Source organism: Jatropha curcas, chromosome 5 (genome assembly GCF_041381405.1).
Source record: "Jatropha curcas cultivar XTBG-Jc1 chromosome 5, XTBG_Jcur_1.0, whole genome shotgun sequence".
Lineage (NCBI taxonomy): Eukaryota > Viridiplantae > Streptophyta > Magnoliopsida > Malpighiales > Euphorbiaceae > Jatropha > Jatropha curcas.
The window spans coordinates 5,663,473-5,735,561 of NC_143155.1; the positions used below are offsets into that span (position 1 = coordinate 5,663,473).

The 72,089-nt window shown below is 33.5% G+C and overlaps 2 protein-coding genes and 1 pseudogene across 2 annotated transcripts; 2 read left to right on the forward strand and 1 right to left on the reverse strand.

Moving 5' to 3' along the window:
* The first annotated feature begins 361 nt into the window (after nucleotides 1–361).
* On the forward strand, nucleotides 362–9,114 carry LOC119371262 (UPF0481 protein At3g47200-like). Its single transcript, XM_089721052.1, has 2 exons — nucleotides 362–485; nucleotides 7,540–9,114. Exon 2 carries the CDS (start codon nucleotides 7,540–7,542, stop codon nucleotides 8,812–8,814), a length of 1,275 nt encoding a protein of 424 aa, XP_089577178.1. The 5' UTR covers nucleotides 362–485; the 3' UTR covers nucleotides 8,815–9,114.
* A 947-nt stretch (nucleotides 9,115–10,061) lies between these two features.
* On the reverse strand, nucleotides 10,062–11,360 carry LOC149496127 (mitochondrial fission 1 protein A pseudogene; annotated as a pseudogene).
* Nucleotides 11,361–13,955: 2,595 nt separating this feature from the next.
* LOC105635966 (UPF0481 protein At3g47200) lies at nucleotides 13,956–19,802 on the forward strand. Its single transcript, XM_037641040.2, has 2 exons — nucleotides 13,956–14,061; nucleotides 18,241–19,802. The coding sequence occupies exon 2, from the start codon at nucleotides 18,241–18,243 to the stop codon at nucleotides 19,528–19,530; it is 1,290 nt and encodes a 429-aa protein (XP_037496968.1). The 5' UTR covers nucleotides 13,956–14,061; the 3' UTR covers nucleotides 19,531–19,802.
* Nucleotides 19,803–72,089: the final 52,287 nt, after the last annotated feature.

Below are 72,089 nucleotides of genomic sequence, written 5' to 3' on the forward strand. Positions count from 1 at the left end.
CCAAAAATATAATATGAATTATTTTTACTTTTTAGCTGGAGACGTCGTATTTTCAATTTTAGTAATGATATTATTTAATTAACACAATTAAATTAAATTAACACTAAAGGACAAAAAATTTAAATTAACAAGCTACATAAGCAGAATGAATATAAAATTAGTGAGTTAATTAGTTTCAAATCAAATAATCGAATTCAATTATATATTTAATCAGTGATGAACAATAAATCTTGGTATCTGTGAACAGGGGATCTTATAATCTTGTAAGGGTATTTTAGTAAGATAATATATATGGTAAGGGTATTTTAGTAATATTGGCATAGGCAATTATTTTCTCTTTACAAAGACGCGAATAGTCAATGGATAGAAAACAAATCTCTTCTAGCGTCTCTTCTCCTCCACTGATGCTTTGGCTGTTTGGAAGAAGAACAAATATCCCATCTGCAAAATAGCTTCAAGTGATCATTGCAGAGATAAATCAACAGGTTTTGATATTTACTTTTTTATTTATTTTATTCTCATTCTCCATTTATTTTAAGAATTAGTATATTTATCGAAATTATATCTGTCGAATATATTAACACGTCAATTTATAAAATTATATATTTATTAAATGTTAATAACTAAAGTAGTTAAATGTAACGGTCATTGTTTATTAAAAGATATATAACCACTCGATGAATACAATACTGTATTTGATAATTGAAAATATTAAATTTGAGTTCAATATATGTTATCTTATAAGTTAAAATGTTCAATAATTATAATCTTACAAATTGAAGATCCGTTGAGTCAATTTATAAATTAAGAGTATAGTTAGGTTTTTCTTATAAAGTTCATGCATTAATTTATATAATGAAGCTTAATTATTTATATGTAATAGTTAAGGATTAAAGATATTTGTAATGATAAGTTAGCTTCAGCTACTATTAGAAGATAAAACCTGCTTTAATGAGACGGTGTGGAATGAACAAAACGACAGCACATCTCATGCAGTAGATGTCATCAAATGAAACGCAGAGTTTTAATTCTACAGCTATTTATGCTAATACTTAGCTTTTTGTTTGTTAGTGCTTAGATGGGTAATTTGTTAGTTATATAAACTTTTCTTCGTTAATCAATACAATCAAGTTGAAATCTCCAAAGCTAAGATTTCTAATAGCTACATTATTAATCTCAAACATTTTATTATCTTTAAGAACATGTTAGTTAGATTATGCATAACAAAAGCGAAATGAAACTTGATGATTAATTTAATTCACACAAACTTATTTTTATTACTTTAGATTTCTTCATATAATTAAAATATAGACTATTGTATAAAATAAACATGTTTAGAGTCTTTCTAAATGACACAACTTGTGTCAGACACAAATTTAAACTCAATAAAAGAAAGTAATAATATATCCTTACACATTCTCATTCTCTCTCCTACTCAGCATTTCTCTATAACTAATGAAAAAAACTTGCATAGACCTGGTTTATGACTTCAATTATAGACCAAACAAATAAAATTAAAGATTTTTTAAATTTTTTTTTTTTTAAAATGCAAGGTCAGAAATACCACTATTTCAATAAAAATCTTAAATTTCATTAGTTTGGCCTATAAATGAGGTATGGATTCGGTTTAGATAAGCTTTTTTTTCGATCAATATTGTCCTTTCATATGAATAACATCTATGATATAAATTTTCCCATGATCACCTATATAGGGGATGGCCTTGTCATTTCTGGTCTAAGGAGTTTAGTAATGAACCATTGACAAATATTAAGCTATCATGTGGTTCATCATTTCTGCAAGTCACTGTTCAACCTACAAGCCAAACAAGTGCTTTAACTTTAGATGCTGAATGTCATAGACTCACCCATTCTATTATCATTTATATCCATTCTAGTCTTCCACATCAATGGTGCCCAATTAATGATACTGTAACTAACTACTTCTAATTATTTGTGGGAAAATCATCCTTCATTCATATTCTCAACTCTTGAAAATATAGTTTTTAGTCTTTAACAAATACTTAAAAACTCGTTTAAATTATTCTAAATCATGCACATCAAAGCATAGCCTATTAAGTCCATATAAGATTTAGTAATAGGTCCAATTTCGAATCCTTTGTTTTTAGTACTCAAAAGAAAAATCTACCGCCCAACGGGACTGATTATCGAGAACCAAGAGTAGTCAGTTATACCCTCAAATCTTCTTTTATTCTAAACCGACTGTTTTAACTAGTATATATATATTTTTTTCAAAATACTTTTTATAGATATTGGCCCATGACCTAATGCTAAGAGTACTGGAGTGCTAACCACTAGGTCTTGTAATTATTGTCTTAAACTACTTAAAAAAGTTTATTTATTTTCAATAATTTTAATAATTAATTATATTTTCTCTCAATTATTATATCTCTTGTATTCGACCTTTAAATCGCTAATATCAATAAGTTTCTTTTTTATTTTATAGAATCTTATTTTTCTCAAATTATATATTTTGCTCTTATCTATAAAAATAATTTTATTTAATAATAATCTTACTCCTTGTTTGGAACAAATGAATTTCACAAAATTTTATAGAATTCATTTAGAAATCCATACTTTTGTGTTTGGAATGAAAAAAAAAAATGTAGATTTCAATTATGAGAATTCAATAATATGGAATTGAACATAACTACTTCAAACCCACATAAATAGGTGGAATTTTCAAATGAATTGTACAAAACCAAGTCATCAAACATTTATGACAAAACTATCCTTCTTCTTTTTCAAGGTCATTTTTTCAATTTTATCAAACTTATATATTTTATCAAACTTGACCAAAACCATTTAAAAAATTATTTTTAGAAAAATATTTTCTTATTATTGTGTTTTTTTATTTAATATTTGTCATATTTTATTTTAATATGTTTTTATATTTTTTTTATTATTATAAGAAGAGATTCAATTTAAATATACATTTATCACTAAATTAAATATAATAATTTTATTAATATTATTTTTATTTTATATATTTATTTTAATAAAAATATAAAAAATTATATATCATAGCATGAATATAATTAGTATTTATTATTTATTTTTATGAAATTATTATTTCAAGGATATTTTAGAAAACAGAAAAAACTGAATCTTTAATTGTGAATTTATTTCATACATGACTATTAAACATGAAAATTCATTTATAAATAAATTTCATATTTTAAATTCATTTATACCAAATGCAATATTAACGTTTTTTTATGAGGTTAAAATAATATATATTTATTTGTTCAATATCAATATATATATATATATATATATTGAACACTCACATATTACTAGTAAAGTAATAACTATAGTTATTTAATTTTTTACTATTTATTTTATTTTAATATAATATTTATTTTTAACTATTTGCTAAAATTATTACTACATTGAAATTTAATTACTATAATTAAGAAATTTTAAAATTTTCAATCTATTTTAATTAACATACATAATTTTTGATGAAATTTATTAATTTCAAATTATTTTATTTTATATTTAATATATATTTAATTAAATACTGGTTCAACTTTGGTCAACTCTTTAACCCTTCACCCTCTGCCTTTACAGGGTCCATTGATATAGGCATGGCCACGGTTCCGGAACCGGCGGTTCCGGTTCCAAAAAAACTGGAACCGGAATCGAACCGAAAAGGTCTGGTTTCGGTTCTGGTTACAAAACCGACGGTTCCGATTGATTTTTCGGCGAATTGCATAATTTTAAATTTTAAATTTTGAAGACCGGTTTAAAAAAAAATTATTTGAACATAAAAAATTAAAAAATACACCTAAAAAATTAAAAAATACTTCAATTAAATTTATTTTTTTAAAGACTTGAACATAATTATTTTTTTAAAAAAAAAAATTTCAACTGAATTTATTATTTTTTTTTTTAAGTTTGAACATAATTTAAAAAAAAAAAGGGCTTGAACTTAATTTTTTTTTTTTTAAAAAAAAAAATTAAGTTGCCTACGTATCCTCTTGGGGTTTAGAGGAATCAAAGCCCACGTAGTTCTTACTTATCTTATACCAATTTCACCCCTTTTACCTTAATCGCTATTTGCACCACCGGTTGATGTTCTCGTTGAGGACCCATTGTATAAATCATATAAATCTTCATTTTCTTTTGGATTTTCTTGGGCTCTTAGTTCGACCTTAGTCCAATCATCCACGCATGATTATGCTTCTAATGAATCGGGTGTCATACGAGATCGTGTTTTATTAAGTATGTTTCCTCCTTGACTAAAAGCTTGTTCAACCGCAACAGTGGAGACCGGAGCTGCTAAAATTTATTTTATAAGTAAAGAAAGAATTGGAAAAGTATTTGCGTGACGACTCCACCAATCTAAAATTGGAAAATCAATATCTGCATAATCATCACCAAACTCAAAAGAAGTTGTTAGATAATTATTAAATTCAGAAATAGAACTGAATTCCCTTGTTCTTTTTTGTCTTTGTAGTAAAACTTGCTGAGCAACACCAACACCACTTACCCTTTGTGTTGGAAATTGTTGAATATTAGATTGAGAAGAAGTAGAAGTAGAAGTAGATGAACTAGAAACTTGAACAAATTCATTATATAATTGCATAATATTTTGTTTAACTTCATGCATTACTACATTTATATTAACATTATCTTCTACATCAAGATTTAATACTTCATAATAAATAGTCAAATAATCACATAAAACATCCATTCTACATCTAAGATCAAATACAATAGCAACAAGATACAGGGGTGGTATATTTTTAAAATAAGATAACCATTTTTTTTCATTGAAAAAATACAATCTTTTAATAAATCATCATTTTGAAATTCTTGGAGTGCAGTAACAATATTAATACACATAGGTAAAAATAAATGAGATGTGGGATAATAAACCCCACTAAATTTATAAGTAGCATCATTAACAATTTTTAAAATATCTAAAATTTTTGCACAAATCTCCCAATTTTGTGGATATAAATTAATATCCTCAATATTATTAGTAACAAAAAAAGCATAATAATTCTTTATAAGAAAAAGACTCGTTTAGTAATTCATATGTTGAATTCCAACGAGTTGAGACATCCCTTGGAAAACGTTTTGGTCTTTTATTATTTTCTTTACAAAATTTAGCCCAACTTTTCATCACTTGGGGATGTGTCCATAAATATGAAATAGCTTTTTTAATTAAAGAAATAAAAGAATCAAGAATTTTCAAACCATCTTGTACACATAAATTTAAAACATGGCATGCACATCTTATATGAAAAAATTTACCACCAATATTTGGTTCACAAATTTTTTTAAGTTCAATAATTGATCTAGTATTTGCAGAAGCATTATCAAATGAAATTGAAAAAATTTTTTTTGTCAACTTATATTCATCTAAAATTGAAACAATTACTCTATAAATATTATTTACAGTATATTTATCATCAAAAACACGAAAACCAATAATTCTTTTTTGAATTTTCCAATCATCATCAATCCAATGACATGTAATACCAATATAAGAATGCATTTGCCAATGATCACTCCAAACATCACAACAAATTGAAACACGAATTTTCATTTGAGAAAATAAAAGCTCTAACTGTTTTTTTCCTTTATTATATAAAGAAATAATAGTTCGTTTTACAGTATTTCTTAGTACTCCTTTAGTAGAAGGATTTAAAGCTTTTTGACAATAATTATTAAAACCTACTTTTTCACCAAAACTAAAAGATAAATGTTCCATAGAAATCATTTTTGCTAATTCTTCTTTTTGTATTTTTTTAGAATATTTAAATAAAGAAAGGTTAGAAGTATACCCGGAAATTTGTGTTTGAGACCAATCAACTCCTATTTTTGTTGGATGTTTTGTCTCCAAATGCTTCCAAAATGATCCATAGCCGCCAGCTTATTTAAATTTATAAGATTTTCCACAATAATTGCAAATTACATCGTATATTTTCTCACCTTTGAATTTTTTTGTGAAATGAATGGCGAATATGTCGGAACTTTGTCTTGCTCTTGCAACAATTTGTGCTCGTTGCTCTTGCTCTTGCTCTTCATCTTCTTATAATTGCTCATTAAATTCAGATTCTTGAGTTGGAATTTCCAAATTTTCATTTGGATAACCCTCAAAATTAAATTGGTCGGGAATCATATCATAGATGTCGTTTGTAGGGATAGATGATTCTCCAATATTTCCCTTGCCCTTACCCGAATTTGAGTTTCCTCCACTTGGCATTATATGATAATAAGATATAATTTGGAAAATTGAATAAAAAAAATTAGAGAGAATAATTATTTAATAAGAGAGATTGTAGAGTAGAGAAGAATAAATGAATAATATAGAGTAGAGTGTAGTATATTGTAGAGAGAATAAGTAGAGAGTGTAGTATATTGTAGAGAGAGTAAGTAGAGAGAGTTGAGATTTTTTTGTAATGAATTTGTAAATAAAATGAGGTATTTATAATAAATCCAAAAATTCATTTTTTCAAAAATACCCTTGAAACTAGCCGTTATGTAGCCGTTTATGGCTTTTGGGAGGGGTAATTAAGAGATTTCACAATAAAATTTAAAAAAGAAAAAAAAGAAACCAGGTTTGATAGTTTACAATGGCTAGAACCGCCAGTTCGAACCTACCGGAGAACCGGCGGTTCCAGTCCGGTTCCGACCGGTTCTCTGGAACCGTCGGTTCTGGTTCCTAATTTTCTGGAACCGGAACCGAACCAGAATTTTCCTGTTCCGGTTCCAGTTCGTCCCGATTCCGGTTCTCACCGGTTCTGGTTACGGTTCCGGGCAGGTTTGAACCGACGGTTTCGGTTCCCGGAACCGTAATATGGCCATGCCTACATTGATAGAGCTAGGGAGTACAAGGGTGGGCCCTAACAAAATATTTTTTTTAAAAAATATTCATAAAATATTAAAATCTTTTTATTTTACCTACTAAAATAGTAATAGTTTTCAATTTCGTCCCCTTGACTCTTGAAATTTTTTTTAACCTCTTTAACTTTAATTTCTGACTCTATCGATGATCTAGTAGGCTGAAACATTAATCTAACTACTAAGAGATAACTGAATGACAATATCATTGATTAAAATAATATTTTATTAAACACTAATCCTAAACTCTTTTAACCTCTTTAGCTTTAATTTCTAACTCTATCGATGATTTAGCTGGTTAAAACATTAATCTAATTACTAAGAGATAACAGAATGACAATATCATTTATTAAAATATTATTTTATTACACACTAGCAATATTTGGATTGAAATAAAATATAATTAACGAAAAATTAGTATATAAATTTACAGAGAATGAAAGTAATAAGAATTTTATTAAAATTTAGTAATAATGCATTAGTATATGCTAAATTCATCCTAAAAGAAATTAAAATAATATTCTCACTGCAATGTTAAAACTAGCAACTCATAAACTCACTAAACGTAAATTTACATTGGTGGATATATAAGCAATTATTGCTTAATACTCTTTTAATATTATTTTAATTATTCATTATTGTAATTTTTTCATTTTGGAACAGATGGAAAATACAAGTCACGTTTTGCTTAATATTAACGAGTTAGCAACAAAAATAAGACACAAATTGGAAATTTTGCATCTTTTATCAGATGAATGTTGCATCTACAGAGTGCCTGATCGACTGCGGCAATTAAACGACAAAGCGTACACACCTCGTGTAGTCTCTATTGGGCCGTTTCACCATGCCCAAAAATATCTAGAAGCAATGGAAGAACATAAGTTTAGATACTTGCAAGATTTTCTTCAACTGAGCGAGATAAATTTAGAGTACTATATTAAATTTGTTGGGGAAAATGAAGATAGAATACGAAATTGTTATGCAGAAAATATCAAACTCAATAGTTACGATTTTGTGGAGATGATATTGCTAGATGCAATCTTCATTATTATGATTTTATTAAAGTTTTCATTTATAGAGTTGCGAGATAAAAGTGATCGCATATATAACAAACCATGGATGATTGGGGATATAAGGTTTGATTTATTGTTGCTTGAGAATCAAATTCCGTTTTTCGTTCTTGAAGACTTATTTATGCTATCTAATATACAAAAGCATCTTGGAGAAATTTCTATTTTAAAGCTCGTCTACGAATCATTCAAAAATAGATTGGCTTTATGGGCGATGGATTATATTTTGGAGATTCGTAATTCTTCTTCTAATGAGATAAAACATATACTTGATTTGATAAGAAAGTGTCAAAAGCCATTGAAGTTATTGCAGCCACATCAGGACATAAAAATGCAAGTGATACCAAGTATAACAGAGCTCTACCAAGCTGGAGTTAAGTTTCGAGCGAGTTCAAGCAAAAATATATTTGACATAAAATTTAGAAATGGGATTTTGGAAATTCCTCGATTTGCAATAAATGATCATACAGAAAGTTTATTGAGAAATCTACAAGCTTTTGAGCAATGTAATTGCTTAGATAATTATGTTGGTGACTATATTGTCCTGATGGCTAGGCTTGTGAATGGTTCAAAGGATGTGGAATTACTTGTCGAAAATGGAATTGCAGAAAATGAGTTGCAGGGAAATGAAGCCTTGGCAATTCTTTTTCGTAACCTTGACAAAGAAAATAGTCTCGGCCCTAACTTCTATTTTCTTGTTTTAATTGAAGATTTGACTGTCTATTGCAAAACCTCTTGGCACAAATGGAAGGCAAATTTGAAACAGAAGTATTTCAACACTCCGTGGGCTGGAATTTCTGTTATTGGAGCTGTTATTCTACTTTTAATTACTGTTATACAAACAGTGTGTTCTTTACTGCAGGTTTAGGTGACAAAGGAGCAAATTAACTAAAGCCAGATGAAGCACAAGAGTAAGACAATCCAACTTAGCCTTTGTGAGAGTAATTAATAAGTAATTATCCTTCTTTAGTTTGAATAGAGTTAGTAATACACATTAGAAGACATAAATATCAGTTGTGGTATTTATAATGTTAAGTATAAATTTGGGGAGTTGTCTAAGTAATATAATTAGCATGCATGTATTGAAAAGGGAATCAAATTATTATGACTGAAAATTAAACCTTTTGGTTTATCTTTGAGTTCTATATATCTTTGTTGTATCACATAATCTTTATGGTGATGTTTTGTAAACCTAGAGTGGTGAGTTGTTCTAACCTCATATTTTGAGATAGTGATGATCTATATGCTTAAGGTGTATGGTGGAGCAGGGAGCAGGAATCAAACATTGGGGGCAAAAAAAATTTCAAAAATTTAGAGGGCCAAATAAAAATAATAATTTTCTCAAGCCAAAGATTAAAAAAAAAAAAAAAAATTTGGAACCATCTCCAGAGATGGTTTCCCCAGTTCACAGTTAAATTTGGCTGCTGAGGCAACAATTTCTAACCATTGTTAATGATATACAAAAATTACCATCTAAAATGAAACTTATGCTCCACCGAATATATAAATTCATCCTTGTATCTAAACTTTGTAACTTTAACGAACTTTGTAAATGACCTTGCAAATTTGATGACATTACACACTTATCTAAACTAACTCTTGAAATAATAAAATTTATATTTTCAACTATTTAATAAGTGTTTTATTAATCTAATTTTATAAATTGCATATTCATGGAATGATTTTGTAAGTTGAAGTTTTTAATAAATTATACTTTATAAGTTTAAGTATTTGATAGATCAAATTAAAAGTCGAGAACGTCATAAGTAACAAAATTCAAAAATAAATTTATATATTCAACCATCACAAAACTTCTGTCTTGTAAAAGCTTTGCATGCATAATTTTCATATGCATATGTGAATTCAATCTTAAAGGGCTCTCCAAAGATATATGTATACAAGGTAAGGAAGAAAAACAAGTAGAGAAAATCTCAAGAGGAATCAGTAGGCACTCGTAACCATTTAAAGGAGAAATGTGTTAATTCTGTGAGCAAAAATGCAACCTCTCCAATATTGTTTAATATATACACAATGCAAAGAACAAAAGAACAAAAGAACAAGGATGTGCTTAGTGCACTGCTTCTGTACACTAGAGGAAATGGAAGGCATAGTCAGTTACCTTCGTGCCAAAGCTGCAGCAAGCCCGCCAGCAACCAGTCCCACAACTGTAGCAGTAATGCCTATACCAATTATACCAATCAAACCATCTGTGCAAAAACAACAAATGCAGAGGAAAAACCATTTCATCTTCAATAGAACACATTATCATAATTATTTGGGTAGTGTGCCTGTCTCCACTCAGGTTCAGCCTAAAAAAATACCACGCCGTGGTGATACAACTATATGGGATGATGGCATGAGTTGAATATTATATTCAGAAGTTTGAGTTCTAAATTGTTAGGGCCCCAGCAATATATTTACGAGAATAATAACACAGCGAAAAAATATAAATATGACATACAGATATTTACGTGGTTCACCCTTAATTGTTTAGGGCTACTTCCACGGGACAAACAACGAATATTTCTTCCACTATTAAAAATAGTAGGCTTACAAAGAGAGTAATACAAAAATAGTGGCACTCAAAAGTGTTTCCCAAAAATACCCCAAATTATCTTCACTATTTTCTCTACCCTAGTCTTAGAACCCTTTCTAAAACTGAAACTCTCTAAATCTCTCCTTTTTCTTTTGCTTTGCTTGTGTTTTTGTGTGTTGAAGATCCAGCGCCATCTCCTATTTATAGAAGAGGTGGACGGTTAATCACGCGTACACTGAAAAATAGATCACTTATCGAAGAAAATTTTCTTCTTTCTTCAATTTTCTTCTTCCTTTTCAACAGTATGTGGGTCCCACATGTTGGAGGGACATACCTCGTTTTCTTTTCTTCTTTTTTTTATTTATTTCGAATATGATTCTCACTGAATGGGCACCGTCACAACATCAATTTAGGGAAATTATGGTTATAAAATGTATGAACTTACAACACATTGCTCAATTGGAAGCCCATGAGCCTGGTCCTACTTCACCACATAGACTATGAAGCCTTAACATCGAACAAATTTAACTCATAGCTCACTTCTTTATGGGTTAAATCAGTGTCATTTCTATATAATATTTTTTAATATATTTGCAAAATAGAAGAATGCATTATAGTATTATTATTAATATGTAACATTATCATTCACTATAATTTGTTATTATTCTTTTACCTCTTCCTCCAAGTACAGGATAACCTCAAGGGGTTGTGGGTTTCTTTAAGATTTGTTATCATACCCTGAAACATTCTTCCACCAGCCTCCTGCTCTTTGTATAGTTGCTGCTCCTGTAATAGCCAACAGCTAGAAGATACAGCTTCTTTCTTAATTTCAGAGGGCTGCCAGTGCTGTCAAGAGTGTTGTGAGGTCCCTCCAACATGTGGGACCCACACATTTGAAAAAAAAAGAGAAAAAAAACAAACAAACACGTTTTTATTATTGGTCAAAGAAAAAAAAAAGAAGAAGAGATTCAAACGTGTAAAACCCACATACGTTTGAATGTAGAAAAAAAGGAAGGAAAAATGGACGCGTGATTAACACAGTTAAATTATCATAACTTATAAAATTAGCAAAATTTTAATTCATAATATTGAACGGAACCATAGAATTATGCAAGAACTTTTAAAAATATATTATTTAATTAATTTATTGAAATTATTAATTTAGCTTATTAATCAAGTATTGCAAAGTTTATTATAGGTCATAAATTCACCTCTATATTTTCGCAAAGTTTATTAATCAACTTTTCTTTTCTTTTTTTTTTTTTCCTTTCTTTTTCTCCTTTGATTTATCCTGATTGATAGTTCTTGAGTGTTTTTGATACTCTTAGACTCCGTTTGTTTCAGTAAAATAATTTGCATGAAAATATTTTTCATAATTTTCCGTTGTTTGGAGAGTTCAGAAAAATAATTCAAAGGAAAATATTTTCCTGGTCAAAAGAAATTAAGTCATTTTTTAAGAAAAATAACTTTCCATTTTCGAGAGATTAATATATTTTCTAGACATTAAAAAGCCTTATAGATCCATATTTTTTAATTATTAAATACCATAGTCACTACCACCGATCACTATTTACCACCGACGACCACCGCTAGTTGCCGCCACCAGTGTCCACCAGCTCTTTCATATATATATATATATATATATATATATATATATATATATATATATATATTCTTCTCATATTTAACAATAAAATTTATAAATTTCTATTATTATTAATATTTTTTATGGTCTTATGAGATAAAAACTTTAATATTTTTAACTAATTCTCAATATTATAACTAAAGAATGAAAAATAAGTCATTTGAAAAATATTTTTCACGGAAAATATTTTTCATAGAAAATATTTTTCAGCAAATTATTTTTCTACAAATCGTTTTACGGAAATAAACGGAGCATTATAATGAGATTTTATTGTGTTATCTCTTCTCTTATATATTATGAATTATTTTACCCTTGATGGGCGAAATGGGATGGCAACCGAGTCCCTTTCAATACTGGAGAGGGAGCACCTTTGCTCCCTTTTGTGGGCCTGATTTGAATTTTATGAACAAATCAATCATCGATAGACACAAAGTAAACAACTTCAATTTCCTTTCTTTTCTTTTTCTCCTTTGTTGAATTGTCCTCTTTGTATAATTTTGACCAAAGCTTTTTCTAGATTGAATAGTATTTAATACAATAGAGAATAGAATTTGAGATAGATAAGATTTGCTATTAAAATTTCAGAAGCTAAAAATGAAATAAAAATATTAATATTTTGACCAGATTTTTTTTACTTATATGTGAGGAGCCTATAGCTCGAGTTAGTACTTAACTGGAATAAATCTTTTTATACGTTATAATGAAATTTATTTTTTTACTGTTTCAGGTATTTTAAAGGAAATGGATTAATAATAATATCAATGAAAACTTATAAAAGATAATTTCGTCTTTTCCACTCAAAATTAACGGAAAAAATGTATTTTTTTTATAGAATGACTAATTAATATGACAGAAGTAAACCTCAGGGACGTTATAAATATTTGTATAAATGTAAAGGACTACTTAATAATTATGGCAAACCTCAGGGACGAAATAATTATTTTTCCAAAGGATAATTTCACCTTTTCTGCTCAAAATTAACAGAAAAATTGTATTTTTTTTACGAAAGGACCAATTAATATGACGGTGGCAAACCTCAGAGACGTTATAAATATATGTATAAATATTGAGGACTACTTAAATAATTATGTAAAAGCTCAGGAATGAAATAATAATTTTCCCTAATAGTATTCATTTTATTTTATTTTTTGAATGCGAGAGAGATATAATATTTTTTATTGTACTATTGATTCGTACTTCAAAGATTTAACATTATCTATTTGCAGTATTTTAACAATTTATTTAGTTTTTAGTACTTCAACCTACAAAATCAAACGCTCAATTAAAAAAAAAAAAGTTATTTATATATTTCATCAATCTTTTTGTTTGGTTTCTTCAACTTGTAGAACTAATAAATCACACAATGAAAAAATTAAATAAACTAAAATTAACCCTCATAACTCAACATATCTTCCAAAAAAAAAAAAAAGAAAAACCTCTCATAATACACATATTATATGCGAAATTGGATACTTGAAAGAGATTAACTTGAAATGATATGATAAATTATACAAGAAATAATATGATGAATTATGGAGCAAGGTGAACTTCTCATTAACAAATTAACACTAAAGGACAAAAAATTTAAATTAACAAGCTATAGAATTAGTGAGTTAATTAGTTTCAAATCAAATAATCAAATTCAACTATATATTTAATTAGCGATGAACAATAAATCTTGGTATCTGTGAACAGGGAATCTTATAATCTTGTAAGGGTATTTTAGTAAGATAATGTATATGATAAGGGTATTTTAGTAATATTTGGCATAGGCAATTATTTCCTCTTTAAAAAAACGCGAATAGTCAATGGATAGGAAACAAATATCTTCTAGCATCTCTTCTCCTCCATTGTTGCTTTGGTTGTTTGGAAGAAGGACAAATATCCCATCTGCAAAATAGCTTCAAGTCATCATTGCAGAGATCAATCAACAGGTTTTTATATTTACTTTTACTTTTCTTTTATTTATTTTATTCTCATTCTCCATTCATTTTAAGAATCAGTATATTTATCGAAATAAATATGAACAAAGATATATATACAAGGAATTGCATTGCCTACTCTGCGCATGTTTTTTTTTTTTTTTTTTTTTTTTTTTTTTTTTTTTGAATTTGAAAAGTATAAACTAGAATTTCTGCAATTTTATTTTTAGGAAAGAGATATCTGGTTAATATACGTGAACACAAAATACGAACTTCATTTGCAACTTATAAAATTTTTCCAAATAAAATTTAATTAATTAAATACTTATTGAATAGTTAAAAAATGTATCATTATATTTTCCAAAATTATAATAACTACGTATCAAATTAATATTTTACATATACAAACCGAAAATACCAAAAAATCATTGTTGTTAGTTAATTGCTTGGACAAATGTATGAATTGATACCTGAATTTTATAATAAAAATCTAATGTTACCCTTAATTTTCATATCAATTCATTAAATTTCTCAATTAGTAAAATTATATATATTAAACACTTTAACTTGTAAAATTGTATCTGTCGAATACGTTAACTCGTCAACTTATAAAATTATATATTTATTAAATGTTAATAACTAAAGTAGCTAAATGTAATGGTCATTCTTTATTAAAAGATATATAACCACTGGCTGAATACAATACTTTAATTTGATAATTGAATACTATTAAATTTGAGTTCAATATATGTTATTTTATAAGTTGAAATATTCAATAATTATAATTTTACAAATTGAAGATCCGTTGAGTCAATTTATAAATTAAGAGTATAGTTAGGTATTTCTTGTAAAGTTCATGCATTAATTTATGTAATGAAACTTAATTATTTATATGTTTATTATATGTAATAGTTAAGGATTAAAGATACTCGTAATGATAAGTTAGCTTCAGCTACTATAAGAAGATGAAACCTGCTTTAATGAAACGGTGTGGAATGAACAAAACGACAGCACATCTCATACAGTAGATGTCATCAAATGAAACGCAGAGTTTTAGTTATACAGCTATTTATGCTAATACTGAGCTTTTTGTTTGTTAGTGCTTAGCTGGGTAATTTGTTAGATTGTTAGTAGCAGCAACAACAAACTACAGCTAGAAGCTTCCACACTTGTATATAAACTTATTATCTTTGTTAGATTATGCATAACAAAAGCGAAAAGAAACTTGATGATTCATTTAATTCTCACAAACTTATTTTTATTACTTTAGATTTCTTCATATAATTAAAATATAGACTATTGTATAAAATAATCGTGTTTAGAGTCTTTCTAAATGACACAACTTGTGCCAGACACAAATTTAAATTCAATAAAAGAAAGTAATAATATAACTTTACACATTTTTATTCTCTCTCCTACTCGCATTTCTCTATAACTAATGAAAAAAACTTGCATAGACCTGGTTCATGGTATCAATCATAGACCAAACAAATGAAACTAAAAATTTTTTAAAAAGTTTTTTGACTTTATCTTTTTTTTCAAATGCAAGGTCAGAAATACCTCCCTTTTAATAAAAGTCTTTAATTTCATTGGTTTGATCTATAAACGAGGCTATGGACCCAGCCTAGGTAAGTTTTTCCCATAACTAATAGGATCAATATTGTCATTTCAACTTTTCCATCAAAACTTGTACTAGACCTAAGTTGGGCCAAAAACATTTTCCCTTATGAATAACTTCTATGGGACAAATTTTCCCATGATCACCTATATAGGAGATGACCTTATCATTTCTGGTCTAAGGAGTTTAGTAATGAACCATTGACCAATATTAAGCTATCACCTGGTTCATCATTTCTGCAAGTCACTATTCAACCTACAAGCCAAACAAGTGCTTTAACTTTAGATGCTGAATGTCATAGACTCACCCATTCTATTATCATTAATATCCATTCTAGTCTTCCACATCAATGGTGCCCAATTAATGGTACTATAACTAGAAACTACTTCTAATTATTTGTGGTAAAATCATCCTTCATTTATATTCTCAACTCTTGAAAATGGAGCCTTTATTCTTTAACAAATACTTAAAAACTCATTCAAATTAATCTGAATCATGCACACCAAAGTATAACTTAATGGTAAGTCCATATAAAATTTGGCAATATATCCAGTTTCGAATTCCCCGTCTCCAATACTAAAAAAAAAAAGTCTAAATCATGGTTTTAATGCCTAACGGGACTGGTTATCAAGAACTAAGAGGAGTCGGTTTTACCCTCAAATCTTCTTTTATTCAAAACTGACTGTTTTAACTAGTATATATATTTTTTTCAAAATACTTTTTATAGATATTGGCCCATGACCTAATGCTAAGAGTAATAAAGTGCTAACCACTAGGTCTTGTAATTATTGTATTAAATTACTTTAAAAAATTATTTATTTTCAATATTTTTTTATAATTAATTATATTTTTTCTCAAATATTATATCATTTTTTATTCGACCTTTAAATTGCTGATATCAATAAGTTTCTATTTTATTTTATAGAATCTTATTTTTCTCAAATTATATATTTTTCTCTTATCTATAAAAATAATTTTATTTAATAATACTCTTACTCCTTGTTTGTAATAAGTGAATTTCACAAAATCTTATAGAATTCATTTAGAAATCATATTTTTGTGTTTGGAATGAAAAAGAAAATGTAGATTTCAATTCTAGGAATTCAATAATATGGAATTGAACATAACTACATCAAATCCACAAAAATAGGTTGAATTTTCAAATGAATTCTACAAAACCAAGTCATCAAACATTTATGACAAAACTACCCGTCTTCTTCTTCAAGGTCATTTTTCCAATTTTATCAAACTTATATATTTTATCAAACTTGACTAAAACCATTTAAAAAAAAATTAATTTTAGAAAAATATTTTCTTATTATTGTGTTTTTTATTTTAATATTTTTCATCTTTTATTTTAATATTTTTTTGTATTTTTTCTTATTATGGTGAGAAGAGATTCAAGTTAAATATACATTTATCACTAAATTAAATTTAATAATTTTATTAATATTATTTTTATTTTGTATATTTATTTTAATAAAAATATAAAAAATTATATATCATAGCATGAATATAATTAGTATTTATTATTTATTTTTATAAAATTATTATTTCGAGGATATTTTAGAAAACAGAAACAAATGAATATTTAATTGTGAATTTATTTCATACATGATTATCAAACATGAAAATTCATTTACAAATGAATTTCATATTTTAAATTCATTTATACTAAATGCAACATTAACTTCTTTTTTAAATATCTATTTATTTAGTCAATATATATATAATTATTGAACAATCTAATATTACTAGTAAGGTAATACGTATAGTTATTTAATTTTTTACTATTTATTTTATTTTAATATAATATTTATTTTAAACTATTTGCTAAAATTATTACTACAGTGAAATTTAATTATTATAATTAAGAAATTTTAAAATTTTCAATCTATTTTAATTTACATACATAATTTTTGATGAAATTTGTTAATTTCAAATTATTTTATTTTATATTTAATATATATTTAATTAAATACTGGTTCAACTTCGGTCAACTCTTTAACCCTTCACCCTCTATCTTTACTGGGTCGATTGATGGAGCTAGGGAGTCCAAGGGTGGCCCGTAACAAAATATTTTTTTTAAAAAAATACTAATAAAATATTAAAATCTTTTTATTTTACCTATTAAAATAGTAATATTTTTCAATTTCGCCCCCTTGACTCTTGAAATTTTTTTAGCCTCTTTAATTTTAATTCCTAACTCCGTCATTAACTGATCGATGATCGATGATTTATTAAATAATATTTTATTACACACTATAATCCTTATAAACTCTACAGCATAAAACTAGCAATATCTGGATCGAAATAAAATATAATTTATGAAAAATTAGCATATAAATTTACAGAGAATGAAAGTAATAAGAATTTTATTAAAATTTAGTAATAATGCATTAGTATATGCTAAATAAATCCTAACAGAAATTAAAATAATATTCTCACTGCAATATTAAAACTAGCAACTCATAAACTCACTACACGTAAATTTACATCGGTGGATATATAAGCAATTATTGCTTAATATTCTTTTAATTATTCATTATTGTAATTTTCTCATTTTCGAACAGATGGAAAACAGAAGTCACGTTTTGCTTAATATTAACGAGTTAGCAACAAAAATAAGACACAAATTGGAAATTATGCATCCTTTATCAGATGAATGTTGCATCTACAGAGTGCCTGATCGACTGCGTCAAAACGACAAAGCGTACACACCTCGTGTAGTCTGTATTGGACCGTTTCACCATGCCCAAAAAAATCTAGAAGCAATGGAAGAACATAAGTTTAGATACTTGCAAGATTTTCTTCAGCTGAGCGAGATAAATTTAGAGGACTATATTAAATTTGTTGGGGAAAATGAAGATAGATTACGAAATTGTTATGCAGAAAATATCAAACTAAATAGTTACGATTTTGTGAAAATGATATTGCTAGATGCGATCTTCGTTATTATGATTTTATTAAAGTTTTCATTTATAGAGTTGCAAGATAAAAGTGATCGCGTATGTAATAAACCATGGTTGATTCGGGATATAAGGTTTGATTTATTGTTGCTTGAGAATCAAATTCCGTTTTTCGTTCTTGAAGACTTAATTATGCTATCTAATATACAAATGCATCTTGGAAAAATTTCTATTTTAAAGCTCGTCTACGAATTATTCAAAAATATATGGGATTCATGGGCGATGGATTATATTTTGGAGATTCGTAATTGTTCTTCTAATGAGATAAAACATATACTTGATTTGATAAGAAAGTGTCAAAAGCCATCGGAGTTATTGCAGCCACATAAGGACATAGAAATGCTAGTAATACCAAGTATAACAGAGCTCTACCAAGCTGGAGTTAAGTTTCGAGCGAGTTCAAGCAAAAATATATTTGACATAAAATTTAGAAATGGGATTTTGGAAATTCCTCGATTTGCAATAAATGATCATACAGAAAGTGTATTGAGAAATCTACAAGCTTTTGAGCAATGTAATTGCTTAGATAATTATGTTGGTGACTATATTGCCCTAATGGCTAAGCTTGTGAATGGTTCAAGGGATGTGGAATTACTTGTCGAGAATGGAATTACAGAAAATGGAATTGCAGAAAATGGGTTGCAGGGAAATGAAGCCGTGGCAATTCTTTTTCGTAACATTGACAAAGAAAATATTCTCTTCTCAAATAAGTTCTATTATCTTGTTTTAATTGAAGATTTGAATGTCTACTGCAAAACCTCTTGGCACAAATGGAAGGCAAATTTGAAGCAGAAGTATTTCAACACTCCGTGGGCTGGAATTTCTGTTATTGGAGCTGTTATTCTACTTTTACTTACTGTTATACAAACAGTGTGTTCTTTACTGCAGGTTTAGGTGACAAAGGAGCAAATTAACTAATGCCAGATGAAGCACAAGAGTAAGACAATCCAATTTAGCCTTTGTGAGAGTAATTAATAAGTAATTGGGATGTGTTTGGACTTATCTTTATTTATCCATCTTTAGTTTGAATAGAGACACATTAGAAGACATAAATATCAGTTGTAGTATTTATAATGTTAAGTATAAACTTGGGGAGTTGTCTAAGTAATATAATTAGCATGCATGTATTGAAAAGGGAATCAAATTATTATGACTGAAAATTAAACTTTTTGGTTTATCTTTGAGTTCTCTATCTCTTTGTTATATTACATAATGTTTATGGTGATGTTTTGTAATCCTAGAGTGATGAGTTGTTCTAACCTCATATTTTGAGATAGTGATGATCTATATGCTTAAGGTGTATGGTGTAGCAGGAATCAAACATAGGGGGCAAAAAAAATTTCAAAAATTTTTAGAGGGCCAAATAAAAATAATAATTTCTTCAAGCCAAAGATTAAAAGAAAAAAAAAAAATTGGAACGATCTCCAGAGATGGTTTCCCCAGTGCACAGCTAAATTTGGCTGCTGAGGCAACAATTTCTAACCATTGTTAATGATATACAAAAATTACCATCTAAAATGAAACTTATGCTCCACCGAATATATAAATTTATCCTTGTACTTAAATTTTGTAACTTTAACGAACTTTGTAAATGACCTTACAAATTTTGATGACATTATACACTTATCTAAACTAACACTTGAAACAATAAAATTTACATTTTCAACTATTTAATAAGTATTTAATTAATCTAATTTTATAAATTGCATATTCATGGAATGATTTTGTAAGTTGAAGTTTTTAATAAATGATACTTTATAAGTTAAGTATTTGATGGCTCAAATTAGAAGTCGAGAACGTCATAAGTAACAAAATTCAAAATTAAATTTATATATTCAACCATCACAAAACTTCTGTCTTGTTAAAGCTTTGCATCCATAGTTTTCATATGCATATGTGAATTCAATCTTAAAGGGCTCTCCAAAGATACATACATATATATATATATATATATATATATATATATATAAAAGGTAAGGAAGAAAAACAAGTAGAGAAAATCTCAGGAGGAATCAGTAGGCACTCGTAACCATTTAAAGGAGAAATCTGTTAATTCTGTGAGCAAAAATGCAACCTCTCCAACATTGTTTAATATATACACAATGCAAAGAACAAAAGAACAAGGATGTGCTTAGTGCACTGCTTCTATACACTGGAGGAAATGAAAGGCATAGTCAGTTACCTTCGTGACAAAGGTGCAGCAAGCCCGCCAGCAACCAGTCCCACAGCTGTAGCAGCAATGCCTATACCAATTATACCAATAAAACCATCTGTGCAAAAACAACAAATGCAGAGGAAAAACCATTTCATCTTCAATAGAACACATCATCATAATTATTTGGGTAGGGAGGAGGGGGTAAGTTGTGACTGACTGTTGTTTGTAACCTTTTCTAATCTGGCCTTCAATTGCTTTCTTAAGGTACTGTGCCTGTCTCCACTCAGGTTCAGCCTGAAAAAAAAAAAAAAAAAAAAAAACCACGCCGTGGTGATACAACTATATGGGATAATGGCAAAGAGTTGAACATTATATTCAGAAGTTTGAGTTCTCAATTCAGGGAAATTATGGTTTTGCAGCAAATACATTTTATAAAATGTATCAACATACAACACATTGCTCAAGTGGAAGCCCATAAGCTTGGTCCTACTTCACCATAGACTATGAAGCCTTAACATCGAACAAATTTAACTCATAGCTCACTTCTTTATGGGTTAAATCAGTGTCATTTCTATATATTATTTTTTTAATATATTTGCAGAATAGAAGAATGCATTATAGTATTATTATTAATATGTAACATTATCATTCACTATAATTTGTTATTATTCTTTTACCTCTTCCTCCAAGTACAGGATAACCTCAAGGGGTTGCGGGTTTCTTTTTACCAACTGGGCCTCCACCACCCCATGGGAATTGCTTACAAGGTTCATAACTATTTCTCTTAATACAGTCACTTAGTAGCCACAAATCACTAGAAACAGAACATATGTTTTCAGAATAAAACAAAAAACAATTATAAGCAGTATAAGGAGGCAGCCACTGATAATGATAAGTTAATAGATTAATGAATGAGGACGCCATACCCTGAAACATTCTTCCACCAGCCTCCTGCTCTTTGTATAGTTGCTGCTCCTATAATAGCCAACAGCTAGAAGATACAGCTTCTTTCTTAATTTCAGAGGGCTGCCAGTGCTGTCAAGAGTGTTGTGAGGTCCCTCCAACATGTGGGACCCACACACATTTGAAAAAAAAAAGAGAGAAAAAAAACTAAAAAACACGTTTTTATTGTTGGTCAAAGAAAAAAAAAGGAAGAAGAGATTCAAACGTGTGGGACCCACACACGTTTGAATGAAGAAAAAAGGAAGGAAAAATGGACGCGTGATTAACGCATCCATTCGGTGGACGCGTCCCCTTCTCCTATAAATAGGAGAAGGTTTTTCACTAAATAATGCACAAAAACAAAAACGAAGATTATAATTTTAGGAAAGGGTTCTTAAAATTGAAAGAGAGAAAATAGTGAGGATTATAATTTTGGGGTGTTTTTGGAAAAAATTTAGAGTACCACTATTTTTGTAATCTCTTTTGTACCTACTATTTTTAGTGGAAGAATTATTCGGAGTTTTTTGTCCTGTGGACGTAGCCCATAATAGTTGAAGAGTGAATCACGTAAATCTCGGTGTTCTTATTTTCAATCTGGCATTTACGGTAATTATTTAATTTTTACTGTGGTTATTATTTCTGGTGGATTCGATCGTCAATATCCAATAAGAAATTATTGGAGGTATATGTGGTAATAGTAATTTTATTTTACTTTTACCACTGGTATTTTTCATGGGCCCCACTCGGGATCAGTTATAATCCCAACAACTGGTATCACAGCCTTTGGTTGGTAAATTCTGTTAGTTTCTATAAAGTTACTATTCACGTGAATAGTGAATTTTGTGAATAGTAAAATTTTGTCAGATTCAAAATTTGACATGGCTAACGATGGGTCAATGATCAAATTGACAGATTCAAATTATTCAATGTGGAAATCCAGAATGGAGGACTGCCTCAATTGCAAAGATCTGTACGATCCAATTGAAGGTGACAGTGCAAAGCCAGAAGAAATGAAACAAAGGTAGTGGGAGAAATTAAAAAAGCAGACATTGGGTAAAATACGCCAATTGGATAGATGCTAGCCCGTACAACCATGTGAGAAATGAAAAAGATCCCCAAGTTTTCTGGAAGAAATTAGAGAATATGTACGAGGCTACGAATGTTCAAGGAAAAGTCTTCACGATGCGTAAAGTCATGAACTTGAAGCTGTTAGAGGGATGATCAATTACACAACACCTGAATGATTTTGAAGGACTCGTAACTGAGTTACCAGTTAGCGGTATGTCCTTAGAAGACGAGATGCAAGCATGCCTACTGTTGGGATCTCTACTGGATAGTTAGGATACTCTTGTGGTGTCATTGAGTAACTCAGCTCCAAATAGTGTGGTAACGATGTCTATGGTAAAGAATGGACTATTTAATGAAGAACTACGAAGAAGAGATGTTGTCAGTACCAATTCACAAGCCCTTGTCACAGAGAATAGGGGCCGGAGCAAGAGTAGAGGTCAAGGGCATGTAAAGTCAGGTGGTAGATCCAAGTCTAGAGAGATGAGAAAATGTTGCCATTGCGGTAAGGAGGTTCATCTCAAAAGAAATTGTCATTTACTCAAACAGGAGCATGCAAACCGAAGACAAGAGAATGACAGAAATACATTTGCTACAATCTCAGGAGAAGATGGTGAGGTGACTTTAGTCACTCATGATGCAGATTGCTGTCATGTTGGAGATGCAGATACCGAGTGGATAGTAGACTCCGGTGCTTCATATCATTGTGTTCCAAAAAGGGAATACTTTCCCCACTTATAAAGCAGGAGACTTTGGCACTATTAAAATGAGAAATAATAGTGTCTCGCAAGTGGTGGGAATCGGTGATATTTGCATAAAAACAAATGTCGGGTGCACATTAACACTTAAAAAATGTGAGACGTATTCCCGACCTTCGGTTGAACCTGTTGTCTGTGAGTGTACTGGACAAGGAAGGCCATCACCATCATACAGGTGGCAGTAATTGGAAACTGACCAAAGGGTCTTTGGTGGTGGCGAGAGGAAAATTATATTGCTCGCTGTATAAGACGCACACAATAATATGTGTGGGTCAATTGAATACAGTTGAAGATGATGCTTCACCAAATTTGTGGCATAGGTGGCTGGCGCACGTTAGTGAGAAAGGGTTGAATATGTTGGCTAAGAAGTCCTTTATACCATTAGCCAAAGGTAAAATAAACCCTTGTGATAATTGTTTATTTGGGAAGCAACATCGTGTCTCATTTTTGAAAAGCTTTAGAAGGAGAGACAACAAGTTGGAGTTGGTACACTCTGACGTATGTGGTCCCATGGAAGTAGAATCACTTGGAGGAAGTAAATATTTTCTAACCTTCATTGATGATTCTCGCGAAAAACATGGATATATTTGTTGCGCACAAAAGACTAAGTATTCAAGCACTTTCAGCAATTCCATGCGATGGTGGAAAGGGAGACTGGAGTGGCATTGAAGTGTTTGCGCACGGATAATGGTGGCAAATATATCTCTAAGGAGTTTAGAGATTATTGTAGTCAGTAACGTATCAGGCATCAAAAGACAGTTCCTGGTAGGCCTCAACACAACGGCGTTGCTGAATGGATGAATCGCACCATTATTGGAAGAGTCAGAACCATGCTCAAAATGGCCAACTTACCTAAGCCATTTTGGGGAGAAGCTGTCAATACTACTGTCTACCTAATCAACCGACTACCTTCAGCACCTTTGGATTTTTGATATCCTGGAGAAGGTTTGGACAGGTAGAAATATTTCATACTCTCATCTGAGGGTATTTGGCTGCAAGGCATTTATGCATGTTTCGAAAGAGTAGAGATCAAAGCTTGATGACAAGTCAGCTCCTTGCACTTTTGTTGGTTATGGAGATGAAGAGTTTGGCTATAGGTTATGGGACCCAGTGAAAAAGAAAGTTGTCCGGAGCTGAGACGTAGTATTCCACAAAAATGAGATCATGGCAGATATAACTTGTGAAAAAATCCACAAGTGATGGTGTTATTTATATTACACCAGGAAGCATTCCTACAGATAATGCCACAGGATGAGGAATGCCAGAATCAGAACGAGAAGAAGAAGAAGAGTCAGTCGTAGGGGATCAAGAAACAATTATAGATGATAACAGTGATGCAGAGGGTGTTGAGCAAGGGGAGCCAGAGAACCCCGTTACACCAAAAGGAGTTGAACCTTAGTTAAGAAGGTCAACCAGAGAGCGCCAACCATCTACAAGTTGCCCTAGTTCTGATTACATTTTGATTACTGATGAGGGGGAGCCAAAGAGCTTCCATGATGTGCAATCTTACAAGGACAAAGTTGCTGGACAAAGCCATGCAAGAGGAAATGAATTCTTTGAAAAAGAATGACACGTATGAGCTAGTGAAACTTCCAAAAGGGAAGAGAAAACTCAAGAACAAATGGGTGTACAAACTGAAGAAAGATGATGGCAACCTAGTGAGATACAAAGCTCGATTGGTTATCAAAGGCTTTACTCAAAAGAAAGGTATTGACTTTGATGAGATTTTTTCACCAGTTGTGAAAATGAGTTCTGTTCGAGTGGTGCTAGGTCTAGTAGCCAATTTGAATCTTGAGTTAGAGCAGCTTGATGTAAAGACCGCATTCTTGCATGGGGATCTAGAGGAAGAAATCTATATGGAACAACCAGAAGGTTTCAAGGTCAAGGGAAAAGAGGACATAGTTTGTCGCTTGAAGAAGGGCTTGTGCGGGTTGAAACAAGCGCCGCGACAATGATATAAAAAGTTTGATTCTTTCATGGTGAATCAAGGATACAAAAGGACAGATGCAGATCCTTGTGTATATGTCTAGAAATTCCCTGATGGTAAATTTATCATTCTTCTCTTATATGTTGATGATATGCTAATCGTTGGACTAGATGCACACATGATTAGGAGGTTAAAAAGTGATTTGTCAAAAGCATTTGACATGAAGGATTTGGGATTGGCAAGGCGAATTCTCGGAATGGAGATTATCCAAGACAGAAAGTCCTGCAGGTTATGGTTAATATGTTGATGATATGCTAATCGTTGGACCAGATGCACACACGATTAGCAGGTTAAAAAGTGATTTATCAAAAGCATTTGACATGAAGGATTTGGGATCGGCAAGGCGAATTCTCGGAATGGAGATTATCCAAGACAGAAAGTCCTGCAGTTCAAGTTGAGTAAGAAATCCTACCCATTAACAGAGAAAGAAAAAGGAGATATGTCAAATGTTCCATATTCTTCAGCGGTCGGAAGTTTGATGTACGCAATGATGTGTACAAGACCAGATATCGCTCATGCAGTTGGTGTTGTGAGCCGATTTCTGTCAAATCCCTAGAAGACACATTGGGAAGCAGTGAAGTGGATTTTCAGATACCTGAGAGGAACTTCAAAGTTATGTTTAACTTTTGGAGGTGAAAAGGCTGCACTTGTTGGCTACACAGATGCAGATATGGCCGGTGATCTCGATGAAAGAAAATCTACATCAGGATACCTATTTACATTCTCAGGGGGAGCTATTTCATGGCAATCAAGATTACAAAAATGTGTTTCGTTATCAACGACTGAAGCAGAGTACGTTGCAACAACGGAAGCAGGAAAGGAAATGATTTGGTTAAAGCGATTCTTTCAAGAATTGGGTGTGCAACAGGAAGAATATATAGTTTATTGTGATAGTCAAAGTGCGTTAGACTTAAGCAAAAATACTATGTATCATGCACGAACGAAACACGTTGATGTAAAATATCATTGGCTTAGATCTGCCATTGAAGAGAAGCAGTTCCAGTTGCTAAAGATCCACACAGACAGAAATGCTGTGGATATATTGACAAAGGTTGTTCCAAAGAAGAAGTTTGAACTGTGTGTCAAAGTGGCAGGAATGGAGAGTCTCACCATGTAGTCGGGAGGGGGAGAATTGTTGTGAGGTCACTCCAACATGTGGTACCCACACACATTTGAAAAAGAAAAGAGAAAAAAAACAAACAAACACGTTTTTATTTTTGGTCAAAGAAAAAAAAAAGGAAGAAGAGATTCAAACGTGTGTGTTGACGAGTAATTTTATGCCCCCGCCTAACCCGGTGATGATAATGAGGATAAGGGATAAAGAATCACGATCAACCAGAAGTGTTTGAACCAAAATTTGAACCAAACCGCCCAGAGGAGCCTGACCCGCGTTAGGGTTGCGTCACGCAGCTATAACCTGCGTGACGACACTCATAGTTGCGTCACGCAGCTCATAGTTCCGTCACGCAGCCTATACCTGCGTGACGCAGCTTGTTCTATTGCCCTACCATATAAATACACCATTTTGTGCTTGAAACGAGACTTTTTGACATTTTCTCTCATTTTTCTCTAAAGATTTTAATGTTTTAACCTAGGTTTTCAATTAAACGGCTAGGGTTTTCTTCCCCAAGAACTCAAGTGAGTAAACTTGAGGAAGATCACACCATTAACCATTTAGTTTTGAAATAAAAAAAAAAATCAAAAAAGAGCAAAAAAGATAAAGAGAGAAAAAGAGAGAAAAGAAAGAAAAGAAAACGTTGGTTTGGTATAAACTTGCTAACTACATTTCTGGAATCGTGAAACAACGTCTCTAAGCTAATCTCAGTGTATGCAATCTTCAAATCTGAGGGCTAGGTAACCATTCTAACCTTTCTTTTTTATTTCTAGTCTTTTGTTTCTTAAAAATCTCATTTTCATAAGTATTTAGTTGATTTGTTATTGGTAATACGTAATTTTGCCCACTGTTGGACTTTTCTAAGTTGTGTTTAATCACTTTTGACAAAAAGAACACGTAAAAAGAGTAGTTTGAAAGGTAGTTGCGGACTAGAGCAGCCGCGTCACGCAGCTATTACCTGCGTGACGCGACTGTTCATGTCCAAAAGTCTTTGATCTGGACTGGATCACCTGCGTGACGCATCTGTTCGTGTACTCAGTTTTTCATTTTGTTTTTTTATATTTAGGCTTAATCAATATATATGAGTATTTTGATGATGTCGCGAACAGTTCCATCACGTAGCTAGTGGTTCCGTCACGCGACTGTTCTTCATAGAACAGCTGCGTGACGCAACTGTTCTAGTCTCCAGAATAATAACCATAGTTCCGTCACGCGACTGTTCTTCATAGAACAGCTGCGTGACGGAACTGTTCTAGTCTCCAGGAATAATAGCCATAGTTCCATCACGCGACTGTTCTTCATAGTTGTATAACTAAAACTCCTTATATTTACTTCATCTAATTTTTTCTGTGTTTTTCGTTAAGTACGTTATGAAATGACGAAAATATCCATTTTATTTTTAAAATCACAGGAACAGATTAATTGTATTTTTCAAATCATAGGGACTACACTGTAATTTTTTTGGTATAATATTTTAGTACCTTTCCTTTGCTTTCTGTGTTTTCTTATTGATTTAACGGAAAAGATACAAAAATTAGATTGAAGAATCTAATAGTATAACATAAGCAAAATATAGGGAAAAATTAGTATATTTAAAAAAAAAAAAACAAGGACAAAATAGTTGTATTTCACAAAACTACAGGGATTACACTGTAATTTTCACTTAAAATAATTAAAAATATCACATTTGGCTTTTTAGACAATTTAATTCTTGAATTTCTGTAAAATAAATCAAAGGAGCATATTTAACATTTTGGATCAATTTAGCCCATGATTCTTCACTCACTTACAATATGATAATCCTTACATAGATATTTATTAAAATTATAATTGGGATCGAGTTTTATAATTTATTAAAAAAATAATTAAATATGGTATAGAGAAAGATGATACATGAACTATACTATATCCCTCCTTAAATTGATTGATGATTTTGAGTTCATAAACATGTATTAACTAGTCGTAATACCGTGTTTCATGCGCATGTGAATAATAGAAATATTTTATGTGAAATTTTAAAAAATAAAGATAATTAATATTTAGATTTATCTTAAATTGTTTATTATTGATTTTTTATACAAATAATAGAAACATGCATATTTAAAGATTATTTTTTTTTAAAAAAAAAAAACTTCTTTTAAGGGTAAAGTATTATTTAGTCCTTGAGATCTGACTTAATTCACTATTTTGTCTTTTTATTTTGATAAATCTAATAAGTAATCCTTGATGTTTGGCTTAATTCACTAATTCACTGTCTCGTTCCTTTCTCAAAAGCATATATTTATTTATTTGACTAAAACCTTATAATTGTAGTATGACATATACTCAAAAGAGAATGAAACAGAATTTGGTCAAAAGAGAATGAAACAGAATTTGATCAAACTCAATGTAGTGGAAACTTCTATTTTGCCTGCCAATTATGCCATAACAATTTACCCAAATTGTGTTTTACAGACACTACAAAACTATATTCCAAAATATTTAAAAGAAAAAAAAAGAAAAAGATAAACCTAATCCATTGATAAGCCAATAGAAAAGACTCCCTGACCTTTTGCAAAATCCTAAATTACAAATGTTAATGACAACGGGGAGTTAATCATTATCATTACTTTAATACAAAACTACGTGGTCCTTCTATTAGAAGTATAGCATTTTAGTCCTTAAATATGAGTAAAAATAAAAAAATGCCCTCTATAAATAGGCTCACATCTCTCTGTGTCTTCCCACATCTCTTGTCTCCAATTGTGCTCATTCTCTTTCTCTCTCCACCTTTGTCCATCCCTTTTCAATGGCAACAATACACAAATACCCAAATCTCAAGCAAGGTAAGGTAAGACTTTGTCATGCATGCCAAATGTGCAAGGTTGTGATCAATCTAACTCTCACCTGAAAAAGTGGAAGTTTCAAAATTAAGACAAGTTATAGCTTCAGTGTAAATCAAGTAATCAGATTCAGATATGACAAATCTCATAATGTGCAAATCCTTAATCTCTCTCAAATTTTCAATAGGCAAGGGATTATTAAAGCACTTAATTTCAAGTGAAGGCTTAACCCCAAAATTGATATGTGGCCTTCTATACATTTTCATTTAAACATATAGTTCAAATTTAACAGATTGAAAGTTGACCTTGAATCTTGTGAAACCTTTGTTGGCAGATACAATTTGTGACTCAAAACCTGCAAATGAGAAGCATAGAAAAATATAGTCAAGATGCTTTATGCATGACTGCCTTAAATAGCATAATTGTAAGGTAAATATAACGTATGATATGATGGAATATCAATAAAGTTTACTGCTAAGAATATGCCAAAGTGAAGAGAGTTCCAAATTCCATTAAGTAAGACGTAAATTTTCAATACCCAGAATAAAAGAGTATTTTAGTTGACAATGGCTGATAAAGAATTGATTTATTTCATAGTTTACAACTAAATATCATAAAAGAGACATACTATTTTATTTTTCCATATTTAGGTTTTAAATAATAATTGTATGATGCGGAGCAACTGGCACTTCAATACCTGGGAGACTTGGATTGCTGTAAACCCAAGAAGAAGGGGCACGGCCGTGCTATCTCCAACACACCTATGCCAGCTTCTGGAAGTTTAGGACGCGAGACACGCCCAAGCCTAAGAAGCCCAAGCACGCCCGTGCCACAGCCAGCCTGCCCATGCTAGCCTTTGGAAGTCCAAGCACGCCCGTACCATGTTAAGCACGCCCGTGCTGACAAGGCCAGTTACGATTCGAGTGCCGGCATGCCCATGTCATGCTAAGAACGCCCGTGCTAACCTATGGAAGTCCAAGCACACCCGTGCCATGCCCAGCACGCCCGTGTTGCCGACCTTGCTAGGATTTCGTCCAATTATGACTTTGTGTTATTTTTTAGGGTTTGATGTGATTAGCCTAAACTTATAAATAGGTTATTTTGTTATCATGGGATCATTATTATTATTTTGATCATTATTCATATTCAATAAACTTCCTTGATAGTTTAATTCTCTAATTCTTTCGTCAAATCAAATGTCATTGATCAAAACTCCTGACGGAGTATAATCGTTATTCCCATTCACATAACCGTTCTGTGTCATTGTATCAATAATTTAATGGATAAACACCATTCAACTCAAATATACGTAACTCCAGCTACCAGGCGCAACACATAAATCTACTACACGCTTCACCCCCTAAGAATCAAATCATGATAGGAAAACAGAAAGAGAAGAACAAATTTGCTACCTGGATTAGCATATTCTGTATTTAACAAAACTGGGGAAGAGCTCCAAGAAGAAGTTCAAGAAATCAAAAGTCCACTAAATGCCCTTAGGATCAAGATTTAAACCTGTTTGAAAAGCAGCAAAATGACTTTATGGAATTAAATCCATGTGTAATTTAATACACAAACACCCAAAAAGAAATGAAACAAAAAAAAAAAATTAAAATTCTAATAAAACTCACCAACTAAAAATCTAATTGATAGTGTTTAATGAAATAAAACACACCAATCTCCATGATAATTATTGTAAAAGTGTTAGTTATATGCCCTATAGCTAATTTGATTTGTTATATTTTGGATATAATATTTCATGTAATAAATATTTTATTATTAATAAAAGACTTTTATTTATCTTTTATATTATATTGATCAAATCTTGGTAAAAGATAAAGCCCATGAGACAATACTGCTTTGCAAAGTAAATTATAATGTGGTTATATTATGAGTTTTATTTTGCATTAAAACAAAGTCTCTAAATATTTCTGGTCCATGTTCTTCTTATTATTGGACGATGATTATGGTTGTTGAAATTGATACATATTATGTTTTTTTCTTAGGGAAGCAGCTGTTCTCATAAGCTAAGATATATGTGATATCTAAAACTTATATGTAGGTGCCTGTTATTTGAATAAGTTCACTGAATTGACCTGCATGAGAATTCCATATGGAGAGTTTTTTGTGTCTATGGAATACTCAAGTGATGGTTGAGTAAGTGATCCTTTGACTTGAAATTACTAAGCTATCTTGTATGGGGATGATTATGTTTTGATTCTTCGTTTACATTAATTATTCATGAATAATAAGCAATGATTATTCCTTTACATTTATTTTTCATAAATAATAAGTAATGATTAATTGGAAATGGTAGGAACTGTATGGAGACACTTTTATAATTAACAGAGGATTAAATCACCCTAGGTAAATCGGGAAAAATGTTGTAATTGTTCTCTATTAATATTGATTAAGAAATCCTTGCGTAAGGTAGAATAAAATTAGCAAATTAGATTTAGAATTTCATTCAAATGATCAATTGCTAAGAACAAACATGATCTACTAAAAGCAGACACTTCATGCTTAATTACTAAATCAGAACGTTAATGATGAAGGGATATTAATTACATTGATAAATCATGTGCTGAAAGTTTAAGTCAAACTACTTTGACTTTTCAAATATTTGGGTATTCATGACATGTTGGTAGACAATGTACTTGACCTTCAAATATTAATTAATTAATTTTAATTTATATTTGTTGTCAACATATTTCGAACCTGGAAGGTCATGCACAAGAATGGATATAAGAAAATAAAGACGAGAAATCGAATCAAGTATAACTTGATTACAAAAAGTTTTGGGATATTAAGGGCAAAATTATAATTTATATTTAATTACAATTTTACCTAAATTATTAAGTATTGAATTAATTAATTAATTTCTAAAATTTATTAAGATAAAATAAACCTAATATTTTAATTATGATTTATTTATTTAAATAGTTAAATAAATAAATATAATTGATCAAATTGAAAATCCTATTACTATGTGTATTAGGATTTATTTATTTAAATTGTTTAAATAAATAAATAGTCACATATATATTTTATTTATAATTTATTTATTTAAAAAGTTTAAATAAATAATTATAATTTATTTATTTATGACCTAGGGTTTTTATATATAAGGTTTAAGAAATAGTCTAACAAACAGTTGTTGCTCATAGCCACAAAACTAAACATAGAATGTAAGATAGCTAGCAATATCATACTCTCTAATCTCTCAACCCTCTAAAATAGTTTTAGAGTTTTTCGACTGTCTATTTGTGTAGATACTACTAGAGGCCGGATACTTGAACGGGTATTCTTCTAAATAATTTTATTTCATTCATTTAAACGGATCCCTATTAGAATAATTATTTTGTTTTAATTATCTTCTTTCGCTGCGTATTATTGACATTGAAACTCAACAAGAAGGACAATCAAGTTGTTAGATTTATAGACTTCACAGCATACTGTCATTGAGAGAGATTATAGGCTTCACGGCTGTTGCTGAGAGAGAGATAAGAAAAAAAATTCAAAATTTTAAAGTTATAGTTATCTGCACGTTTATTAATTATAAATTAGTTTTTTAAAAAATTAATCCAATGAAATGGTAGAAAAATAAAGAGAAAAATTCTAAAACTTCTTAAAAAAAGAAAATAGAAAGCTAAACAAAGAAAGAGTGTTAAACATTCTTTTTATTTCAACTTTCATTTAGATATATAGATTTGAACATCTTAAAATTGACTTTTATTATTGGTTGTTGTGTACCAAATCTATGCATTTCTCATGTTGGGTAGATTAAAGTTATACTAAATGTGTATAAGTTTAAGTTAGAATATATATTTTTTTGGATTTTAAATTTCTATCCAGAAGTGTTGAAAAAATTTGATCTCAAAGTTTTTAATATAGAACAAGAAGGGATAAAAGTCAATCATACTAAATTGAATTACTTCATTAATTTGAAAAAAAAAAAAAAATCAAAATAAGTCCAGTAGCTAAATTGGCTTAAAAAGTAAAATATGACATTTTTAATCATTTTAAACAAATTTAAGAGCTAAATTAGCCTAAAAGTTCAAATTTGACTTTTTTTATCATGCTAAACAAGTTTAGGGGGCATTATTTCTTTTTTCTTTCATATTTCAGAATATTTGTTTTTGTTATTTAATTCCAAATTAATAAAGTGTTTAATTGTAGTAAATAATTAAAATAGTAAAACCTAACATTGGATTAAAATATTAAATAAATGTATTTTTCAATTTTATTAACAAAGCTAAAAAAATAATTCAAATTAATTTTCTTTTCATATATTTATAAAATATATAACTCGTAAAAGCATATTAAACCATCTAAAACAAACTAAATTACATTCATAAATTTGATTGATTTGAGTACTTGTATGTTGAATTTAAATTTTTTACTGATCCATTATGAATTTAGTTTCAATTAAATTTCTACAAACATCCATGAATCGGAAAACTATAAATATTTTATAAAAATATGAAAAATGTCATTTATATTGAAGTTTCTTAGGAACATGCAAAGTCCACAGCCTCCACTGAGTCTCAAATAGAGCCCTATTTTGGACAAATGTTCTTCGTATCCATTAGCACATGTTCTTCAAAAAAAAGGAGATGATAACTGGTGTTTGGAACTACTAGTGTCATTTTTGAAGTCTGATATGTTGCGTTCAATCTCTTGGAGAGTATTTCTATCCTCTTGTGACCTTGTTTCTCAATCAATATAAAACTATAGAGATGTAGCCCGTGGATATAGGTCTTGTTGGCTGAACCATGTTGTGTTCTTGTGTTATTTTTTTCTTTCTTTATTATTATTTCCAAAATAAATCTGAATCTCAAGACCTAATTCGATAGTATGATATCAAAGCTTAGTTTTTTAGTAGAAAGAATTCTTTAAATTTGTTCATTTTTCAATAATGATGGCCACAAAGAACGCAACAAAGGTTGAAATCCCATGTTTTGATGGAACAAATTTTGCACCTTGGAAATTAAAGATACATGTTGTGCTAGTTAAAGATGGATGTGTTGTTGCTCTTTGGATAAAAAAAAAGTAGAGGAGAAGGGGTGACATATAAGACATTTGTAGAAAAAGATAAGATGGATTTGACAAATCTTCTTCTTGCTTTGGATTATATAGTGTTGTTCAATGTTGAATTTGAGATAACCGCGAAAGGGTTATGGGAAAAATTAAAAAATATTTATGAAGGAAAGTCATTGACGAACAAGATTTTCTTTTGGCGACAATTATACACCATGAAGATGAAAGAAGAAGCGTCTGTCCAAGAACATCTTAACGGGTTTAACTCACTCTTTAGTAAGCTCATGGCCCTTGCTTTGAGAAGTAATGAAGAAGAAAAAGCTAGCCTTCTTCTTTACTTTATGCTAGATTCTTAGGACAATCTGATTATGAACTTAAGCCATGTGAAGTCTCCTAACATGGATGTCGTAGTAGCATTGCTGTTAACATAGGAACTAAAAGGAAGAACAAGGTTAGTCCATCTGGTGATGTTATGGTTGTGAGAGGTGGGCCTGTTGATGGAGATCATGGTGAAAGGAGAAAATCAAAGTCCAAAGGCAAGAGGAAAGTGAAATGTTGGGATTGGGATTATGGAAAATCAGGCTATGTAGAAGGGAATGCAAAGCTAAAAAAAACTACGGTGAGAATTCTAAATCAGATATAAGAACTTCACATAGAAATATTACAAAACTTATATCTTTTCAGAAGATGGAGATGCTTTGCCTATATAAGAAAAAATTGAAAATTCTAGCCAATGGATTCTTGATTCTGAAGCATCTTTCAAATGACTCATAAGAAATGGTTCCATACTTATAGGACTTGTAGTGGTGGAGTTTTTTATATGGGTGATATTAATGGTGAATATAAAGTTATCGGAATTGGAGATGTGAAAATCAAGATGCTTGATGGGTGTATTCATATAATTTCTGATGTCAAATATGTTCCATCACTTTAAAAAGGTCTTTTATCTTTGGGAATGTTTGATAAACAAGGTTTAAAGTTCACCGGTCAAAATCTCAATTGAAGGTGATCAAAGGCATTATTACAATAATGAAGGGAGAACTAGTTGGCAATCTATATAGGCTAGTTGGTGAGACTATTATAGGGGAAGTTGCTTTAGTAACTGCAAATTCTGAACATCCAATGCTTTGGCATAAGCACTTGGGATATATAGATGAGCGTGGAATCTAGATATTATCCAAAAGAAACTTTCTTCCTCATATTAAGTCTGTATCTTTAACTTTATGCGAAGATTGTGTTCTTCAAAAACAACATAGAATAACTTTATCCTTGTCTACTCATAGGAGTAATAATTTCCTTGAATTGATTCATGTTGATACATGTGAAGCGCCTACAGCTTCCTTGGGTGGGTGTTTATATTTTGTCACTTTCATAGATGATTTTTCTTGTAAGATATATAAATCTTAGTTTTGGAGATTTCAACTTGATTGTATTAAATAACGAAGAAAAGTTTATATACAAGTGTGGAAGCTTTTAGCTGCAATTTGTTTGTCGTAACTGCTGTTAATAATCCAACAAATTAGCCCGCTCAGCACTAACAAACAAAAAGCTAAGTATTAGCATAAATAGTTGTATAACTAAAACTCTGCGTTTCATTTGATGACATCCACTTTTGAGATGTGTTGCCGTTTTGCTCATTCCGCACCTTTTCATTAAAGCGGGTTTTATCTTCTAACACACCCCACAAGCTGCAGAATGTATATCAAACATTCCCAGCTTGAAGAGGAGAGATCGAAACACTACTATGGGAAGAGGTTTTGTGTAAACATCAATGAGCTAAGCGTGAGAAGAAATTGGCAAAAGATGGATGAGCCTAGCCTTGAGTTTTTCACGAAAAAGGTGACAATCCAATTCAATATGCTTAGTACGCTTGTGAAAGTAGGGTTTCCAGCGATGTGGAGTGTAATATCCTCAACTTGTTATTTCTTGCTATTCTTGCTTTTTCAATAAATTCGGTTACCCAAATCAAAGGAGAACCTAGAATAACGGGAAATACTATATATCAGAGATGTTAATATTAATTAAATGGTAATTAAGGTGATTACAAATCAATTTGAAAGGTTAAAGGAAATTAAAAATGAGTTGAAAAGGAATGACTTCTTAGTAAAGCACGATTTTACCCAAAAAAGCTCGAAAACGGTAATTTCAGTATGATGTTGCTTAAGTGGGGTTTAGAATATTAAATGCACCTGGTTTATACCTAATTAGGACTAAAGTAAAGTGATTAAAAAGATTGGAGGGCAAAAGGATGAAGGGAAAGCAAAAGGGAGGATTGAAGTGCAGTTTTCACTTAAAGGACATGGAAGCAATTTTTAATAATGTTTATTATATGATGTTATGAAGAGGTGGAAGTCATCATGAAAATTTCATCCATTTTTTTCAGTCCAAACCGTTCAAATAGAGAGGAGGAGGGTTTTTGTGACATCCTACTGAGTTGAGTCGTTACATAGAGTCGAGTTGAGTCGGGCTGAACCAAAATCCGATTCGAGCCAATAGAGTTCAGAATGGGGTAGTATGGGATGTACAATAATAATGAAAAGAAGTGGACTTACATAAAACAAAAAAGATCAAAGTATAAGGATTAGGACTTATTTGCACTAAAATATCAGGTGTACGTATTAAATTGTAATCTATTGAAAATTTAGGTACCATTTGGTAATTTTTCACATAAAATCATTGCGATATTGAAGCTTTCTCGAGACTTCAATTTCACTTTCCCTTCTTCATCTTTATCTTCATCTCCTTCATCTCCTTTACTCACCTTCTTTTCTCCACCTTCTTCATCTTTATCTTCATCAATTTTAATGGTAGTCAAGCATTAAATTTAGCCTCTATTCTATCTAAGTAAGTAGAAGTTCTTGAATTTCATAATTTAGTCATTTGGTGATATTTTAGATTATTCATAAGAATTCTTATGTAGAGGAGAGGTGAGCTCAAAGGTAGAAGAAAAAGGAAGCTAAGAAGAAGATTTCAAGCTTTTGAAGTGAAGGTTTGATATCTCTTTTAATTTAACAACTTTTCTTGCATGAGAACTTATGTAGTGTGTTGATAATGAGAAGAGATGTTGTTGAATGTTGAGTAAGAAGACTGGAAATGGTGAGAAAAAATGGAATGAAATGACTAAATGAAGTAGATATTGAGTTCATGCTGAAACAGGTTTGTTGGAGAATTGACCAGTAACTTCACCCTGCTTTTGACCCTGTTTAAAGATGGAATTAGGAAGTGGTATAGAAGAGTTATTTGTTCCTCTATGTGTAGTTGTCCATGGGTTTTTGAATCACCTAAATCGGAGTTATAAATTGAGAGATATGACCAAAATAGTACAACCTGTGCAGGCTGGAAACACGACTCGCGCTAGCGAATTTCATGTCGCGCTCGCGATTTGTGCCTGTAAACTCTCTGACTCTCTTGTGTGCTTCTCGCCCTCGCGAATTTTAATGTCGCGCTCGCGACTTGTGTTCTGATGCCTTTTGGACCTCTTTTTCTATGCAATTGTATTCCTTTGCTCAAATTGTATTCCTACAATCATTTTAAAACAAAAAGACAACACGAGCAAATGTATAAAAACACAATGCAATCATGCAAATGATGTGAAACTAACATAACACAAGTTGCCCGCTTTGTGAGGCTATCACCATACAGGTAAACAGTATGGTTTATGAATTTATGAAGCAGTTAATATGCTTTTGTTTTATACTATTGACATACCAATAATATGCTCCATTGAGGTTAGGTAGAAACCACGTAGATAAGGCTATGTCGCGACATAGGATAGCAGATCTGCGACCCATACAGTTTGGTACTTCGGCTACAGGCGGGCAACTTATGTTATTTTGGGCCATAGCAGCCCAGACATATAGTATTCATCCAGTTTCATACAGTTCCTCTTATCACTTTGGTTTCACTATAACCTTATGGAGCCATACAGTTATTTTGACTAAATATTGCATAAGTCATACATCATAATGAACAACAGGTACGATAATGGAAGAATCATGATATGTATGCTTACATGTTTATTTATACATGTGTGTGTGCTTACATGTTTCTTTATACGTTGAGATATCCACTGATTTTTATTTGCTCAGCGAGTTACTTGTTTAACTCGTAGGTTTTGGGACTGGACTATAGAGAGTCATCTTACAACTGCTGCAGTTCTTTTGTGGAAGACCCAGTCTTCAGGGTAGCTACTCATTTTGATATTTTGGTTTTGTTTATCCTTATCATGGCATGTACAGGGCACACAGTTGGGCCCATTTCATTTTGGAAACTAGTATAATGTCTTGTAAATATTAAGTACATATCTATATTTTCCTAATGTAGAAAGCAACATCATGATATCATATTCAACATACATTATGATATCAGCATGATAAGACATAAAGTCAACCAGATTGTAGCGTCTCGGCTCAATTCATTCGGGTTAACGGGTGGACCGGGAAGGGATGTTACAAATTTTGGTATCAAAGCACTAGTTTAGTTTCCCGGGCTTGACTGCATAAATCAGTGTACATGCCACGACTACCCTGATGAACTACGCAGTTGTTCTTCTTTTAGGAGGATGTCACAGGAAGGTGAGAGCGAGTCACACGCCTCTAGAGCAGTGGAGGGTGAGGCTCCAGTAGCACCAGGTCAGGAGGTGCTGTTAAAACAACTTATGGATACTTTTAGACAGATTGCAGGGGTGATTCCTCAGGCACCAGTAGTGGTAGATAGAGAAAGAAAGCCCCCACTAGAAAAGCTTAGAAAATATGGTGCGAAAGAATTCAGAGCTAGCAAGGATGACAGTCCAGAAATAACTAAGTATTGGTTAGATGGTACTTTGAGAGTCCTGGAGCAGTTATAGTGTACACTAGAGGACAAGTTGATTTGTGCTACGTCATTGCTGATAGATGAGGCATACACATGGTGGCATACTGTTTAGCAACGAGTACCAACAGAACAGCGTACTTGGCAATTCTTTTTGGATGAATTCAAGAAAAAATTCATCATAATGGCTTACCTTGATGCTAGAAGGAAGGAATTCTTATACCTTAGGCAGAACAGAATGTCAGTTGCAGAATATGAAAGAGAATTCACCAGGAAGGCCTGAACGATGAGATTCAGATGGGAGTGGTCGCTTCCAGATTCAGAGAGTTCTCAGCTTTGGTAGAGGCAGCTCAGGAGATAGAGCGAATTCAGGCCAGTCAGCGTACTAGACGCTAGCGGTCTCAGCAGAAGAGAGACCAGACTCAGAGTACACCCAGTACATATCAGTCGGAGAGCAAGAGATTCAAAGGTGCTAGTACTTCAGCTGGTTTTAGGCCTCCCTTTAGCCAAGGCACAGCTAAGGGTGCTAACGCGCCAGTGGTATCAGTCGTGGCTAGTTCTACCAGTGGTAGTCGATGTTCAGGCAAAGGAGCTAGTAGAGGCACAGGTAGAGGTACAGAGTCAGCCGGTTATACTTTTCCACCTTGTGAGCATTGTGGCAGACGGCATGGTGGAGATTGTTGGATGGTGACTGGTAAATGCTGGATATGCGGAGCATCAGAGCATCAGAAGAAGGACTGTCCTAAGAGGGCAAAAGTTCCTACACAGTTCATAGCAGGCAGAGGTAGAGGTGAGATCTCCGGAGGGTAGAGACAGCAATCAGAGACTGTGGACAAACCTGATACTAGAGTTCCAGCCAGGGTCTATACTATGCGAGCCAAGGAAGATGAGGAAGCTCCAGATGTAATAGTTGTGAGTTTTCTTTATGTGATCATACAATTTATGCTTTAATTGATCCTGGATCATCACATTCATACATTAGCGTACCTAAACATTGGGTTAAAGGGTTAGCAGTTGCATATGTGAGTCAAGGTATGTTGGTTACTAATCCATTAGGAGATGTAGTAAAAACCCATACAGTGGTTAAAGGCTGTCCAGTTGTTATTCATGGAAAGGAATTTCCAGGAGATCATATGGAGTTCCCATTTAGAGAATTTGATGTTATTCTGGGTATGGATTGGCTATCCAGACATCAGGCTATATTTGATTGTGCAAAGAAAAGGTTGACATTATATACAACAGCAGGGCAAGAGATTACAGTAGTCGGGAAGCGGCGAGATTTTCTGGGTAATATGATATCAGCCATGGCAGCAAAGAGATTAATGCAAAAGGGTTGTGAAGCATACTTGGTATGTGCATTACAAGCAGAGAAAGAAAAGTCAAAAGTGCAATACATACCAACAGTGTGCGATTATCCAGACGTATTTCCAAAGGAGTTACCAGGGTTACCACCAAGAAGGGAAGTGGAGTTTACCATAGATGTCTATCCTGGAGCAACACCAGTATCAATTGCACCTTACAGAATGGCACCAGCAGAGCTAAAAGAGTTAAAGATTCAGCTGCATGAGTTATTAGACAAAGGCTTTATCAGACCCAGTGTATCACCTTGGGGAGCACCGGTGTTATTCGTAAAGAAGAAAGATGGATCACTCAGACTGTGCATTCACTGTAGACAACTGAATAAACTGACAATCAAGAATAAGTATCCATTGCCTCGAATCAATGATTTGTTTGATCAGCTAAGGGGTGCAGGCATGTTTTCTAAGATCGACCTTAGGTCGGGATACCATCAGTTGCGGATAAGGGAAGAAGATATCGGTAAGACTGCATTCAGGACCCGATATGGTCACTATGAATTTTTAGTAATGCCATTTGGTCTCACAAATGCACCGGCGGTTTTCATGGATCTCATGAATCGCGTGTTTCATTCATATCTGGATCAGTTCGTGGTGGTGTTTATATATGACATTTTGTTCTACTCTAGAGACAGGGTTGAACACGATAAACATTTGCGGATTGTATTGCAGACACTGAGGGATAAATAGCTGTATGCCAAGCTCAGTAAGTGTGAGTTTTGGCTGGAAGAAGTTTCTTTCTTAGGACATGTGGTGTCATCAGAGGGTATTAGAGTGGATCCTAAGAACATTGAAGCTATTGTTGATTAGAGACCACCCAAAAATGTCACAGAAGTCTGAAGTTTTTTGGGTTTAGCTGGCTATTACAGAAGGTTCATAAAGCGATTCGCCATCATTGCATCACCTTTAACAAGATTATTGAAGAAAGCGATTGTATTCCAATGGGATGATAGGTGTCAGCAGAGTTTTGCAACTTTGAAGAAAAAGTTGACTGAAGCACCAGTGTTGACTCAGCCAATGACAGGTAAAGAATTTGAGATTTACAGTGATGTCTCTCATACTGGGTTAGGATGTGTACTCATGCAAGATAGGAAATTGGTAGCTTATGTCTCTAGACAATTGAAGCCACATGAATTGAATTATCCAACCCATGATTTAGAACTGGTAGCCACTGTTCTAGTATTCAAAGTATGGCAGCATTATCTGTACGGTGAAAAGTGTTACATTTACACAGATCATCAGCGTTTAAAGTATTTACCGACACAGAAAGACTTGAATTCAAGACAACGGAAGTGGATACAGATTCTGGCTAATTATTATTATGTCATTAATTACCATCCGGGCAAAGCTAATGTGGTAGCTGATGCCCTTAGCCGGAAATCATTGTCTGCTTTGAGAGTAATGAGAATCAGCATGGAGTTGCAATAGCAGGGAGTTATTCTAGCACAGATGCAAGTACAGCCATCTTGGGTTCAGGAAGTTGCAGAAGCACAGAAGAAAGATACGCAAATAGCACTATGGGTTAAACAAGTACAGGAAGACCATGGTAGGAACTTCAGATTGGATAGCAGTGGAGTATTATTTTATGAAGACAGAGTTGTTATACCACAGACAGGGGAGATCAGATAGATGATTCTGCATGAAGCTCACAACAGTCCTTATACAATGCATCCAGGCAATACTAAGATGTATCAGGATTTGAAGAAAGACATCTGAAATGTTGTAACAAAGTGTTTAACATGCCAACTGGGTTGCTTCATCCAATAACAGTGCCAACATGGAAATAGGATCAGATCACGATGGATTTTGTTACTGGATTACCTCAGACACAGAGGAAGCATGATGTAGGATGGGTAGTTGTAGACAGATTGACTAAGTCCGCGCACTTTCTACTAGTCAGGATGGACTATTCTCTGGACACGTTAGTAGAAATTTATGTTAGAGAAATAGTTTGACTACATGGAGTTCCATCATCCATTATATCTGATCATGATCCAAGGTTTACATCGAAGTTCTGGAGTAAACTGCAGGAAGCATTAGGAACAAAATTGCATTTCAGCACTGCATTTCATACTCAAACAGATGGCCAGTCGGAGAGAGTAATTCAAATCTAGGAAGACATGATGAGATCATGTGTTATAGAATTTGAAGGCAGTTGGGACAAATATGTACATCTCATGGAATTTGCTTACAACAATAGCTATCAATCAAGCATTAAGATGGCACCATATAAAGTGTTGTATGGTAGACAATGCAAGACTCCTGTGTGTTGGACAGAACTTAGTGAGAAGAAGATTTTGGGTCCAGATTTGGTTAGAGAAACAGAAGAGAAAGTGGAAATCATCAGAAAACGGCAGAAAGAAGCAAGTGATCGACAGAAGTCCTATGCTGATTTAAAGAGAAAAGACATTGAGTATACGGTTGGTGAGAAAGTATTTCTAAAATTTTCACCATGGAAAAAGATTCTAAGGTTTGGACGAAAGGGTAAGCTTAGTCCTAGGTTCATTGGTCCATACGAGATTGTTGAACGTGTAGGACCATTAGCTTATCGCCTAGCGTTACCTTCAACCTTAGATCGAATTCATAATGTCTTTCACGTATCAATGTTAAGGAAATACAGATCAGACCCATCACATGTGTTATCAGCAGAAGAGATTGAAATTCAGCCGGATCTCATGTATGAAGAAGAACCAGTTCAGATCCTAGCCAGAGAAATTAAAGAATTGCGGAACAAGAAAATAGCATTAGTAAAAGTTCTTTGGAGGAATCATAAAACAGAAGAAGCAACTTGGGAATCTGAAGAAACCATGCGACAACAGTATTCGCATTTGTTCACAACAGGTAAACTTCGGGACGAAGTTTTTTTATTTAGGAGGGGAGAACTGTGACATCCTACTGAGTCGAGTCGTTGCATTGTGTCGAGTTGAGTCGGGCTGAACCAAAACCCGGTTCGAGCCATTAGAGTTCAAAATTGGGTAGTATGGGACGTACAATAATAATGAAAAGAAATTGACTTACATAAAACAAAAAAGATCAAAGTATAAGGATTAGGACTTACTTGCACTAAAATATCAGGTGTAGGTATTAAATTGTAATCTATTGAAAATTTAGGTACCATTTGGTAATTTTACACATAAAATCATTGCTCTATTGGAGCTTTCTCGAGACTTCCATTTCACTTTCCCTTCTTCATCTCCTTTACTCACCTTCTTTTCTCCACCTTCTTCATTTTTATCTTCATCAATTTTAATGGTAGTCAAGCATTAAATTCAACCTCTATTCTATCCAAGTAAGTAGAAGTTCTTGAATTTCATAATGTAGTCATTTAGTGATATTTTAGATTATTCATAAGAATTCTTATGTGTAGGAGAGGTGAGCTCAAAGGTAGAAGAAAAAGGAAGCTAAGAAGAAGATTTCAAGCTTTTGAAGTGAAGGTTTGATATCTCTTTTAATTTAACAACTTTTCTTGCATGAGAACTTGTGTAGTGTGTTGATAATGAGAAGAGAAGTTGTTGAATGTTGAGTAAGAAGACTGGAAATGGTGAGAAAACATGGGATGAAATGACTAGATGAAGTAGATATTGAGTTCATGTTGAAACAGGTTTGTTGGAGAATTGACCAGTAACTTCACCCTACTTTTGACCCTGTTTAATGATGGAATTAGGAAGTAGTATAGAAGAGTTATTTGTTCCTCTATGTGTTAGCTGTCCATGGGTTTTTGAATCACTTAAATCGGAGTTATAAATTGAGAGATATGATCAAAATAGTACAACCTGTGTAGGGTGGAAACACGACTCGCGCTCGCGAATTTCATGTCGCGCTCGCGAATTTCATGTCGCGCTCGCGATTTGTGCCTGTAAACTCTCTGACTCTCTTGTGTGCTTCTCGTGCTCGTGACTTGTGTTCTGATGCCTTTTGGACCTCTTTTTCTATGAAATTGTATTCCTTTGCTCAAATTGTATTCCTACAATCATTTTAAAACAAAAAGACAACACGAGCAAATGTATAGAAACACAATGCAATCATGCAAATGATGTGAAACTAACATAACACAAGTTGCCTGCTTTGCGAGGCTATCAGCATATAGGTAAATAGTATGGTTTATGAATTTATGAAGCAGTTAATATGCTTTTGTTTTATACTATTGACATACCAATAATATGCTCCATTGAGGTTAGGTAGAAACCACGTAGATAAGGCTATGTCGCGACATAGGATAGCAGATCTGCACCTCATACAGTTTGGTACTTCGGCTACAGGCCGTTGAGTGGATATGATTATATATGGGCCATAGTAGCCCAGGCATACAGTATTCATCAAGTTTCATATAGTTCCTCTTATCACTTTGGTTTCACTATAACCTTATGGAGCCATACAGTTATTTTGACTAAATATTGCATAAGTCATACAGCATAATGAACAGCAGGTACGATAATGGAAGAATCATGATATGTATGCTTACATGTTTATTTATACATGTGTGTGTGCTTACATGTTTCTTTATACGTTGAGATATCCACTGAGTTTTATTTGCTCAGCGAGTTACTTGTTTAACTCGTAGGTTTTGGGACTGGACCATAGAGAGTCATCTTACAACTGCTGCAGTTCATCTGTGGAAGACCCAGTCCTCAGGGTAGCTACTCATTTTGATATTTTGGTTTTGTTTATCCTTATCATGGCATGTACAGGGCATACAGTTGGGCCCATTTCATTTTGGAAACTAGTATAATGTCTTGTAAATATTAAGTACATATCTATATTTTCCTAATGTAGAAAGCAACAGCATGATATTATATTCAGCATACATTATGATATCAGCATGACAGGACATAAAGTCAACTAGATTGTAGCGTCTTGGCTTGGTTCATTCAGTTTAACGGGATGTTACAATTTTGATAAAAAAAACCAAGCAAAAAGGAGGTGAAAGTCAAGGAATTTTCAAGTAATTGTTAAGAAAAGGTTAATTATCTTCGCTTCCTCCTTCTTTTCTATGGATTAATTTTTGAATTCCATCAACTTTTAAGTGAGGTGCTTGCATGTGCATGCTGACTTGGTGAAGATGAAGTGATTAGAATTGATTTTAAGGTCATTTAAGATGATTAAAACTAGTTATGCATGAATTCGAAGTCTATTTTGCATAATTCACAAAGATGGATGATTTTGTGTTCGTAATTGATATTCCATGAACTAGGGATTCTGATATATCTTATATTATGATATTATTTAAGTAATAGAATATTTGGATTGCATGAATTGGTGATGGAAGTGAGTTGGGAATGCTTAAGCAAGCATAACATTCTTGGACTTGTTACATTTGGTCGACCTTAAATTCAGCTTCTGTAATTGGCCTATTTAACTAGGTAAATGAACTTTAAAATTTAAGAAATTTGATATGGAGATATTCTAAGATGTTGGAAAGGTCCTGTTAAAAGGGCAAGTCCATTGGATAAAAGGAAATGGAGTTACAACCAAATCAATGCAGGCTACTCAGCATGAGAAAAACTGAAATTCGGATTCTATAATTTGGCCATTTGACCATGAAAATGAGCTTCAAAATTTATGAAATTTGGAAGTACAATAGGATGTTGGAAACATGATGTAAAAATTTCAGAGCAAAATAATATTTGGAATTTAAGATATTTCACTGGAATGAAAGCTAATCAAATGCTGAAATTCTGCATTACTTGAAAATTTAATGAATTAAGCATTCCATTGACTTTTATTGTTTAATTGTTATTTTTATGTTTCTAAGATGTGGTTAAGTGTTGTATATGAAGTGTTTCATGCCTAAATTAGGGTCATATGACACTTGGACAAGCATGGTGAAAATGAAAGAAAAAGAATGAATACTACATTCTAATGCTTAATTTGCATTCCTATGGTAGTGTATGTGTATACATTGTGCAGTATGAAGTTAATATTAATATTAATTTCATACTATAGCTTCTGAGAGAAAGGGAGTTGAGGAGAGGGTAGTTGCTAGAGGAGAAATTCTAGAGGAGCCTTCTAGCTTAGGTTAGTGTACTATTCCTTTCTTACTTTTATCTAAACAAAATGAAATTGATTTTGCAAAATATTTTCAATAGATTTGCTTTATGAATCATAATTATGAAAAGTATTAATGATTTCATAATTTTTTAAAGAAGAAAGCTTATTTTGAAATCATACGACCTAATGACATATGCAAATAAATTTTATAATTCTTATACCTTGAAAAAGGAGGATGTTGGCCAATTGATACCAGTAGTATGAGGGATGGCTGTGATTGAATGTTTTTAGCAGTTTTTGTGAAATGAAATGTTACCCACTGTGATTTTGATATTATTATTTGAATGGAATGGTTTAAAAATCTTACATCTGAATATAGACATGGTTATTACCCTGAATATCACTTTTTTTGTTGAAGTTGATATTAGAATCGATTGAATGTGGATATCATCACTGAATGATATATGATTGATATGAAATTCTTCCTCCATTTTAAGGCTGTAGATTGCTCCCTCTTATGTTGAAATCATATAGTAAGTCTAAATGTGCACATTAAACACCGATGGCCCTCGAAATTGACTCTATGAAATCTATAAAGACTACATTATGAATTTATGATTTAAATGGTATTGTTTTCCTTATTCTCTTTAATATGGTGAGTTTATAGAATTACGATTCATTATTGTTTATTAAAGCAGAAACTTATTTATTGTTGGTTTTACAGAGTATCCTAATTTTCCTACTAAACACTATTTTGGTTTAATAATCAGTTTTAAAGAAATGTTATAAAAAAGGGGTTTATACTTGATTCATTATTTTCCTGTAAAGAGATTTGATTTGATAAATTATGTTTGTATTACAATAGTATACCACTAAGCAATATGCTTAGCGATAGTTACTTTTGTGCTATGGCAGGAAAAGGAAAGGAAAAGGAAACGGGAGAAGATCATTTTGTTTGATATAGATAGTATGCTACTAATGTAGCTACTGTGTATTTGGGTTCTTTTTGGAATATGTATGATGTATTAAACATTAACAAAACAACTATGTATATTTGAGTAGATATATGTAAATTATGAGTGTGTAAATTTGAAAGTTTGTATTCTATAAAAGTACTTAATTTCTACTATGTATCTAATATTTGGAAAGGACTCGAGTATGTAATTAAATCATCCATGAGCTTATGGGTTATGGAACCACTTTATGCTTTTGATAATGTAATTGATGTTTAAGAAATTATATTGAATTAACTATTTTATAGAGCTTGATAGAAGTTACATTTCATATATCTAATAAATAACTAAAAAGGCATTTTGTTATATCAGGTGGAAGAACCAAAATAAGTTTTACACTTATTTTAATAACTAAATTTACTTTTCCACAATATATAAATGAATGAATGAAAAGTTTTAAGTCTCTTGTAGTATACCTAGTAAGTATTTATAAGAATTAAGTGCTTTTTAAGTATGTTACGGGCGACATGTCAAATCTCACATTAGGGTAAGGTGTGACATGGAGTGCAAATTGATTGTCACAGTAGATGCTAGCAGGTGATGGATGAGCAACATGAAGATCATTAAGAAGATATTTCAACCATTGAATTTCACAAGTAGTGGCAGTGAGAGCTTTATACTCAGCCTCAGAGGATGAGCATGAAACTCTGCTTTTTAGATTTCCAGCTGATAAGGGAGTTTCCAAGGTAAATGCCAAAACCTGTGACTGATCTTCTAGTGTCAATGCATCTAGCCAGTCTAAATCGTTATATGCTTTTAGGTGAATGGACGAGTTGGATGGAAAGAAGAGTCCCATACCAGGACAATTTTTAATGTACCTTAGGATCCTTTGAAGGGCCTGTTGATGGACAGAAGTTGGTGTTAAGATGAAATGACTTAGCTTATTAACTGCAAAGCTCAACTCAGGTCGAGTTGTTGTGAGATATAAAAGTTTTCCAACAACCTTCTATAGGCTGAAATATCCTTTAATGGTTCCCCAAGTTGAGCACCAAGTTTAGTTTGGGAATCCATTGGTGTTGAGCATGGTTTTGAAGTTAGAAACCCAGTGTCAGCCAGTAACTCCATTGCATACTTGCGTTGATTAAGGACAATACCTTTGCTAGAACATGCACTCTCTAGTCCAAGGAAGAACTTCAAGGATCCAAGATCTTTAATCTTAAAAAGGTTATCCCGCATATGTTTGACTCGAGTGATTTCAGTAATATCATTTCCTGCCAAGATAATATCGTCTATATAGACAAGGAGGGCAGTGATGGAGTTTGACTTCTTGAGAACAAATAGTGAATAGTCTGAAGAAGATTGAGTGTACCCAAGGGACAGTAAAGCCTGAGATAGTTTAAAAAACCACTGTCTGCTTGCTTGTTTAAGGCCATAGAGGCTTTTCTTTAATTGACAGACATGGTTTGGAGGGTGAGATAAGCCTGGGGAGGAGTCATATAAACCTCTTCATTCAAATCCCTATGGAGAAACGCATTGTTGACATCCAAATGGTGAAGATGCCATTGGTTTATTGATGCTAATGCTAACAAAAGTCTGACAGTGATCATTTTCACAATAGGAAAGAAAGAATCAAGATAGTCAAGACCTTCTATTTGGGTGTATCCTTTGGCCACGAGCCTTGCCTTGTACTGCTCTATGGTGCCATCGGATTTGTGTTTAATTTTGTGTACCCATTTGCAGCTAATGGTGGTTTTGTTTTGTGGAAGAGGGACCAATACCCAAGTTTTATTCTGATTCAAAGCTATGAGTTCAACTTCCATTACTTCTTGCCATACTTTGTGTTTAACAGCCTCTTTATATGTTTTAGGTTCAGAGGTGATAGTAATGCTGGAAATGAAATGAGAGTAAGATGGGGAAAGATTAGTGTAAGAAATAACAGAAGATAAAGGATGTTTAACTGTGGTATTTGGGTGAGTGGCATCAATAAGATTGCAATGGTAATCTTGTAGATACTGTGGAGCTCTTCTCTGTCTAATTGGTCTTTGGGATACAAGAGGTGTTGAGTTTGCAAGTAGAGGCGGAGAAGGAGTTATGACTAGTGTAGGTTCAGTATATAAGATGGTGTCGTAGTTGAGTTGGGAAGAATTTATAGGTTATGAGAAAGGTAAATCAGTTTGGTGTTTTTGAGAAAAGGGAAATTAACATGTCTGGAAAGGTAAATTTCTCTGGTATGCAAATCCATGAGCAAGAAGCCTTTAGTACCTGACTTGTACCCAAGGAAAACTGATTTCCTAGCTCTTGGAGCAAGTTTGGACTTGTGAGCAGTGAGTGTCGATGCATAAGCAAGCAACCAAGAACCCTAAATTCTTGATATGCAGGAAGAAAATGATGTAGCTTTTCATAAGGGGAAGAATTCTGAAGCAATGGAATCGATATTCTATTGATAAGAAAAACAACATGAATAAAAACATAGGTCTAGAATGTCTTTGGCAAGTATATCACATGACCTCCTCAATTTGCGCATCTAATCCAAATGGTAAGTATACACCACATGTCTTGCTTCAAATTCTCACAAAATGTATTATAAAATGCCCCATTCTTATCATAATAATAATATTCTTTTATCACTTCTTGATCTACTATTTCCTTTTTATATTCCTCTTCTAAATCTCTATTCCATAACTAAAGCAAACACGAAAACTTCACAATCTTGTCTTGTTCAATTTTTCATGTTTAAAGATAGTTGTAATCGTTATTGTCAACAACAATATCCCAACAGTTAGCTTTGTCACTAAACTATTATGAGCACCTTACTTGTGCTAATCACACTACCCCCTCAAACTTATGTTAGTTAAACTTAAAAATGAGATTGGAAATGCAGATAAATTATTTTCAATTTGGACAATCATTTGCTGTGTGAAAAAAAATTATGTTTAAATTATTAACAATGTTAAAGGACCATTAATATTGGCAATGACAATTAATCTCTTTTCGGCTGGGAGCGATTATGTTAAAAACTCTCTCCAACCACACTCCACGACTTGATCTTGAAATCACCAGGGTAGAATCGAGTACACTTTAACCAATAGACCAAGATATCTTAGGCATTAATGTAATTTAATTTGGTAACATAATAATCATGTTTTTTTTAATTAATGTGACCATTAACGTTACCTTGCAGATAATTGGTCGTTAACGTGATTTAATTTTTTAACATAATAATTGTGTGTTCAATTTATAAAAAAGATGATAGTTTGGTAAATGAAATTTGGATTATTAAATTTTATGAAATTCATTTGAAAATTTTATCTATTCTGGTTATATTTAATTCCGTGGAATTGAAATTTTTATTCTTCTTTTTTTTATTACAAACACAAAAATTTAGATTCATAGATGAATTCTATAAATTTTGTGAAATTTATTTATTCCAAACATGCATTAATAAATCTTTTCTACATCCAATTCATAATATGCCAAATTAAATTTTGCTTATTACTCTCAATCCATATTAATTTTGGATTTGCAATCTAACAAACTTAAATCTCATTAGATCAAATACAAATTTTATAAGTGATATTTTGTGCAATTAAAATATATAGTAATGCTCGATTATAAACTCCGATCATTAGGAGGCAAAGCAAAGTGACAGACAGAGTGAGGGCATGGAATTCATTGACCAGGGGAAGGAAATTCTATCTCATCCCATATCTCCACGAAAGAAGAAGACAACTACCTAAGATTTTATTAATAATTGGACAAAAAGAATATATTCCATTATGGGCACCTAAAAGCAATCATAAATGGAAAGAAATGATCATAGAGCATCTTTCCATTCTTTCTTTCTTTGGCTATAAATGGATAGAATTGTACTGGCAATAGCAACCAATGAGATGGAAGCAATACTAATTTTTAGAGGAATAGTGGTTTAACATGAAGATAATGAGCTTATTGTTTAGTAGCCAAGAATGACTTGCCTGAGCCTTTTAATTATTTAATTAGTTTCATCAAAAGCAATTAATGTTGTTAATTAGAGATCTCAGGTAGTCTCCTTAGCTAACTTGAAAGGTTTGTTCTTCTCATGCTAGGCCTTCTCTTTTTCACTGTCCAACAATAATTTTATAATATTATATACAAACGATTGCACTGGAGTTGAAGATGCAAAAAATATATGTAGGAGAGAGGCCTTAGATGAAGATAAGAGTTTGGTTTGGTAGCCAAGGATGACCTGCCTGCAACTTAATTCTTCAAGAATGAGTGGAAATTCTTATTTTTATTCCCAGGCAGTCTCCTTGGCTAATCTGATAGGCTTTTCTCGTTTCATGATAGGCCTTCTCTCCTTGAGAAGAAATGCATAGTGGTGTACACTCATTCGAGGGAAAATGCAATTTGATAAATGTAATAGTATTATAGTTAGTAAGTAAATTTATCCATAACTTTTTGCCTTGAATTGGTCGAACCAAGTCACATAATTTTTTTTTTTTTGTTATAAAAAAGAGGAAAAAGAACTATGTCAAGAAACTAATGCTAAAAGCATAAGCCTAAATAATTAAAGAAATAGAAATAGGAGCAGAATTCCACACAAGCAAAGAGGATGAGATAAAGTGAGCCGACTCTGCAGGATGATCTGCCAAAAAACAACTCCAGTCACACAACAACAAGCTTTGAATATCCAAAATTACTGCTGCCAAAGGATGAGTTATAGGCATAGCAAAATTACTGTTACCTTGACTGTAAGCAATTTTTAAATCCACGTAAATGGTTACAAACCATCTTAAAAGAATCAAACTAACTCATTATATCATTTTATATTTAAAAATGTTTAATTTAATTTGAACAATTTATAAATTTTAATTTTAATTTTTAAATCAACTTAAACTACTATTAACTAGATGGTGTGCACTTCGGATTAAACTACTATTAACTAGATGGTGTGCACTTCGGATAATGTGTTATTTTAATGTAGAAGACACATACTTATTTTTCACCATTTCTTTGATTATTACAATACATGTATAATAATTCATTATAAGAGCAGACAAAGCCCTACATGTTTCCTTTCAAAAGCTCTCACTTTCATTGCAGTAACCAAATTAGGTGGATTATGCATTTTGACATCCAACGTTATGGTTTCTGATAATTAGACTGTAAAAAGATTGACTTATTGGTCATACCTAATTGTCGTAGCCCTTGCAAATAGCACCTGGAATTGCCTTTGACACTCCTTCACATAACTTATTTGTTTCAAATTGATTAGTTCACCTAATGGATTCCCCTTCGTGGGTGGACCAAAATGAAGATTGTAATAGTTTTTGAAAACTTCCCACGAGATTCCAGGTTCTTCTTGCTCTAGTCTATAATACTATAGTTGTGCTTCTCCAACCATATGAAATGCTACCAAGCCCATCTTATCAACCTCTTGTGTTTTTTTATTAAGGAAAAAATTATTTGTGAAGCCAACTTAATGGATCATTAGACCTATTATATATAGGGAAAATCCAATTTGTTGTATTGCGGAATTATTATGGGAGCAGCACGTGTCTCAAAAATGCAAAGGCAGCCTCACAATTTATAGGCAAGGCTTAGAAGGGTGCCAATTGGGCTGCCACACTTGAGCCCGTTTTCTAGAATTCTCCACACTACTCTACATTATTCTACTCAATAGATATTTTATGTAATCTCTACATAATTCTAGAATTGTCCATGTAATCTTGACCGTTCATTTGTAAAGATTAAATCCTAGCCGTCCATTGAGGAGGTGGAAGTGGCTATAAATACCACCCCTCACTTCACTTGTAAATCATCCAAGCTCATTCAAGCAATACAAAGCATTTGAGTGTTCTTATAAAGCTCTCTTGTGCTCTCTTCTCTATTTAGCTTTCATTTTCGCTCCAACACAATTTCAAGGCTTACTTAGCTCGTCCTAGCACCCAAAGGCGACTAAGTGCCGCACGGATAGGCAAGCTAAAACCTATCTCCGTGATAGGTGGTATCAGAGCAACGGTTCCGTCCTAGGTACCAAGCCTTTCGTCTTGATCAATGGCGAACGAGGAAGCTAATGTGGTTGTTGCTGAGGGACAACAACTCGAGCATGCTGAGTCTGTCCGAGGCTGTGGGCCATCACGCACTCAGCCTAAGAGGGGGAAGTCCAAGGTAGGTGAGTCTCCCACCGATCCTTTGGAGCGAAGAATTAGAGCTCTTGAGCGATCACTGTCCGCTCAAGAGTCTCTTGTGGGTGAACTCTCCGAACAACTTGATAATGTTGTTCAGGAGAACGGAGAGATCACTAGGGCTGCCAAGGATATGATCATGGAGCTTGGTAGGACCCTACGAGAGGAGCTTCAAGCCCTTATTGGTAGGATAATAGAGGTACGAGCTTTCACTGAATCTGAACTTAGTGCCCTACGTAGTGAAGTAGATGCTATCCGTTCTGAATGTCGGATGCACCAAAGGATGAGTAGTCCTGCCTCAACCAGTGCTACCACTGGCCCTGTGGCACATGGCTTGAAGGTACCCAAGCCTGCGATGTACAACGGTACGCGTAGCGCTTCGATGGTGGAGAACTTTCTCTTTGGCCTTGACCAGTACTTTGAGGCCATGGGCGTACATGATGATATTGCCAAGATTGGCAATGCCCCTATGTTCCTCCGGGACGCTGCTCAACTATGGTGGCGAAGGAAGCATGCGGAGCGTGAGAAAGGCATTTGTGTTATCAACACGTGGGAGCAATTCAAGTTAGAGCTGCGGAAGCACTTCGTGCTTCATAATGCAGAGATTGAAGCAAGGGGTAGGCTACGTCGCCTACGACAAAGCGGTAGCATCTCCGACTACATCAAGGAGTTTACTACCCTTATGTTGGAAATCGACAATTTGTCTGACAAAGACGCTCTCTTCTACTTCAAGGATGGGCTAAAAGATTGGGCGAGGGTAGAGTTAGAGCGGCGTGGCGTGCAAACACTCGATGATGCCATTGCCGTAGCTGAAGCTCTAACTGACTACTCCACCCAAAGCAAAAGTAAGAAGCCCAATCCTGGTAAGAGTGGGGGAGAGAAACATAGTCAGAAGAAGGATCAAAGCCACAAGGAGGGTGGTTCATCCAAATCTTTTGGCGGAAAGTATGACAAGCCATCTAAGAGGTACGACTCCAAACCTCCCAAACCTTGCTTCATCTGTTAAGGGCCACATTGGACAAAAGATTGCCCCAATAAGAAGGCAATAAATGCAATGTGTGCTGAATACAAAAAGCAAGAGGCAGAGGGAACCCATGCCAACTTGGGATCCCTACAATACTTAAGCTCCATGGCAAGTTCCCCTCCTCCTGACCTCCCTGAAATGAAGGGATTGTTATATGCTGAAGTAGCCGTCAATGAAAAATCGGCTAGCGTAATGCTAGACACGGGGGCTACAGATAATTTCATAGATGTTGGGGAAGCTAAACGCCTTGGCCTTAACATCGTTGGAGGCAGTGGCACAGTTAAGACCGTGAATGCCAAAGAGAAGCCAATTGTGGGATTCACAAAGGCTATGACTGTTAGGATCGGTTCATGGTGTGGGAAGATAGACTTCACTGTCGTGCCCATGGACGACTTTGACATCGTATTGGGACTAGCATTCTTCCGTAAGGTACGCGCACTCCCTTTCCCTTATGCAAGTTCTTTAATTATACTTGAAGGAGAGAGGCCGTGCATTGTCCCATTAAAGTACATAGAGAAATCACCACCTACGATCTCTGCTATTCAATTTAAGAGGGGCCTAAGCAAAGCTGAAAACTTCATGGCATCAATAAGGGAACTAAATGAGGGTAAGGAAGCAACAAATCCTAAACAGTCTTTGCCCGAATGTGTGCAAGCGGTCTTGGAAGAATATAAGGATGTCATGCCTCTCGAGCTGCCTAAAAAGCTCCCTCCTAGAAGGGAGATTGATCATCAGATTGAGCTGGAGCCCGGTGCCAAACCACCAGCCATGGCTCCTTACTGCATGTCACCTCCGGAGTTGGATGAATTGAGGAAGCAACTCCAGGACCTCGTTGATGCAGGGTACATCCAACCCTCCAAGGCTCCCTATGGCGCACCAGTCCTCTTCCAAAAGAAGAAGGATGGCTCTTTGCGAATGTGCATAGATTATCGGGCCTTAAACAAGATCACTATCAAGAACAAATACCCAATACCCTTGATAGCTGATCGCTTTGATCAATTAGGGAATGCTAGATGGTTCTCTAAGCTGGACCTGCGATCGGGTTACTATCAAGTACGAATTGCGGCAGGAGAGGAGCCCAAGACGACTTGTGTAACTCGGTATGGTGCTTTTGAATTCCTAGTAATGCCTTTCGGCCTAACCAATGCCCCAGCTACATTCTGCACTCTTATGAATAAGTTGTTCCACCCATTCCTTGATAAGTTTGTGGTGGTATACTTGGATGACATTGTGGTGTATAGCACTACCCTTGAAGAGCATGTGCAACACCTCAAGCAAGTCTTCCAAGTCCTTCGAGCAAACGAGCTCTAAGTGAAGGTGGAAAAATGTTGCTTTGCTCAACAAGAAGTAGAATTTCTTGGGCATCGGATTAAGGAAGGCAAGTTAATGATGGATCCAGCAAAGATGAAGGCCATCCAAGCATGGCAACCTCCATCAAACGTCCCTGAATTAAGATCCTTCCTAGGCCTGGTAAACTACTATCGCCGCTTCATAAAGGGATACTCAGCCATTGCGGCGCCCTTAACAAATCTGCTCAAGAAGAATTGCACATGGAATTGGACTCCACAATGCCAAGATGCCTTTGAGAAATTGAAGCAGATGATGTCTGAAGAGCCGGTCATGGTGCTGCCTGACTATGCAAAGCCTTTCGAGGTACACACTGATGCCTCGGATTATGCTATTGGTGGGGTACTTATGCAAGAAGGCCATCCCATTGCTTATGAAAGTCGAAAGCTAAATGATACCAAGCGACGGTACACAGTCCAAGAAAAGGAGATGACAGCCATCGTTCACTACCTACGGACATGGCGACATTACTTGCTTGGTAGTAAGTTCATAGTCAAGACGGACAACGTAGCTACCAGCTACTTCCAGACTCAAAAGAAGCTGAGTCCCAAGCAAGCCCGATGGCAAGATTTCTTGGCAGAATTTGATTATAAGCTCGAGTACAAGCCAGGGAAGGCCAATGTTGTGGCTGACGCACTGAGTCGCAAGGCAGAATTAGCCAACATCAGTGCCAGCACCCCACAGAGCAACCTGCTAGAACGCATCCGAGAAGGGATGCAACACGACCCTTTTGCCAAAAACTTGCTCAAACTTGCAAAGAAGGGCAAGACACGAAGATTTTGGGAGCAAGATGGAGCGCTATATACTCATGGCAACCGCATCTTCGTGCCGAAATGGGGGAACCTTCGCAAGGAGATTCTCAAGGAGTCCCACGATTCAAAATGAGTTGGGCATCCTGGAGAAGCACGAACAATGGCCTTAGTAAAAGTTCACTACTATTGGCCAAGGATGCATGATGACGTCGAGACATATGTTAAGACTTGCCTTGTTTGTCAACAAGACAAGGTAGAACAGCAACCTCCTGCAGGCTTACTTGAACCTCTTCCCGTTGCGGAACGCCTTTGGGAGAGTGTCTCGATGGACTTCATCACTGCACTACCAAAATCCGATGGATATGGTAGCATCATGGTGGTTGTGGATCGATTCAGTAAGTATGCTACCTTCATCCCCGCACCAGTCGAGTGCAAGGCTGATGAAGCAGCCCGTATGTTCTTCAAAAATGTGGTGAAATTATGGGGACTTCCACGAAACATTGTGAGCGATCGAGACACCTGCTTCACAGGCAAGTTTTGGCGAGAATTGTTCAAGCTGATGGGGACAGACTTGAACTTTTCAACCAGCTTCCATCCCCAAAGTGATGGGCAAACTGAACGTGTCAACGCATTGCTGGAGCTGTATCTCCGACATTATGTTAGTGCCCATCAGCGAGATTGGGCTAAGTTGCTTGATATCGCCCAATTCTCGTATAACCTCCAAAGGAGTGAATCCACAGGCAAAAGTCCCTTTGAGATCATTATGACAGTAGCCCCTCACTCCCAATGCCATCGCAGCTTCTTATGCCGGCACAAATCCAGCCGCTCACAAGTTTGCAAGAGAATGGCATGAAGAAGCTGATGAGACTCGTGCCTGTCTCGACAAGGCTGCTCGACGGATGAAGAAATGGGCTGACATCAAGCGGCGCCCAAGAGAGTATGCCGAGGGAGACATGGTGCTAATCAAACTCCTTCCTAATCAATTTAAGGCGATGCGCAAACTACACAAAGGGTTAGCAAGGAGGTACGAGGGTCCATTCCCTATCATCAAACGAGTAGGGAAGGCCGCTTATCGAGTTGAACTGCCGCCCAAGTTGAAGATTCATGATGTCTTCCATGTTAGCATGTTGAAGCCTTATCATGCGGATGATGAGGATCCAAGTAGGGGCGAGTGTACTAGAGCGCCAACTGCTGTTATTACTGAATTTGACAAGGAGGTTGACAGCATACTTGACTCTCGAGTAGTACAGTGACATAGAGTACCGGCCTATCGCGAGTACCTAGTCAAGTGGAAGAACTTGCCCGAGTCCGAAGCTAGCTGGGAGCATGAAGACACTCTTTGGCAGTTCAAAGACAAGATAAAAGATTTTGAGGTTCAAGACGCGACGAGGACGTCGCGAGATTGAGTGGGGGAGGGTGTTACGCCCCGCACAAGAAGCTAGCAAAAATGCAAAGGCAGCCTCATAATTTATAGGCAAGGCTTAGAAGGGTGCCAATTGGGCTGCCACACTTGAGCCCGCTTTCTAGAATTCTCCACACTACTCTACATTATTCTACTTAATAGATATTTTATGTAATCTCTACATAATTCTAGAATTGCCCATGTAATCTTGACCGTTCATTTGTAAAGATTAAATCCTAGCCGTCCATTGAGGAGGTGGAAGTGGCTATAAATACCACCCCTCACTTCACTTGTAAATCATCCAAGCTCATTCAAGAAATACAAAGCATTTGAGTGTTCTTATAAAGCTCTCTTGTGCTCTCTTCTCTATTTAGCTTTCATTTTCGCTCCAACACAATTTCAAGGCTTACTTAGCTCGTCCGAGCACCCAAAGGCGACTAAGTGCCGCACGGATAGGCAAGCTAAAACCTATCTCCGTGACACAAAGCCCTACATGTTTCCTTTCAAAAGCTCTCACTTTCATTGCAATAACCAAATTAGGTGGATTATGCATTTTGACATCCAACGTTATGGTTTCTGATAATTAGACTGTAAAAAGATTGACTTATTGGTCATACCTAATTGTCGTAGCCCTTGCAAATAGCACCTGGAATTGCCTTTGACACTCCTTCACATAACTTATTTGTTTCAAATTGACTAGTTCACCTAATGGATTCCCCTTCGTGGGTGGACCAAAATGAAGATTATAATAGTTTTTGAAAACTTCCCACGAGATTCCAGGTTCTTCTTGCTCTAGTCTATAATACTATAGTTGTGCTTCTCCAACCATATGAAATGCTACCAAGCCCATCTTATCAACCTCTTGTGTTTTTTTATTAAGGAAAAAATTATTTGTGAAGCCAACTTAATGGATCATTAGACCTATTATATATAGGGAAAATCTAATTTGTTGTATTGCGGAATTATTATGGGAGCAGCACGTGTCTCAAACCTTTCCTCAACTCCACCATTTTGTTTTATAGAGTTGAATTGCTACTTATCTCCTCGATTCTCTTATTTCGATTTCTGGTTAATCCGCTAAGAAATTCCTACACTTGTTGAGTCAGATTCTACAGTTGAGTTTCAAGTCGAGATTTAACTTGGAGCATTCGAGCTTCATTTTGTGCCTTTAGTTCTTGTAAAAGAGCTTTGATCTTGTTGATTGAATCTCCCATAATGTTTGGATCTGATACCAAGTTGTTATGTTCACACACCCAAGATCTTATCATGGGTCTATTAAGAGTAAAATTTGATTCAAAAGCTAAAGCTTTTGTTTTGGATTTGTTCTTTCCTCGACCTATGGTTGTTCAAAAGAAAAAGAATGTGAGCTCATTGGAAAGGGGGCTCTAACCTTAGACTCGTTAAAGAGAGCTTAGATCTCAATTCAATTGGTAATAATTTTGCTTCTTTTATTTCATGATTAAAGCCTCTAATTTATAGAGGAATATAAGTACTAATTAAAGTGATTCTACTAGAATGAGATCTATTATCATAAATAAAATAAGAAACTACTAAATGACAAGACTAGTAAATAGAAAGACAACTAAATAGGAAGATTATTAAATAGGAGATCTCCTATCAAAAGAGAAATAGGAAACTACTAACTAAGAAGACTACTAAATAGGAAGACTAAATTGCAAGCTATCGTAAATGCATCTCTAACAATTCGATTGTTTGAAATTATAATAGCAGCTTGATTGTCAAAAAAAAAAAATCTTTATCTTTTCTTTTTGCTCCATGTGTAAATCACCCAAGGTTTTCTTTAGTTATAAAACTTCATTTGTAGTTGCTATTGTTGCTATAAATTTTGCTTCTGTAGTAGATGGTGCTGCAATTTCTTGTTTGTTAGAACACCATGAGAAAACTCCTTAGCCTAGATTGAAATAATATCCTGAGGTCCTTTTCATATCATCAGTTCATCTAGCCCAATCACTATTTGACATATAGCTCCAAATTTTGACACCTTTTAAACTTAACTCCATAATTAACAGTACCTTTGACATACCTTAATATTCTTTTGTTGCAATTAAATGTATTTACTACGACAATGCATGAATCGAGATAAGAGACTTACAATAAATAGAATGTCAAGCCTTGTTGTTGTGAGATACATCAGGCATCCAATCAAGCTCCTATAATAACTTTCATCAACTTTATTAGCTCCATCTTCCTTACTTAACTTCTCCTTTTGATTCATTGGTGTGCTTATCGCCTTACATTCTTCAATCTGAAATTTTTTTAGGATTTCCTTTACATATTTTTTCTGATAGATGAACATTTCATGTTCTTCTTACCTAATCTCCAATCTAAGAAAATAGCTCATGAGACCAAGATCTGTCATTTTAAAAACCTGTATAATTTCCTTTTTTAAACTCTTCAACTAGCTTTTCATCATTTCCTATGACCAAAAGATCATTAACATAAAGAGATACGATGAGAGTGTCATTGTCTTTTTGTTTCACATAAGGAGCGGCTTCAGACAAGCTTTTAACACAAACAAGGTTTAACAAGTGTGCATCTATCCTAATATAACAAGCTCTTGGAGCTTGTTTCAAGCCATATAGAGCCTTTTTTAGCCAGTAGACCTTATCTTCTTCACCATGCTTCACAAATCCTTTGTGCTGCTTTACATATTCCTCCTGTAAGATGCAATTTAAACATGTTGATTTGACATATAGCTGAAACACTTTCCATCCCGTTTGTGCTAATAATATAAGCAACAACCTAATCGTATATAGTCTTGAAACAAGGGCAAAAGTGTTAGAATAATCAATGCCATATATTTGAGCATACCCTTTAATGACGACTCTCGCCTTATGTTTATTGATGGAGCTATCTACATGCATCCTTGTTCTGAACATCCATTTGACACGAATGACTTCTTTTCTTTTAGGTCTCTTAACTAGCTCTCAAGTTTTATTTTTTCAATTAGAAACAGCTCCTCCTCCATTGCTATCTTCCATTTTGAATCTTGTAATGCTTCTTCAAGACCACCAGGTTCAGATTGCCACATTACATCTTGCATAGATGTCTGAAAGTGACCTTGTACCTCTAATTGGAGGATCATCTTGCCATGGACCTGTTAATTTCTCTTCAGTAACACCTTTTGGTTCTTTTGAATTAGTATACTTCTGAAATTAGTCCAGTCCCATTGTTCATCTTCTGAGAATGAACAATGGGACTGGACTAATTTTCAGAAGACATCCCTACTGATTGTCATTTTTTCTGTTCGAGGATGATACACTTTGTAGGCTTTGGAGATTAAACTATAGCCTACCAAGATACACGAAATTGTCTTCTTTTCAAGCTTGTCACGTTTAGCCTATGCCACATGAACGAAACATACACAACCATATATTTTAAGAAAACTTGGTGAAGGTTTATATCCATATCAACCTCAAACTGAGTTTTATCTTCCAAAGCCATGGTTAGAAGTCAATTCCGGAAAAATACTAATGTATTGGCTGCCTTTGCCCAAAACTTTTTGGTAAATGTTTCTCATGCAACATGCATCTAGCCATCTCCATTACCAATCTGTTCCTTCTTTCACTAACTCCATTCTGTGTTGGAGTGTATAGGCAAAAAGCTGATGTTTAATATCGGCTTCTATGCAAAATAAATTAAACTGTACTGAAGCTATCAGACCTTAACACTTGAATCTTACAACCACTTTGATTTTCTACCATTTTCTTGAACTTCCAAAATACTCTAACAACTTCTAATTTCAATTTCAAGAAAAAAATTTGGTACATTCTTGTGAAATCATTAATAAAAAGAATATACTAGAGACTACCTTATAATTATTGCATTCTTTGAGGTCTAGCAACATCTGTATGAATAAGTTGCAAATTTTTAAAAGCTCTCTAGGTTGATTTTGCAAATGGCAACCTATTTTGCTTACCAAATTGACAGGAAATATAATTTGGCAAATAATCATCAAGCTCTGATAGTCCCCTTGCCATGCCATTTTTTTATAACTTTAACATCCTTTGAAGATGACAATGCCTAAGCCTCTTATGCCAAATTTTCATGTCGCTAGATTTGGTGAATTAAGCTATCTTCACCTCTATAAGATCATACGCAAAGCTTCTTCCTCTCATTTCAACCTTTAAAATTTCTTTTCCAGATGCGTAAAAAATGAGACAATGGAAATTTTTAAAGGATACTTTAAATACTTTCTTTAATAGTTGGTCAACACTCAATATATTTTGATCAATTTCAGGTACATAAAGAACTTCATAAATTATTTTTGTCTTGAGCCGGTTGTAATTGCAACAGTTCCAATTCCTTTTGCAGGTAGATAGCCTCCATTCCTTGTTCTGATTTTCTTTAACTTTTGGAAGGCTTCAAATCTTTAAAGAGAGTGTCACTAAGAGTCATGTGGTTTGTATAAACAGTATTAATCAACCAACCTTGTAAAGAACTTTTAGTTAAAAACACGTTGCTACAAACATCTGATCTTCTTCTTCATCAGCAACATGAGTAGCTTCACCTTTGCTTTGGACCTCATTATTGCAAATCATAGCTTCATGTCCAAGCATATTACATTTGCTACACTTAGCATCTCGCCTTCTCCAGCATTTGAAAAGCGAATGACCTATTTTGCCATAGTGCTGACAAGGTGGATAATTCTTTTTTTAATTTCCAACATTGCTTTAATTTTTATTTTTTTCCTTGATTTTTTCAGCTACTTGGTGTTTGGCTGGCAGAGCTCCTTCGACAACACATTCTTGCTTATTAGCTTCCTTTGATCTTGAGCCTATGAGGTGTTTAACAGCTCTGATATTAGACAATTCCTTTGTATTCTCCAAGGTGGTAATATTTGGAAACTAAACTAGTTTATAGTGATAAGGATATTCCCTCTCTTGTAATTAGTTATTTGTTACTTTGTTGTATATATCCTTTCCTTTTTTCTTATGGTTCTCTCAACCACATTACTTATATATTTATACTGATTATTGCTGTGAATAATAGTGTATTACCTATTCCTAAAAAGTCTCTTATGGTATCAGAGCCTATCTTTGCCTAGTGACATTTTTTTTTCTGAAACCTTAGGTGTTCACCTTCTCCTTCTATGGCTGGTTTACATACTGACGTCACATTGTCCTCCTCCGACAAGGAGAAAGACTCCTCTCTCTTGTTTGTACTTGCTCAAACACAATCTAGTAATATTAATCTCTCATCTGAAAATCAACTTATATACATTAATGCATCTACCCAAGCCTCAATTAAACTCAAATCCACAAATTATCAATCTTGGCATACGTAATGGTATTCATTGTTGGTTGGATATTTTTCTCAAATTTGTTGACCAACCACTTTCATCAGATCTCTCCTCCAATCCATATTGGTTTCATCAAGATCAACTTATTAGAAGTGCTCTTATTGCTTGTTTGCCACCTAAAATTATTTCTTTTATTATTGGAGCAAAAACCTCATATGAAGTCTGGCAAACCCTAGCCAACACTTATGCCAAACAATCTCAGGATTGTATCATGAGTTTGGGAGAATCCTTACCTATTGTGAAAAAGGGCACCATGTCTATTACAGATTTTCTTCAACATATCAAAGCCACAACGTCCTTGCTTGCCTCAGTTGGTGTTCAAATTTCAATGAATGAAATTGTATGCCCTTTATGGACTTCTATTCAAGTACAAAGAGATTGTTGCTGTATTGAGAGCTCGCTGACACCCATCTTCTTTGAAGAACTTCATGAAAAACTCACAGATTTTGAAACACCCTTTGCTAGAGAATGAAATCTTGTTTCTTCCCCGATCACTGTGAACTACACCAACACCAAATCTTGGCCCTCCTTCCACTCAAATTTCTCAATCCTATTGACCACCACCTCGTCCACCATTCCCACACTCAAATCGTGGTCAAACTCATACCTCTCCTTAAATCTCCCACGGTCCTCGACCATCTCAAGGCTCTAGGCCCCGTGTTATTTATCAATTCTATGATAAACTACACCATGTTACCAAACAATGCTAAAATTTGCTTAAACTCTATCAACTGTTCGTTGTTACATCAAATCAAGCTTCTACAACACAACCACAAGTAAATTATGCCTCAAATGCATCTTCTCCCAATTCTAAATGGATAATGGATTCTGTTACCAATCAAGATGCTAGTCGGGATCTTTAAAATTTGTCTCTGCATTCAGAATATGATGGTGCTGAAGATGTTGTGCTTGGTGATGGTAACAGCTACCCTACAACTCATACTGGTTCTATCTCTCTGTCCTCTTTATCTCACCCTTTACATTTGTTTCATGTTTTATGTGTTCCTGCATTGAATAAAAACCTTATCTCTTTTTACTAATTTTTTGTTACTAATAATGTTGAGGTCACATTTAACCTTATTCGTTTACTACAAAGGGTTCTTGCATAGGGACTCTTTTGGCAGAAGGAAAGCCTAATGATGGTGTTTATGAGTGGCCACCTAACATTCCAATATCCATATTGTCTAAACCATATATTTCTCACATAACTGTTAATTCTCATCTGTCTAACATCGACGTCTTGGTCATCCTTCCACTCCTATCCTACGTTTAATTTCTAAAGAATCTTCATTTACCTATTTCATCTTCAGTTGATAATAAGTTTTTTGTGATTCTTGTAAATGCAATAAAATGCACAAAAGTACATTTTCTGAATCATCAATAAAAAGTCTAGCTCCTTTAAAATTAATTTATTCCGATGTTTGGGGTCCAACCCTTATTCCTTCCATTAGTGGCTTTCACTATTACTTAATTCTTGTTGATCATTTTACCAAATAAATCTGGTTATTTCCTTTACAAAGAAAAGCTGATGTTTCCATAATTTTTCACTCATTTAAGAAATTTGTTAAAAAATATTTTCATAGACAAATTGTGTCGTTATACTCTGATAATGGTGGTAAGTTTATTCATCTTAAATCATTTCTTCAAGAAAATAGGATTTCTCATTTTCTTACACCACCATACACTCCTGAACATAATGTTACTACTGAATACTATCATCAGCACATCATAGAAACTAGTTTAACCATGCTTCATCTTGCAAATTTACCTTTGTATTTCTAGTCATATGCCTTTCAAACCGCAGCTTATCTAATCAATAAAATGCCCACCTCTGTCATGCATAATAACTCTCCTTTCTTTCGTCTCCATGGTCACCAACCCAACTATAATAAACTTCGTACCTTTGGTTATCTGTGCTATCCATGGCTTCGTCACTATAATGCTCATAAAATTTAACCACGCTCCTCACCATGTGTGTTTCTTAGTAACTCCTCCAATCAAAGTGCTTATAAGTGTTTTGATATTTTAACCTCTAAACTTTATCTCTCCTAACATGTAGACTTTGTTGAGTTGAGCTTTCCCTATTCTTCTTTGGATAATAAGTCTGAACGCATCACATCTTCTACTCTTGATACCTAGTCGCTTGTTCATTTTGTCCTACCCACATACTCTGGTACTGTTGACGTGTCACATGCTCCTCACCTGACATCATCTATGGTTTTCACTCCACCAGATATGTCATCGCCTATGCAGACTTTCTCCAGTAACCCAAGGCAATCAACTTCTCCATTTTTAGCTACACAAACTTCTGCCTCTTTGACCTAATCTTTTGAGTCTTTGGTTGCTTCATTACCTTTGGAGCCTAAACCCATACAACCACCACAACAAACTTGTCACATGATCACATGTAGTAGTAATAATATCTACAAATCGATCAACTGACTTTATCTTTCTACGAAATCCACCATACTGCAAAAGCCTTACGTACCCAAAATTGTTGCACAAGCACTAAAAATCCTAAATGGCATGCAGCTATGAAGGAAGAATATCTTGCACTTATGAAACAACAAACATGGTCACTTATGCCAGCCTCCTCGACCTCAAATGTGGTGAGTTACAAATGGTCATTTCGAATAAAATATAATTCTAATGGCAAACCTATTCGGTATAAAGCACGTTTAGTTGCTCAGGGCTTTACTTAAAGACCAGGTTTGGATTTTGATCAAAGTTTTTATCTTGTAGTTAAAGACTTTGCAATCTGGATTATTCTGTTTATTGTTGTTACTTATGATTGGCCTTTGAGACAGTTTGATGTGAATAATGAATTCTTACATGGGAAACTCTCTGAAACTGTCTTTATAGAGCAACCTCTTGGGTTTATTAATGAAAAAGCTCCTGCTCATGTATGTCGTCTTAAAAAATCTCTTTATGGCCTCAAACAATCTCCCTGTGCTTGGTACCATGAGCTACGACAATTTCTTGTTTCAATTGGATTCATTCACTCTCAATCAGTCAATTTATTTATTTACTCCAAAGTGTGTATTGTTATTTATCTTCTTGTCTATGTTGATGACATTATCATCACTGGTAACAACTCTCAGGATGTGGAAAAAATTATTCATAAATTCAGCAAGCGGTTCTTTATCAAAGACTCGGGTGACTTACAGTTCTTTCTAGGTGTTGAGGTCAGCTACACTCATACTGGTTTGTTTCTCTCTCAGTAAAATTATATTCGAGAATTACTTGAGAAACCTCAAAATGCAAGGGGCAAATTCTGTTTCTACACCATTATCACCTTCTACCTCTTTGAGTCTTGTTGATTCTGCTCATTTAGCTGATGCATCTGAGTTTCGAGCTATTGTTGGTACTCTTCAATATCTACTTTTAACTCGGCCAGATATTCCCTTTATTGTTAATAAACTCTCTCAGTTCACTTCTCGGCCGATGGTTAGTCATCGGTCTGTAGTTAAGCACCTTTTGCACTATTTTAATGGCACTTTTGACTCTGGTTTGTTCCTGTACAAAGATTCTCCTTGTGTGTTACATGCTTTTTTCTAATGCTAATTGGGCTGGCAATCGTGATGATCGTACGTCCACCAATGCTCATATTATATTTTTAGGTCTTAATCCTATTGTTTGGTCCTCTAGGATACAGAAAACTGCAGCACATTCTTCTACCAAAGTAGAATATAGGTTCGTTGCCTCTACATCTGTTGATATTTCTTGGGTGCGTAACCTCCTTCTTGAGCTTCATATTTCAATTACTAGTGTTCGATTATTTACTGTGACAACCTAGGGGCCACCTGTTTAGCTGCAAATCCTTTTTTGCACTCATGCATGTAGCATATAGCAGTTGACTATCAATTTGTTCGCACACAAGTTCAAGCTAGGACACTTCGTGTCTCTCATGTGTCTTCCAAAGATCAACTATCTAATCTACTCAAAAGCTTTATCTACACAAGACTTTATTCAGCTTCAATCTAAGATTAGCGTCTTGTCCCGACCCGCCATCTTACGAGGCGTATTAGGAAACTGGACTAGTTTATATTGTGATAAGGAATATTCCCTATCTTGTAATTAGTTATTTGTTACTTTTTTGTATATATCCTTTCCTTATTTTTTGTGGTTCTCTCAACTACATTACTTGTATATTTATACTGATTATTATTGTGAATAATAGTGTATTACCCATTCCTTTCAAATGTCTCTTAGGTAATAGCAGCTTTGCATCTCTTTGTCAAAGTTACAAAAATATTTTGAACAATTCTTGAATCTAAAATTTGAGTGCCAAGCAATCATACGTTGTTTGCAATCCCCAATAATTTGTCTAAGTATTCTTTGGTTGACTCAAAATTTTTCAACCTCTGCGATTCAAACTCCCTCAATAAATCGAACATCTGTATGCATCAAATCCTTTAATCTCTTTTGTATTCTTCTTTAAGATAATCCCAAATCTCTTTTGCAGATTTAAGAGACATGATCCTTGTGAAGATTGTTTCTAAAACAACAACAAAAGTGTTACTTTTACCTTAGATTTTCTATCTTCTTTTCCTTATGATTTTTCAATTGGGCCACATTAGGATTATTTGGTAAAGGAACAACTTCATAATCTTCTTCCACGGCTTCCCAAATATCTATAGCCTCAAAGTAAGACATCATTCTCATAACCCATATTGATAATTCTCTCCTTCAAAAGTTAGAGGAGAAGGGTTGGAATGGCTGATTTAACTCTCCATCATACACATAGGTCCTTCAAGAAATAAGCTCTAATACTAGTTGTGAGTATTGAAAGTCAAAACTCAGAGGAAGGAATTGAGAGATAGGCAAAAATAACAGAGAGAAGTAAGAAACTATAAAAACTCACATATCTTATTCCATATCAGCCTTTAGTTTAAATAGCTAATTACAAACAGAAAGCTAATAGAAGTTCAGAAAAATCAGCAAACCTAATCGTGATTCATAAAAATCACATAACAAATAACATCCCTTTTAGTATAGGATTACATATTGACTAGGTTTTATTTAAAAAAAATAAAAAATAAAAAAATAAAATAAACATAGAAGTCATGTGCAAAACTTAAAGCAAACATTTAATAGTGGCTTTATCAACAATGGAAGCAAAATATGTAGCCATGACTCATGCATGTATAGAAGCAATCTAGTTGAATAAGATTCTCAATGAATTCAAGATAAAGCAGGATAAAATTTATATATATTATGATAGTCAAAGTGCATTGCATTTAGCAAGAAATCCATCTTTTCATTGTCGGACAAAACATATTGATATTCGTTATCATTTTGTTCAAAGTGCAATTGAAGAAGGGCATTTCTTATTGTAGAAAATTAGTACAAAATTAAATGTTACAGACATGTTAACAAAACTTGTGGCTAAAGAGAAGTTTGTTTGGTGCAATACTTCTGTTGGACTTAAAGCACTATAGAAGATGGTTGATGGCGAGATTTTTTGATTTGTTTTTTATTGGTTGAGAGTGTGCTTCAAGTGGGAGAATTGTTGAGGTTTTTTGGAATATGTGAAGTCCATAATCTTCACTACGTCTCCATCAGAGTCTTACTTTGCACACATGTTCTCCATGTTCTCCATAAAAAATAGGAGATGATAACTAGTGTTCGAAAACTATTGGTGAAGCATGTATAAAAAGGAGTCCTTTTTTTGAAGCCTGATATGTTGAGTTCAATCTCTTAAAGAGTTTCTTTATTCTCTTCTAACCTTATTTCTCAATCAATATAAAACTATAGAGATCTCGCCCGTGGATTTAGACCTTATTGGTTGAACCATATAAACTTGTGTTCTTGTGTAATTTTTTTTCCTTTCTTATTTATTATTTTCAAAACAAATTCCCAATAAATTGGAAAAAAGATGTTATTTGGTTTGCAAGCGACAATGTGGAGGCAAGGAAAATATTTTCATTTTAGGTTTCCAAACAATAAAATCTTGTCTCCCCTATTATAACAAACTCCCATAGTAGTGTCTCATTATCGTTACCTTCTTTATCGCCTTTCCTTTGATAAAAAAGTTTGAATTTGAAACACTTCTTTTTCAATTTTAGCTAATTATTTTAATTATCAATTATAGCATTGAATTTAATTTTTTATAAGAATTATAAAGGTGAATTGGGTAAGAGGTTAAAACTCATAAGATGAAAATATGTGATGTGGGCTTACTTGGTCTTGGGTCAACCAATGCTAAAAAGGTTAATACTAAAGAATAGCTAGTTAGCTAGCTTGCCAACTCCCCCTCAAGTGCAACCGGAACTGGACATCCGGTTGACACTTGACACTTGAAATTCTCCCCTTGAAATTAAACTGAGCTTTTTACCTTGAAATTGAATTGGCCTTATTGAGACTGGACATCCAGACGAAAGCCCGAATTAAGAAGCAACGGCAACACCAGTAAATTGAATAATAACTTAACCGTGTGGAACCTACTCTAATACCATATTTGAAGTGGAAAGGGTAGAGGCGAATCAAGTAAAAGGTTAGAGCTCATAATGTGAAACTATGTGATGTGGGGCTAATTTAGGGTCAGGCCAACCAATGTTAAAGGTTATTTCTTACCAATTAGCTAGCTAGTTTACTACTCTTATATGACCTTTATGGATTTGATATTTAGTCAAAGTGAGATTTTTAACCCTCCCCCTCAAGTCCCCTCAAGTGCAACCAAGATTGGACATCCGATTGACACTTGACACTTTTACCTTTGAAACCCCTGAAATTGAACTAAGCTTTATTGAACTGAGCTTTGTACCCTTGAAATTGAATTGACCTTATTGCTATTGAAATCCGGATGAAAGCCCGAATTGAGATGTAGTGGCCACACTGGTAAACCAAGTAATAATTGAATTGGACCGGATATGCTTTTATAACATATTAAAAGTGAATTGGATAAGAGGTTAACACCCAGGAGATGAAAATATGTGATGTGAGCTTACTTGGGATTGAGCCAACCAATGGTAAAATGTTAATACTAACTAGTTAACTAGCTAGATTGCCACCCTTATATGACCTTTGTGGATGATATTTAGCCAGTGTGACATTCTTAACATATATGGCCATTTCAGTTGACCTACCATTGTATCAAAAAAGGCTTGAACTTTTATATTCTTTTCAATCTAGATTGATACTTTTTTTTTTTTTCAATTGTTACTTTGAACCTTTTTTTTTTTTTTTGTCAATTTTAACCCTCATTTGGAGTTTGCAAAAAACTAGCTTGTAAATGACATAGAGTGTTGTAGTTCACTCTTATACACGTCTTTATTGCAGGAAAAAACAGTAATATGTATATAGGAGTGGCGACAGTTCCGAAACCGTCGGTTTCGGTTCTAGAACCAACGGTTTCGGTTCCAAAAAATCTGAAACCGAAACCCAATCAAAAATTGACGATTCCAGTTACAATTTAGAACCGAACGGTTACGGTTCCAAATCCAATTTCTTAACAGTTCGAAATCGACGGTTCTGGTCGGTTCTCTGATTGATTTTCCAGCTAATCGCATAATTATAAAATGAAAAATTAGAGAACATTTTTGTTGAAAATTTAAAATTTAAATATTTATGAAATAATTTTTAGAAAATACTTTAAGAAAAAATTAATAAAACACTAGACTTAATTTATTTATTTTAAAAAAAGGCTTAGAACTTTTTTTGTTGTGAAAAAAGCTTTTATTTTTTAAAATGAAAAGGGATATTTACAGTAAATCTAAAAAATCAATTTTCCACAAATACCTTTAAAACTAGTCGTTATATAGTTATTGGAAGGGTTAATTTTGGAATTTCACAAAAATATTTGAAAAAATTAAAAAAAGATTGTTGGAACTGGTGGAATCACCAGTTCGAACCGTCGAAACTACCGATTCTAGCTTGTTCTTGGAACCACTGGTTCATAGTTCCTTAAAAGTTAGAACCAAAATCAAACCTCTGACCCCGGTTTCGGTCCGATTCGGACTGATTCTGGATCCTCACAGTTCTGAAAACCGGAAAATGGCCACCCTTATATGTATATCATATATATAAAGAGAGGAGAAAAGTTATATTAAATTTTAATTCTTGAAATACATGGATGAGTATATGTATTTTTTTATCATAAAATTATATACTTTCACTAAATTTTAATTCTTAAATTTTAAATCATTGGCTTTAATTCAAAACTTGCATCATTTTTAAAAGTTAGTTTGTATTTCATTTTATTAAACAAAATTTTTTTGTGTTATTTATATTCTCATTTTCTAAAAAATTTTCAGTGTGGCGTAATAGACAAAATTAAAAATATGGCTAAATGGAAAAGAATATCAAAGTTTAGGCCTTTTTTATCTTTAAGCCTTTTTTAAAATGATGACATGACATGTACATACAGTATTGAAGTTGCAGCGTGTGAAGCCCATTAATGGCTACATCATAAGCTTTTAACGGTTCTCGGACGAACTTATAATTACTAC

Coding starts and splice junctions, on each gene's coding strand:
- LOC105635966 (XM_037641040.2), top strand. CDS start 18,241: ATGGAAAACAGAAGTCACGTTTTGCTTAATATTAACGAGTTAGCAACA.
- LOC119371262 (XM_089721052.1), top strand. CDS start 7,540: ATGGAAAATACAAGTCACGTTTTGCTTAATATTAACGAGTTAGCAACA.